The sequence below is a fragment of the Triticum aestivum genome, chromosome 7B (assembly GCF_018294505.1).
Source record: "Triticum aestivum cultivar Chinese Spring chromosome 7B, IWGSC CS RefSeq v2.1, whole genome shotgun sequence".
Lineage (NCBI taxonomy): Eukaryota > Viridiplantae > Streptophyta > Magnoliopsida > Poales > Poaceae > Triticum > Triticum aestivum.
Window position 1 is genome coordinate 238,620,202 of NC_057813.1, and position 72,089 is coordinate 238,692,290.

Here is a 72,089-nt window from a genome sequence, read left to right on the forward strand (position 1 = left end):
CCTGAATGAGGAATAGATACTCAGTATACCCTTAGATTTATAACTGAAATTATGTTCGGAAACAAAATACTTACCGGAGTGGCCAGATTCGCGCTATCGAGGCCGATGCCTTTGGTCTTTTTTGGACGCGTCTTTTGGGCCTTGAAGAGCAGCTTCTAGACTCTTCGTGTGTTGTGCTAAAGAAGCACTACAAGGTCCGGGGACCTTCCAGATTGAACTCCCACATGTGAAGAGGCCGGTGTTGGCAGGGGAGGATCTGGCAAAAAAGTATCACCTAAATCATGTCATTGAGACTGGTGTTCTTGCTTATCATATTCTTGATGCACTTTTGCAGCATCATCACTTTAGCGGTCGACGCCCAGTCCAGACCCTCATTGGTCCACGACATGAGCCGCATAGGGGGCCTGGATCTGAACTCAGGAGTGGCCGCCTATCTGGCGCCGCGGGGTTCGGTGATGTAGAACCACTCCTGTTGCCACACCTTTACGGTCTCCACGAAGGCCCCTTTAGGCCAAGTGGTGTTGGGGAGCTTGCTCACCATGCCACCGCCGCAGTCCACATGCTGCCCATCGACCACCTTCGGCTTCACATTAAAGACTTGTAGCCAAAGGCCAGAGTGTGGGGGGATGCAGAGTAGTGCTTCGCACAAGACGATAAACGCCGAGATGTGGAGGAAAGAATTCGGGGCTAGATCATGGAAATCTAGCCCATAGTAGAACATGAGGCCGCGGACAAAGCGGTGGAGGGGAAACCCTAGCTCGCAGAGGAAGTGGGGGATGAACACAAACCTTTCGCCAGGCTCCGGAGTGGGGATGACTTGCTTCATGGCAGGGAGCCTGTGCGCGATGTCCGCAGTCAGGTACCCCACCTCCCGAAGCTCCTTGGCGTCCTTATCCATGATGGAGGAGGCCACCCACTGCCCTGTGAGCCGGATCTAGACATGGCTGGAGAGGTTGGTGGCGGTGCGAAAGATTGAAGCTTGGGCGGTGGAGCTCGAGGATGTGAAAGCAGAGGAAGGAAGAAGGCATGGGGTAAAAAGATGAATCTTTATCCACTTGTATAGGCAGTGAATATCAAGTGCCTCCCCCCTCAAGCCTTAAAACTTGCTTGTTCCCAAGGGGTCGTGCGAATGACACGGTTGGATTACCCAAACCCGTATTGACGAGGATCCCGCAATAAGCGGACATGATATCTGTTTTAACAAGACGTGTTAGTAGAGGTCGCGCCTCCAAATGCGAAGCGGGAGTCCAAAAAACGGTTTGAAATGATAAAGAGGCCACACGTGACGTTTCGTAGAAAGGGTTGTTAGTTGACAGACCTTATTTTGATTAAGTATTTTTTTCTACGTGGTTCAGGGTTGTGACTGGTATAAAGAGCCGGATACAATTCTTTTATTCAGAAGATTGCTTTGAAGTATTCGAAGGAGGAACCCACCTTGCAATGCCGAAGACAATCTACATGCCAAACACATCGTCATTGAAGACTGGTTCAGAGGCAACTAAGGGAGTCCTAGATTAAGGGGTCCTCGGATGTCTGGGCTATGTAACATGGGCCAGACTAATGGGCCGTGACGATACAAGGTAGAAGACCTTTCCCCGTGTCTGGATGGGACTCTCCTTTGCAAGGATGGCAAGATTGGCGTCCGGATGTGTAGTTTCCTTGCTTTGTAAACCGACTCTGTACGACCCTAAGCCCCTCTGGTGTCTAGATAAACCGGAGAGTTTAGTCCATAGAGGCTATCCGAATCCACATAGACTAGATATCTAGGGTTTAGCCATTACGATCTCGAGGTAGATCAAATCTTGTAACCCCTATACTCATCAAAGTCAGTCAAGCAGGAAGTAGGGTTTTACCTCCATTAAGAGGGCCCGAACCTGGGTAAACATCATGTCCCCTTTGTCTCCTGCTACCATTGATCCTCAGACGCACAGTTCGGGACCCCCTACCCGAGATCAGCCGGTTTTGACACCAACACTCCCCGCCTAGCCGATGCCTCCCGTGGACCTTGGAGGCTCCGCATGCCTGAGCCGCTTAGGTTGGTGGATGAGGGTCTCCTCCTCCTCCTCTTCCCTGATAAAGACGACAAACAGATCGATTAGGAAATCGGCGAACACACAGAGACTACAACAAGGAATGAAGCGTGTTTTTTCCTTACTCGTCGTCAATAAGCATGGACCTCAGCATGAACTCCATGGGCGGTGAAGGTGCTTTGCTCCTCTTCAGGGTCGGGGGAACAGTGCTTCCCGACAACTTCGAGCCCCGCTAAGGCACAGGGGGCTCCGATGAGGATGAGCTATGCGAGGAGCTCGAGTCAGACTAGGAGCCGGAGTTGACTCCCGTGGCTGCCGATCGCTTGGCAGGAGGGGTTTTGGCCCCAGAAAAGTGAGAAGATGGCTAGTGCACCATGTACGGTTTGCTACCCTTGGAGGTGGTCTTCTTTACCTTATTAGCGGCGGGCATAGGAGCAGGGACCGCTGCTCCCCGGCTAGCCGCCCGCCTACGAAGGCGCTGATCCAAGATTGGCTCAGGGGCTTGAGGTCTTACTACAAGCCACTCCTCCCCGGGCTGCTCCGCCTCCTCAGCTCCGTCCTTTTCTTGGGCCTCTGCTACCATGGCGTATAAGGCTTAAATACCAATGGGTTCATCCCCGGCAGGCTCATCCCCGATAGATCGCCCTCGATAGGATCGTCCCCGGCAACCACCTCTGTGGCGTGCGCCTCGCTACTGCCGTGAGCGGAGCCTTCGCCCTCAGCCTCCTCATCCTCCACTCTCCCGGCCTTCGCCTTTGCGGCGGCCTGGGATGCCTTGTCCTCCTCAATCCGCCTCTTAATGAACTCTTCCTCCACCTTGGAGGTGCACTTGAACATGTTATCTTCCACCCTGGAAGCCCTTTATGCCAAGCTAGAGGACCACGCAAGCTCTGCATCAAGCTCAGGGAGTTGCCAGTCGCTTGCAACCCCATAATCATTGCAGTCGGGCATCCACTTCAGGATGTGGTCCCGGGTGGAGTTAACATTCAGTGGAACGATCCCTGCCGGCAACTTGAATGGCCCGAGGCTGCCGAACAGTTGTTCACACAGCCTAGCATGGCCCTAAACTGACAAATTGTTGGTTAGGCCGGGGTACAATCGCATCCTGTCCATGACATCTCCGTACTGCCAAGAATATCTGTCCCTCTTCTAAAGCGGTGCAATGCGGCACCAGAGGAAGTCAGCCCCCACATGCCCCACGGTTAGCCTGGTAGACTTTACACAAGTAATCTTGTTTATTGCCGGGCTGAGCATGTCATCAGTGAGGCCAAACTCCCTCCAATTGGTGCCACACACAATGCACTCTGTTCACGCCTGGTAAAACTCGGGAGCCTCCTCGTCCTGGATCCAGCACCAATCGGCCCGCCACTCTACCCATCTGCCTCACTACTGACCATTAAGGTAATCCCAAATTTCCCTCTCTACCCGAGGAATCCAACTTATATTCCCGGAACGGTGAGCTTTGTTCTCCATGCATGGGACGAAGTAGTGTCGGAACAGATCCACATTGGGGCCAACCCCGACAAAGTTCGCGCACAAGTGGGCAAAAATCGCCATGCATGCCATTGCATTTGGCGTGAAGTCCAGGAGGTGGAATCCATAGGTCACCATCATCGCCTCGAGGAAATCCGAGAAGGGGGGACAGAGGCTGCAGAGAAAATATGCACAGAAGAATGGATATGATTCCAGGGGGTCCTTTTTCTCCTCCGCCAGAACCTTGGGTGCGCGATGTCCCTTTGGAACTTCCCTCCCCCACATGTATCCATACCTTTCAACCAAGGTGTCACCGTCCAGATTCGACAGGAAGAAGACCTCGTCTCCCCTTTGCTTCATGTCCAGCTCTGCTGCTCTCTTCTTGTTCCCCTCCGTGGCCACCTCCTTTGCAGTGGTCGCTCGCTTCCCCTTGGGGGCAGCGGTTTTCTTCCCCATCTTCTGAAGCTGTGGTGGGGATGGAAGAAGAGATAAGGATGGGGATTGGCGGCGAATGTGGGTGAGGGGGGAGGGCGGTCGCTTGTCTTGCGGAAAAAGATGGTGGAGGAGCGAGATGGACGATGAATGAGCAGTGCCACTTCACATTTTTCTCTTTTAAGGGAAAAAGACGTGGGGAAGGGTGTGACTCTTTGCCGTTCCCACTCAGAAAGTTACCATTTTACATGAACTGCTACAGTCCCATGACCCCACGACCCGCGATAATTGCATGGATTAGATGTTGGTCAACCAGTCATCATGATGAACCGCTGCATGCGCAACATTCCCTCGCCATGTGTCCGTGCACTATTTGGAGCCTAACCCAACATGCCCGGTGACACGTATGGGTTAGGCCCGGGGGCTTTTGGCGCGGTACACAAAGAAGGGTGTATGTTTCCCCTGACTTGTGCATGGACAGCAGACCTTGGGTCTAGCAACACTTGACATTCAAGACAAGACCAAGGAGAAGAAATAACTCTTTCAGAAATCAGAGGGCGGATCAAGAAGACCAAGACCAACCAAAGGAACAAGATATCACTAAGGAAGAACCTCCCTTGCTGGGCAAGTGAGCCTGGCGTGGTCGAGGTTACCCCAAAGACAAGTCTCAAGACTCCCCTGATAGGCTTGCCGGGGACACCAAGGGCGGATTACCCCGATCCAGCTCTCTTCTTCCATCTCACAACAACGCAAGTGACTTATTGGTGCAGTGTCGAGCCCCCAAGTGATTTAGTGGCTATACTTGTCACGTGGCAGCCATTTCTGAGGAAGAACACCCCTAAACGACACTCATCTAGGAGACGTGTCACGCATACAGGCGAGGAGGTGGCTGCATGGCATAGCAGCATCACGAACCAAGGCTTTCCACATCAGTAGATTTTAGGCAATGGACTGAAGATTTTAATGCAAGCTTATCCTGAGGAGGAGGAACAAGTTGCACCTCTTCACCCACCTGTACATGTGGACCATTTTCATGCTGAGGTTGACTCTCAGGAGCCTGAGCCTGATGTTAATCAAATTCATGAACCTTATTATCCTCTGCTTGAACCACAAGAGCTTCCAGTTACTGAAGAGGTTCCTACTAGTGAGTAGATTGGTTTGTCAGAAAATACAATATATATCAGGGCAGCCGAAGGGAACAACTCTGATTGCCCACAAGAGAGGTTGCTTATTGCACCCACTGAAGTAATACCTCCTCTCAGTAATCCAAATGATGTGATTGCAGAAAAAATTCAGTTGTCTGTAGTCTCAAATGTCGTTGAACACTTTGGTGGGCCACATGTTAACACTTCCAAGGGCAATCCCAAATGAGTGGCAAATCTTGACGAGAATGATCCTCATAATAAAGGTAAATGGGTATAATAAATTAATGATCATTTTGAGTATGAGCCCTCCCTTTTAGGTCTTAAAAATATACAACTCAAGGTTGTTGCTAATAAGGAAATTGCTTTATCACAAGAAGGGCTGCTTATTTGGAAAGAGCACTTTGCTCAAAAACCTTTGGAGGGCACCACCACACTCTCAGTAAAGATCCCAGTAAGTTGGTTCAACTTTATTGTGCATCTCCAAATGACACCGGGCAAGTTTGATTGGACCATTCACATGCTCAAATCTCCTCTCTAGGATTTATTAGCTGAAGTTGAGGGCATTGAGGACTCTATTCTTTTTCACATTGCTGATAAATGTTCCACAACACAGGCACCTATTTGCCAGCAGGCAATTGCTGATCAAGAGCAGTTAGATAGCAACAAAGAAAATGCTGGAGACTCTTCCAACCAGCAGAATCTTGACTCCCTAGCCCTTTTGCAACCTTTTGGTATAGAAAACACTAAGAAGAGAAGGGGAGGACAAACACCCCTAGTGTAAGCTGAGGTAAGAAGGAGTGATAGAATAAAAAAAGATAATGTTGCTTTTAGAAGAGGATCATGTTCTAATAACAAATGTCTCCCTTGTAATGCTATTCCACCAATTGCCCAGAAATTTGTGGTTAAAAATATCACTACATCCTTTTGCAAGCTGGCTGACCAAGAGCTAGAGGAAAAGATCTCCAAGAAGGCTAAAAGGAGGGTGGATGAGGACTTGGCTAGGGTGCCCCCAACCAAAGATAAGATGAAAGAATCATCCAGTGTTTAAATGGAAAAGCATTATGATATCATGTTAGAGAGGGAAGGAGCAAAGTGAAGGAAATATGCCCTAGAGCCAATAATAAAGTTGTTATTTTATATTTCCTCATATTATGATAAATGTTTATTATTCATGCTATAATTTTATTAACTGGAAACTTGATACATGTGTGGATACATAGACAAAACACCGTGTCCCTAGTAAGCCTCCAATAGACTAGGTCGTTAATCAAAGATGGTTAAGTTTCCTAACCATATACATGTGTTGTCATTTGATGAATGGGATCACATCATTAGGAGAATGATGTGATGGACAAGACCCATCCATTAGCTTAGCATATTGATCTTTCAGTTTTTATTGCTATTGCTTTCTACATGTCATATGCATATTCCTTTGACTATGAGATTATTCAACTCCCGAATACTGGAGGAATACCTTTTGTGCTATCACACGCCACAACATAACTGGGTGATTATAAAGATGCTCTACAGGTATCTCCGAAGGTGTTTGTTGGCTTGGCATAGATCAAGATTATGATTTGTCACTCTGAGTATCGGAGAGGTATCTCTGGGCCCTCTCGGTAATACACATCATAAGAATCCTTGCAAGCAAAGTGACTAATGAGTTAGTTGCAGGATGATGTATTAAGGAACGAGTAAAGAGACTTGCTGGTAATGAGATTGAACTAGATATGTGGATACCGACGATCGAATCTCGGGCAAGTAACATACCGATGATAAAGGGAATAAGGTATGCTATCATAACGGTTCGATCGATAAAGATCTTTATAGAATATTGATAACCCACAAGTATAGGGGATCGCAACAGTTTTCGAGTATAGCTTATTCAACCCAAATTTATAGATTCGACACAACGGGAGCCAAAGAATATTTGAAGGTATTAGCAGCTGAGTTGTCAATTCAACCACACCTGGAGATTAATTATCTGCAGCAAGTAATCAATAGCAATGTTATATGATAGTTCTTATAATAGGAACAACAACAACAACGGTAACAGTAATAGTGATAGCAGTATTTTGTAGCAAGTGCAACAATGTTGATAGTAGTAGTAACATAGCAGAAACAATATAAGATAAATTCGTAGGCATTGGATCAGTGACTTGTTGGATGATATTCATCATGAGACAGTTATAACCTAGACGATACGACACTAGCTCCAGTTCGTCAATATAATATAGGCATGTATTCCATAAATAGTGATATGTGCTTATGGAAAGAACTTGCATGACATCTTTTGTCCTACCCTCCCATGGCAGCAGGGTCCATATTGGAAACTAAGGGATATTAAGGCCTCCTTTTAATAGAGAACTGATAACCCACAAGTATAGGGTATCAATTGTAGCCACTTTCGATAAGTAAGAGTGTCGAACCCAACGAGGAGCTAAAGGTAGAACAAATATTCCCTCAAGTTTTATCGACCACGGATACAACTCTACGCATGCTTGACGTTCGCTTTACCTAGAACAAGTATAAAACTAGAAGTACTTTGTAGGTGTAACGGGATAGGTTTGCCAGAATATAAAGAGCACGTAAATAAAAACTAGGGGCTGTTTTAGGTAAAGAAACAATAAAGTTAGTATAGCAAGTGTGGAGAAGTGGTGGTAGGAGTTGCCAAATTGTCCCTAAGCAATTGACTACTTTACTAGACCGATAGCAAGTTTTGTGTGGGAGAGGCCACTGCTCGCATGTCATCACTGACTTGGAATTCTTTGCACTTATTATTGGAACTATTAGCAAGCATCTGCAACTACTAACATTCATTAAGGTAAAACCCAACCATAGCATTAAGATATATTGGCCCCCCTTCTATCCCGTATGCATCAATTTCTATGCTAGGTTGAAGCTTCTGTCACTCTTGCCCTCCAATACATAGTCCTATCAACATACAACTAACCCTATGGTGTGATCCACGCGCGCGCTCATATGATGGGCACCAAAGAACAACAACATAACCACAAGCAAATTAAACCAATCATAGCAATTCACCAATTACCGATAGGACAACGAAAATCTACTCAGACATCATAGGATGGCAACACCTCATTGGATAATAATATGAAGCATAAAGCACCATGTTCAAGTAGAGGGTACAATGGTTTGCGGGAGAGTGGACCGCTGTAGATAGATGGGGGAAGGTGATGAAGATGTTGGTGAAGATGACAGAGGTGTTAGTGTAGATCACCATCACACGATGATGGCCCCGGCGGCGTTCTGGCGCCACTGGGAGAGATGGGGAGAGGCCCCCCTCCTCCTTCTTCTTCTTCCTTGACCTTCCTCCTAGATGGGAGAAGTGTTTACCCCCTGGTCCATGGCTTCCATGTTGGTGGAGGGATGAGAGCCCCTCCGAGATTGGATCTATCTCTCTGTCTCGATTTGTTTCTGCCTTCCAGATTCTGGCCTTTCACTGTTTCTTATATTCTTCGAGATCTGTAACTCCGATTAGGCTGAAATTTTAACACGATTTGTATCCGGATATGTGAGGGAGTCCAGGATTAGGGGGTCCTCTGACAGCCGGACTATATGCTTATGTCGGACTGTTGGACTGTGAAGATACAAGATTGAACACTTCGTCCCGTGTCTGAGTGGGACTCTCAGCGTGGAAGGCAAGCTTGGCAATTCGGATATGTAGATTTCCTTCTTTGTAACCGACTCTATGTAACCCTAGCCCCCTTAGGTGTCTATATAAACCAGAGGGTTTAGTCCGTAGGACAACAACGATCATAATCATAGGCTAGCTTCTAGGGTTTAGCCTCTATGATCTCGTGGTAGATGAACTCTTGTAATACTCATATCATCAAGATCAATCAAGTAGGAAGTAGGGTATTACCTCCATAGAGAGGGCCCAAACCTGTGTAAACATTGTGTCCCCCGCCTCCTGTTACCATTAGCCTTAGACGCACAGTTCGGGACCCCCTACCCGAGATCCGCCGGTTTTGACACCACATTATGTAGATGCCCATCAATTGATGTCAATGTGAGGAGTAGGGATTGCCATGCAACGGATTCACTAAGATCTATAAGTGTATGAAAGCTCAAACTGGAAACTAAGTGGGTGTGCATCCAACTTGCTTGCTCATGAAGACCTCGGGCATTTGAAGAAGACCATCATCGGAATATACAAGCAAAGTTCTATAATGAAAATTCTCACTAGTATATGAAAGTGATAACTCAAGAGACTCTCTATATGAAGAACATGGTGCTACTCTAAAGCACAAGTGTGGTAAAAGGATAGTAACATTTGCCCCTTCTCTCTTTTTCTCTCATTTTTTGTTTTCTCTTTTTTTAGAGACTCCCCTCTTTTTTTGGAGACTCTTTTGGCCTCTCTTTTTATTTCCTCACATGGGGTAATGCTCTAATAATGATGATCATCACACTTCTATTTACTTACAACTCGATAAAACTAATACACGATGACTATATGCATGCCTCTGGCAGTGTACAAGGATGTGGAATGATCTAGCATAGCAAATATATCTAAAAAATGGACAACCATGAAAAATATCATGCTAGTTGTCTTATGATCATGCAAAGCAATATGACAATGAATGCTCAAGTCATGTATATGATGATGATGGAAGTTGCATGGCAATATATCTCAGAATGGCTATGGAAATGCCATAATAGGTAGGTATGATGGCTGTTTTGAGGAAGATATAAGGAGGCTTATGTGTGATAGAGCGTATTGTATCACGGGGTTTGGATGCACCGGCGAAGTTTGCACAAACTCTCGAGGTGAGAAAGGGCAATGCATGGTACCAAAGAGGCTAGCAATGATGGAAGGGTGAGAGTGTGTATAATCCATGGACTCAACATTAGTCATAAAGAACTCACATACTTATTGCAAAAATTTATTAGCGATCGAAACAAAGTACTACACATATGCTCCTAGGGGAAGGGTTGGTAGGAGTTAACCATCACGCGACCCCGACCTCCACACAAAGGATGACAATCAAAAAATAAATCATGCTCCGACTTCGTTACATAATGGTTCACCATACGTGCATGCTTCAGGAATCACAAACCTCAAAACAAGTATTCCTATTAATCCACAATTACTCACTAGCATGACTCTAATATCACCACCTTTATATCACAAAACTATTGCAAGGAATCAAACATATCATATTTAGTGATCTACAAGTTTTATGTAGGATTTATGACTAACCATGTGAATGACCAATTCCTGTCATCTCTCTAAATAGATATAAGTGAAGCAAGAGAGTTTAATTCTTTATACAAAAGATATGCCCACGCTCTAACAAATATAAGTGAAGCACAAGAGCATTCTACAAATGGTGGTTTTCTATGTGTAGGGAAACATGCAATCCAAACTTTGAATGATATAAGCGAAGCACATGAAGCATTCTATAAAGCCATACTCAAAAGATATAAGTGAAGTGCAAAGGGCATTTTATAAATCAACCATGATCTATCTCATACCAGCATGGTGCATCAAATAAAAGCGAAAACTAAATGCAAAAGACGCTCCAAGCTTTGCACATATCACATGAACGAAACGAAACAGAAAACATACCGATACTTGTTGAAGAAATATGGGATGCCTTTCGGGGCATCTCCAAGCTTAGACGCTTGAGTCTCCTTGAATATTTACTTGGGGTGCCTTGGGAATCCCCAAGCTTGAGCTCTTGCCTCTCCTCCTTCTCATCATATCGAGACCTCCTCGATCTTTGATCACATCATCCACACAATACTCAAGAGAAAGCTCGGTAAGATCTGTTAGTATAATAAAGCAAATCACTACTCTAAGTACTGCTGCAAACCAATTCATATTTTGTTTTTTGCATTGTAGCAACTATAATATAACTTCTCCATGGCTTAATCCACTTGTTGACACACAAACACGTCACGTGTACCCTCGACACCGGGGGTGATGCACCGCAGCTCACGTCGAAGGAGACCCGACCGACAGCGCGATACGCAAGACAGTCGGCGGGTGCTTTTGCAGACCCGAAAGCCCGTGCACCCGGGAGGGACTCCATCAGGGATTGCGGCGGCTATGGGCTGCCCTAGGTCGATTCGCTCGCCCCTAGAGCCTCGGGATTCACAGCTCTCACACATGAAGAACAGCGAAGAATGAGAGAGAAAAACGGTGGAGAGATAAAAAGTAGACAGGAAAAAGTAGTATATTGATTTGTTCGATTGTGTGTTGTTCAATCGGCCGTCACCCCCAACATATATAAGAGGCGTCTGGACTTCCCGTACAAGTAAAGGAATCATCTAGGCTTTCCTTACAAGAAAAATTACATCAATTCGCGTCCTAGAGTCCTAGTTATATTCCAACTCGGATTCAGTCTGAATCTGGCCCAACTTCTATCTTCCTCCTTGTGCAGGTCTCCGAGCCTCCATATGACCTCCGATCAAGATGGCCCAAATATCGAACTTGTGCGCCTCGACGATACGAACAACTCTCATGTTGATCACTTTTTCAAATAAGGCCATCTTGAATACTTTTCGAGGTCGTCTTTACCTTCCAGTCAGACTCGGTCTTGCGGTAGATTGAATTATCCGAGTCTTGTAGTGAATTTGCAGGCCATATACTATCTCTGATGACAATGACTCCAAACCCAAAGTTTACCGTCTTGATGATACGCACAACTTCTGTATTGAACACTTCTTCACCCGAAATCATCTTGATAAACTTTCGGGCACATGCTCAGTTTCACTTGGATTCGAGCTCATCCACTCGGATATTAGAGTCACTCGGATTGTCCGACAGGACCTTTCACTCGGATGTTAGAATCTTTCACTTGGAAGATAATATTCCACTCGGATAATTATATTTTCACTCGGAAGGTAATCCCTTACTCGATCGATAAGTTTTCACTCGACCTTTTACTCGATCGGTAGGTTTTCACTCGACCTTTTACTCGATCGGTAGGTTTTTAACTTTTTACTCAATTGGTAGGTTTTCACTCGACCTTTTACTCGATCGGTAGGTTTTTACCCGAAAGGTAAGCTTTCACTCGACCGGTGAGTTTTCACTCGGATGGTAAGCTTTTCACTCGACCAAAAACATAGCCTGATCTTGATTTGTCTCCCCAAGTCTTATACGACCTCGGATTGAGTCGAATGATATATGAAAATCGATTGGCTCGACGAGACGAAACTTTCTCGTGTTGAAGTTTTTCCGATTCAAGGACTTCTTAAGGGCCGAATTGCTCGCGCGACCCATCAGACAGGGCGTCTGATACTTCGCGCCATATTTCCATTCAGCTTCGGCCTGCAGTGTATTGCCTCTAACTTTTGCATAATAACTCGGATTGAGATGATTTATATATCAAAATCGATTGCCTCGACGAGACGAAGACAATTCCTTTATAATACTCCTTCATCCGAGGTCATCTTGAAGGCATGATCGGCCGAAAACCACTCGGAATGTTGAATTTTGTCACTCGGAGTACAACTTCGGCCACCGAGATAAGGTCGAATGGCGATAAATTAAACATCAAAGTTATTCCACTCGGCGACCTAAAACTATGCATGATGAAAACTCTTTCACTTGAGGCCATCTTACTTGCCTTTTGTACCTTGCCAAAATCCGATGTCAACACATGCCCCCCTGTTTTTCGGCAAAGCTTGCACGTCGAAAAATAATATGCACGGTGTTTGTTATAAGGACGATGTCAACACTCCATCGGCCACTTATTTTCCTCAAGGCGATAATTATGTATCGGCCATGTTTGTGCTAAGGGCGATAATCGTATGTCGGCCATTGCCTACTCAGGCTTCCTGCCACACACTCGGGTGGTACTTCTTCAAATATTTTCCGTTGAGAGCTCGGGGTAACAATGCCCCTTGTATTGATTCTACCAAATATGAATTTCCAGGAACAACCGTTGTAATCCTAAAAGGACCTTCCCAACTTGGAGACCACTTCCCGAATTTTCTATCTCTTGAACCAATCGACAGAATCACTTTCCAGACGAGTTCACCAACTTGAAAATTCTTCAACTTAACTTTCTTATTGTAAGCTCTTGCAACCCTCAACTTGTCTCTCTCTATGGACTCCAAAGCAACCAAACGTTTATCGGCAACTTCATCAATATTGTCCATCATCAAGTTATTAAAGTCTACTGCCGATAAATCATTTTGTTTGGCTATTCTCAAAGCATTCAAATTTACTTCTACTGGTAAAACGGCCTCTTGACCATATACTAGCTCATATGGAGTTACCTTTGTAGCACCATGCCTTGAAATTCTATGTGCCCATAAAGCTTCAGACAACAACTCATGCCATCTCCTCGGATTATCCTCAATCTTCTTCTTGATGAGCTTGATTAAAATTTCATTGCTAGACTCGGCTTGTCCATTACCTTGGGTATAATATGGAGAGGAATTGAGCAACTTTATATTATAAGATTCGGCAAACTCTCTGACTTGGTGTGACATAAAAGATGAACCTTGATCTGTAGTTAACGTTTGAGGAATACCGAATCTATGAATAATGTGTTCGGTTATGAATTGAATTACCTCCGTATGTGTCATGTTCTTGAGAGGTACTGCTTCAGACCATTTAGTGAAATAATCAGTTGCCACCAATACGAACCGATGCCCTTTTGAGGAAGACGGGTGGATTTGTCCAATGAAATCTAAACCCCAACCTCTGAAAGGCCACAGTTTGATAATAGGATGTAACATAGTAGGAGGAGCCAATTGAATATCACCAAACTTTTGACAAGCTTCACACCCTTTATAATATCTGAAGCAATCATTAATCATAGTTGGCCAATAAAACCCAGCACGTCGCAATAACCATTTCATTTTGGGAGCCGACTGGTGAGTGCCACAAATACTTTCATGTACTTCTCCCATAGCAACTCTTGCCTGGTCCTCATCCAAACACTTTAGAAGAACATCATCGACTGTTCGGCGATAAAGAACATCATCTCTCATTGTATACTTGAAAGCCATACACCGAACAACCCTGTCCACCCTTTCACTCGGATTGCACAAGTAATCAACAATGGGCTTTCTCCAGTCGGAATTATCACCTGCACTAGATTTTTTGTTCATGGCCGAATTAGTGGGTTCAGGTTCGGCCTCTCCCATATTGGCAAGACAAGACATCGGTCTTTGAGAGATATGAAACATGCCATGATCAACATGATATCCAGATGCTTGCTGTGCCAACTCATTTGCTTTCCAGTTGTCATGTCTAGATATATGTGCAATGCTAAAACAATCCAAAGTAGAAATTATATCTAGACATTTATCAAGATAAACATTAAGTGATTCGTCAAAACACTGGAAGACTCTGGATATTTGCTGCACCACTAGTAACGAATCACCGTAAGCCTCAATATGTGTAACACCTATAGCAAGTAACATCTCTAGACCGAATAACAATGCTTCATATTCGGCTTGATTGTTTGTGCAAAAATATTCTAAGCGGCATGAGGCTTCAAAAACAGCACCATGAGGAGATATATAAACAATACCAACACCTTGGCCATTGCTACAAACTGAACCATCAAAGTACAATCTCCATGGCACTAATGAAACAAGGTTCATATCAACATCATTCTTGTCATTAATCCGATGTTCAACAATGAAATTAGCAACAATTTGGCCTTTCATGGATTTTAGAGATTCATAAGCCAAATCATACTCAATCAAAGCATAAGCCCACTTGCCAATTCTACCACTAAGAATTGGCCTATGCAACATGTACTTAATGACATCGGTTTGACAAGCTACTACACAAGCACTCGGCACTAGGTAATGTCTCAATTTTGTGCAAGCGAAATATAAGCATAGACATAGTTTTTCAATAAATGTATACCTTGTCTCGGTGTCCAATAAACGTCTGCTCAAATATGTAATGGCATGCTCTTTTCCTTCGGTATCTTGAGTCAAAACAGCACCAATAACACCTTCCTCTGCTGCGATATAAAGTTTAAAAGGCTCTCTATGCTTGGGTGCTTTCATCACCGGAGGAGTGCACAAATAATTCTTGATCATATCAAAGGCTTCTTGCTGATTTAGCCCCAAGTGAAATCAACATCATTCTTTAACCGAAGGATAGGAGTAAATGCATCAACTTTCCCTGACAGATTAGCTATGAACCTTCTCAAATAATTGACCTTGCCAAGGAACTTTTGCATATCTCTCTTGCATGTTGGAGCCTCCACTTTCTGTGTGGCCTCTATCTTTTTGGGATCGATTTCTATGCCATCTGCATGAATAATGAAACCCAAAAATTTGCCAGCTGACACGCCGAATGCACACTTCAAAGGATTCATCTTCAGTCCATACTTTTTCATTCTTTCAAAAGCTAAACACAAATCGGCCAAGTGAGATTCAAAAGCATCCGATTTGACAACAATATCATCAATATAAACTTCAAGTATGATACCGAGTAAATCATGAAAAATCAAATTCATAGCCCTTTGATATGTGGCCCCAGCATTTTTCAATCCGAATGTCATCACTGTCCACTCGAATAAACCAAGGAAACCAGGACATCAGAAAGTTGTTTTGTACATGTCCTCTTCGGCCATAAAAATTTGATTGTATCCGACATTACCATCTAGAAAGCTAATAACCTTATGTCCAGAAGCATCATTAATAAGCATATCGGCTATTGGCATGGGATACTCATCTTTGGGTGTAGCCCTATTCAAATATCTGAAGTCAATGCACAACCTCAACTTGCCGGATCCCTTTTTCTCCACTGGGACAATGTTAGAAATCCACTCGGCATAACTGCAAGGTCGAATAAAATTAGCTTCAAGCAGTCGACCGATCTCTTCCTTGATCCGGTCATATGTTTTCGGATTAAACTTTCTGGCCGACTGTTTATAAGGTCTAAAACCGGCTTTTATAGGCAACCGATGCTCCACTAGCTCTCGGCTCAACCCTGGCATCTCATGATATTCCCATGCAAAGCAACAAACATATTCTTTCAATAGCTCGATTAATTTAGCCTTACAATCGGCTTTCAAATTTTTGTTTATAAATGTCGGTCGAGTGACTGAACCATCTCCAATATCAATCTCTTCTAATGGATCAGCCGATGTAAAACCTTGTCCAAGTTTATCCATGTCATCCGACTCCTCTATAGACTCATACATATCGTCCTCACTGGATCGATATTTTACAAGACGTTTTTGTAACCACTCGGAATTAGAATCCATTTAAACATATCATACCTTGGAGCCGATTGCATTCAGTCAGCTTTAAAGACACGGGCACAAAACCATTCTTGGTCGCGCTAAGAAAATCAAACTCCGATAAGTCACGTCCCGTCAAGCAAGTAGCATTGGGATGTTGCCAATCCATCGATGCATCGGCCAAAGCAACACAGGCCGAGTTATCCGCATGAATGACTTCCACTTCATCATCAACCCACTGAATCAAAAACTGGTGCATAGTGGATGGCACGCACTGGTTTGCATGAAACCAATCACGGCCTAGTATAACGCTGTCGTTACCTTGCACCTCAGCGACAAAGAATGCAGTGGCCAAAGTTTTGCTTCCGACTGTAAGCTCCACATACATTACACCTTTGGCTTCAGTTTTCTCTTTGCCTTCAAACCCGTTGAGCACCATATTGGTCTTGATCAATTCTTCATCAGGCAAACCCAATTTCTTGAAGACCAAATATGGCATAAGATTTACCACAGCACCTCCATCCACAAGCATCCAAGTGAGCGGCGACCCATTGATAAGACCTCTGAGATATAACAGTTTCAGATGCGTTACTGGTTCTTTTGGCTTTTCGAATATTGCATTTTTAGGGCCAAAATCCAGCTGAGCCACCTCCCCTTCCTCATCTACAACACGAAACTCAGCAGGTAAGTAATACACCATATTGATATCCATACCTTCATGAACCAGCGTAGACTCATAGTCCAACATATCAACCTCTTCTTCAAGTGGATCGACCGATCTTGAAAGCTGGCCGGGTGAAGGAGAAGTAAGAAGTGTCGCAGATGATGTAATAGTTATCACATCGTCCTCCTTGGGTGGTGTAGGCACTTTTGTGATAGATGTAGAAGCTGATGTATCTTGTATTTGTTTTCGCCTCCACACTTGTTTTGCTGGAACCATGGGTCGAGTGTCATTGAACAACTTATCCCTTTGCTTCTCGGCCTCCTGCTCCGCCATCTCTTGACTCCTTAACCTCTGTAGTTTCCTCTTCTGTGTCTTTGTTAGCCCTGGAGGACACCACTTTGGTCGAGTGTATTTAGCATCTCTCACCTTTACTTGGCTGGTGCTTGCTTCATGGTCCTTAACCGAGTGCTTTGGCGCGATAGCAAGTATCGGCTCAGTTGAGTGATTATGCACAGTCGGCTGCTGTATGGGGAATGTTTTGGTGCCCAAGATAAGTGAGTCGACATCCATTTTCTCCTTGCCTTTTCCTGACTCCACTACTGCAACACTTGGTGACTTAACACGCCATTCCCTTCGATTTTCCAGATGCATGAAATTTCCACTCGGGTGCACCTTTTTACTCGGATGGAATCCACTCGGATGGACGTCACTCTGATGGAATCTACCCATCCATATTTTTTCATTTGGATAGCTTCCACCTGGGTGCATTCTTACACTAGGATAGCTTCCAGTCGGTGGCATATTTTGACCAGCCGACTGATAGTCGCCAATGTTCAGTCGGCCATTATATGAGTATTCAAGTCGGTCCCAAACAATTTGCCTCTGCTCTTCTGGAAACAGTGCCTTTGGTCCACTCTGTTTTGCATACCGACTAAACATATCATCTGATGGTGACCTTGGTTGCTTCAAGTGTGATGGCCGGTTAGAGCTGGGACCAGCCGACTGATTAGCATATTTGGATAGCAACATATCAAAAGTTGGCTTGATCCACTTGCGTTGCACTTTAGCTTCATTCCTCTTCCATTTGCCAACTTCTGGACTCTTGGGCTTGACAAATTTAACTCGAGTGTCCTGCTGCACCTGTGTTTGCCCCCCGAGTGTAGGATTCTTGATGGTGATCTTGATCACTTCCTTGCCATTGGGTTTCTTATCAAGCACAACATGTCTCCCCAAGACCTTGTCACCCCCCTTGTCTTTCCTGGGCTCACCAACAATGACATTAGCTTTATTAGCAGATTCGGCTACCTCCGACCGAATAAGTAGCTTCTTCCCCTCCAAATCCATGGTATTCATTGGAAAAGGCTGTTTATCAACTTGCATCTCAGAAAAGTTCAATCGTCCATCATTAATGGCCGATTGTATCTGTCGTCGAAAAACATTGCAATCGTTAGTAGCATGAGAAAAAGAATTATGATACTTGCAATAAGCACGCCGTTTTAGCTCTTCAAACGGCGGTAGAGTATGAGATATTCTAATAATCTTAGCCTGCAGCAAAGCATCAAATATTCTATCACACTTAGCAATGTTAAAAGTAAACTTCATTTCTTCATCGTGATTCTTATGAATCGGTTTCAGATCATTGCAAGTAAAGGGTTTGGCCTTAGATGGCCAAACAAATTCAGTAGAAAAAACATCACCCTCATCGTCCGAGTGATCACTATCATATTCCACCATATTCATCTTTGGACGATCGGCTTTGTATCTATGCACTTCTTTGAGATCTTTGCTTCGGCTTTCCTGAGCCAAAGCCCTTTGTAAGACTTGGTTGATATTTAAGAACTCATAACCTTCTAGCGTTTCTCTAATAGGAGTTCTCAAACCACTCAGCACTAGGTCTGCCAAATCTCTCTCGGTTATCACCAAACTAAAACACCGGTTTTTTCTTTCTCTGAATCTCTTGACGTAATCGGAAACCGATTCATCATGCTTCTGTTTAACCGATGTTAGATGTGACAACTTGAGTTCGTTGTCGCCGCTATAAAAGTGATCATGAAATTTCTGCTCTAGCTGCGACCAAACTCGAATGGAACCATGTGGTAAAGAAGAAAACCATGAAAATGCGGTACCAGTTAATGACAAAGGAAATAAACGCACTTTCAACTCATTCAGTGAGCCTGCCTCACCCAATTGTGCTAAATACTGACTAACATGCTCCCATGTGGTTTTTGTGCCTTCTCCATTAAACTTAACAAAATCTGGAATTTTACATCCTAGAGGGCACTCGATGGCATCAAAGTACTCGGGGTACGGCTTTTGGTAAATCCGATTCCGAGGTAGCTCAACTCCAAAATTCTCTCGAAGCATCTTAGCCATCTCCTCTATAAGATTAGCTAAACCATCATCCATAGTGGATGATGAAGCTTGTGGCATTGGCATAGGAGGAGTAGGGTTACTAGCTGTAGGTAGGAATTGTGGCATGTATGTCGACCCATAATTTGGTAGTGGTCGAGTGATTGTAGCTGTAGGTAGGGTTTGGTTCGGCGTCACCACCGAACCTCGCATGCTCATAATAGGGTTGACGGGTGTAGTCACAATCTGATTTGTTTGGGTAGGATAATAAGCCATCGGCACGGGAGGCGCCAATGCAATAGGTAAAGCCAGATTAGGGTTTTGCACAATAGCAGCTACACCATCATTACCACTAGACGATTGAGATGTATTCTTCTGAGCATTAGTATTTTCTATGAAAGTTTGATAGACTAGATTGTTACCATCAGCAATACGACTTTCAATCTCAGCCCACTGCTCAGGAGAAAAGGCAGTACTTACAGAGGGTTTAACTTGCTCGGCTTGAAGAGGAGGGAACTTGATTTCTTCAATCGGAGTGATGTTTCCTTGGCGATCTTTCTTGAATTTTGCAAGGAACTCCTGCAGGTCCTTCTCCTCGCGCGCCTTCTTGTACTCCTCATAGACTTGGCGATGATCGGCCGATATCTCATCAAGACTGGGCTTAATGATGTTATCAGCGTCTACCTCAGATGGCTTGGGAAGATCGGACATGGTGGATGATGATGATTGATCTTCGTTCCCCAGCGGAGTCGCCAAAAAGTGTGTTGACACACGAACACGTCACGTGTACCCTCGACGCCGGGGGTGATGCACCGCAGCTCACGTCGAAGGAGACCCGACCGACAGCGTGATACGCAAGACAGTCGGCGGGTGCTTTTGCAGACCCGAAACCCCGCGCACCCGGGAGGGACCCCGTCAGGGATTGCGGCGGCTATGGGCTGCCCTAGGTCGATTCGCTCGCCCCTAGAGCCTCGGGATTCGCAGCTCTCAAACACGAAGAACAGCGAAGAATGAGAGAGAAAAATGGTGGAGAGATAAAAAGTAGACAGGAAAAAGTAGTATATTGATTTGTTCGATTGTGTGTTGTTCAATCGGCCGTCACCCCCAAGATATATAAGAGGCGGCTGGACTTCCTGTACAAGTAAAGAAATATTATGTCACACCCTAGCTAGTTCATGCATTAGAGTGTTGCATCATGTCTATTTTTCTCAACAGAAACTTGAAATGGGGATGACAGAACCCCCAGCCCCCTCTGAATCCAACTAGGGTTTACTAAAAATATTTTCAATGAACCTGAAATGCCCTTCCAAAATGTCCATCATTTTTGTCTTGGTTCAGAACCTCTACCAAAAGTGATGCACAATTTTCTAGGTCATCCTAAGGTCTTTGAATTAAATCATAATGTATTTGAATTTGGGCATTTAAAATTTATAAAATATTTCAAATGCTCAAATATTTCCAAACTAAAATGTTCCATGCTGGAATTATTCCAACTAAGGACCAGGTGCAGTTTGGTGATTTTTGGAATTTCTTAGGTATTTTTAAAAATGCAACAAACCTGCAGAATAAATAAAAAAAGAAACAGGAAGAAGGGAAAGTCTTACCTGGCGCCACCTAGCAGGCCCACCTGCTGGCCCAGCCCAGCCACCGCTCCAGCGAGCTGCTTGGCTTGGCCAGGCAGACAGGCAGCTGCTCAACGGCGAGCACAGCATGCGTGCCACGCAGCTGCCCGCCGCCTCGCCGCTCCCCTCGTCCAGCTGATGATGGGGATCGACCCCTCTCCCTCTCCCCGACCCCGCAGACACCAGCTCCTCCCCCCAGGTCCTCCCGCTGCACCCTCGCCGTAGTCGCGCTCTCCGTCAACCCCGCGCTGCGCCACCGTGTCCAGGAGCTTCGCCACCCTCCGCTCCTTCGAACAAGCCGAGCCCCGAGCACACGCTTGCCCTGAAGCCACTGCCCCGACCTCGTTTGACCTCGCCACCGCCGGAGATCCCCTTCGCCGTCGCCGCGGCACCAGCTCATCTCCGACCGCATCGCCTGCTCCCTCGAGATCGCCGTGAGCCTGGCTACCTCCTCCCCTTCCCTTTCTCGCTCTCGTGCACCACCGCGAGCACACGTAGCTCACCCGCATGTGCCGCCGCGGAGCTCGTCGCCGACGTGTCTCCGGCTAACCACCGACCACCCCACCTTGTCTAACGCACTCACCGCATTCCCAGGGGCCCAACGCACCTCACCACGTGCCTCACCATGCCCTGTAGCCTTGGACTCGTCTTCACCCGACTCCGGCGACCGCCAAAGTCGTCGCTGGTGATGTCTCCGGCCACCCCGAGCTCAACCACCGCCACCAAGAGCTGCGGCTCGGTCCCAGCTACCTGTAGATGCTCTCCGCCGCCCATTTGGTCGTCGGAGTGCACAAAACCACTCTCGCCGCCGCGTTCGGCCTCGCCGGCGGCTAGACGCCGGCGTGTTTGACCCTGATTTGACTAGGGTGGGTCCAGGTTGACTCCCCTGAGTCTATGACAAGAGGACCCCCCCTGTTAATTAACCCAGTTTAGATTTAACTAAATTTAGTTAGTTAATTAACTACTGACATGCGGGACCCACCAGTCAGTTTGACCTGGACCGGCCTGTTGACCTGCTGAGGTCAGCATGACATCATGCTGACGCAGTAATCCTTTTCTGAAATTAAAATAAATCCAGAATGATTTATAAATTTCAGAAAATGATCTAAACTTCAAAAAATTCATAGTAAATCATCTGTAACTCCAAATGCAAAGTTTTATATATGAAAAATGATCAGAAAAATCCAATCTATCCATCTGTACTAGTTTCATGCATGTTTAAGCAAGCTAACCTGATATTTAGAGCAGAACTAGATAAAGCACTTATAAGGGCCATGTATGAGTTTGAAACTTGAATCTTTGATTCAAAATGGTTCAAACCCATTTGGTTTTAGTTGCATTAGCCCAACACACTCATATTGCCATGTTTCATGCATGCATAATATTGTTGCATATTGTTTGGTGATGTTTGTGTATCGGTGCTCTCTGCGGTAGGTCCTGCCCTGAGGAGTATCGTGACTACCCCAACGAAGAACAATATCAGTGCATCGACCCATCAGGCAAGCAACCAACCATTTGATCATATCGATACAATCCCATGTTCTCGCTCCCGCTCTCATTTACTGCATTAAGACAACGTGTTTCAAACTGCTGTGAACTATGGTAGTTGAACCCATTTCCTCTGCATGACCTGTCATTGCCACAGTAACTAGATGAAACCCACTAGCATGTGTAGGAGTTGTTTGAGCCGTATGTATGTGTTGTTCCTACCTTGCTATGCCTGCTATGCTTAGAGTCGTGTCAGGTCTGGTTCATCTGGGCGATGGGCTAGAGTGAAATGATCATGCCGGTAATGAGAGTGATGTGGTGAACACGATTTGGTTAAGGTATCGATGAAAGGCCATGTAGGAGTACATGGTGGGTTGTTTCATTGAAGCCGTCCTTAAGCACTGAGATCTGTATGTGTGATTTAAGAATCAGCTACTACCATGCATTAGGCCCGAAACCAATGGACCCTCTCGGCTTCTTATTCACCCTAGTCCTCTGTCCAGGAGTTGCAAGTAGTTTCTGGTGTTTGTAGCCTACTGGAGGCCGTGGACAGCGCTGACCGTAGGGGTGGGCTGTGATGCGGTAGGTACGTGGCCGGGAATACCGGGCACCCGTTAGGTGTCACGGAACCCTGTACACATTGTTCGGGGCCGTATGGGAAACCTCGGCCGGACTCCCTGTGGATGGAACCTGGATAGGCGATAAACCTGGACTAGAGACTTAGGTGTCTAGGTAGGTCGTGGCCGACACCCACGTTGGGCTTCCCCTTGAAGGTTGCCGAGTACATGTCGTGTAAACGGCGGTAAGTGGTGAGAGCGTGTATGAAGAAGTACACCCCTGCAGGGTTAACATTATCTATTCGAATAGCCGCGTCCGCGGTAAAGGACTACTTGGTTGCCTATACAGTTCATAGACAAGTAAATGGATACTACTAAAAATCTCAAGATAAGCGTGAGTGCCGAGGATGGCTCTTCCGTAGGATGACGGAGGTGGATCCTCGGTGGTGTATTGAAGTGGTGAGTAGTGGACTCGTGTGCGCAAAACCATTTCAAGTTGGTGTATCGTAGGATAGCTTAGCCAAGAGTCAAAGCTGGCTTGCTGCAATAACCCCACCAACCCCCCCTTGATAATGTGCATGTATGTAGGATCTGATGTAAGTCTTGCTGAGTACCTTTGTACTCATGTTGCTTTAATTTACATTTTTCAGAAGACGCTGCAACCCCTTCTGATGGGTTCTTCGTAGACGTTGACATCGATGAGTAGACCGAGGCCCAGGTGGTGATCCTGAGCTTGTGAAGGACCACGTAGTATAGCCAGGCTTTCCCAAGCCTCTTTTATTTTACTAGTTGTCTGTACTCAGACAAGTTACTTCCGCTGTTGGCTTGTATGTCTGTATGACTTGAATGCTGGGTCGTGTGACCCGTACTTGTGTGTATGCTATGTATGGCTCTCTGAGCCTTAAATAAAGTACTTGTGTTGTAGAGTCATGTTGTGATGCCTTGTTGTATTTGCACATATCGAGCATATTGTGTGTATGATTGAAATGCTTGGTATGTGTGGGATCTGACTATCTAGTTGTTTATTCTTAGTAGCCTCTCTTACCGGGAAATGTCTCCTAGTGTTTCCACTGAGCCTTGGTAGCTTGCTACTGCTCCGGAACACTTAGGCTGGCCGGCATGTGTCCTTCTTCGTTCCTGTGTCTGTCCCTTCGGGGAAATGTCACGCGATGGATACCGGAGTCCTGTTAGCCCGCTACAGCCCGGTTTACCGGAGTCCTGCTAGCCCAGTGCTACAGCCCGGATTCACTTGCTGATGACCGACACGTTCGATGCTGGGTCATGGATGCCTGTCCCTGTAAGTCTGTGCCACTTTGGGTTTACGACTAGCCATGTCAGCCCGGGCTCTTTACCATATGGATGCTAGCGACACTATCATATACGTGTGCCAAAAGGCGCAAACGGTCCCGGGCAAAGGTAAGACGACACCCGTGGGAATACCGTGCGTGAGGCCGCAAAGTGATATGAGGTGTTACATGCTAGATCGATGTGGCATCGAGTCGGGGTCCTGACAGCGTTGGCATCAGAGCCGGACTGCCTGTAGGTTCTCCAAGCCAAACTGGTCGATGTTGAGTCTAGAAATTCTTTAGTTATATGTAGGGGAATTGTTTGTGGGATGGAACGTAAGGCTCTTTTTACTCCTTTATCTCATGACATTCTGATCTGAGTCAGTCTATCCTTCCACTGGGGGTTAAGGACTAGGATCTCTCCTCTCTATTAGGTTCACGTGTTACTAATCAGTAGTACCTTATAGGTTTGATGGATACAAGCCTAGTTCAGTTCTACCACCCCATTATGTGCTAAGATGGACCCAGAACTTTGATATGATGTTGTTGAGTGTCTATGCAATTCTTTGTCAAATGCCTCAAAATCCTTTTTGAGCATTTACAGCCGTTATGCTGTCCAATTTCTGCTAGGAATCTTAATGTCTTGTGTTTATCATGTTCCAGATGGCGACCCGTCCTCAGAATCAAATGGTTTGTTTGACTCGATGTCTAGATGTACCCGGCCATACTGCTATGTTGGTCAGGGTAATGACTGAGGCAGGGTACCGTTGGTATCCTGAGTACACGGTCGAAGAGCAATTCTGAGACTTTAATCAAAGTCAATATTTTTGCACTGTCAGGATATTTCCATCTTATCCTGGATCTACCGAGCCCCTCCACTACTCCTATGGACTCGGGGTTACTATTGAGATGGCTGTGCAGGATGCTGCCTACTCTATGATGACCATCATGCGAGTCAGGACTGGCCTATTTCGGGACTCTGACTTCCGGTATATGCCAGCATCACTTCCGGGAGCACAAGGGTATCTCCAGGCTATCTATGCTGACTCCACTCAGGAGGATTCACGGACCCGCACCACTGCACAGTTGCTTGAAGACAAGGACCGTGAAAATCGGGCCTTGAGACTAGAGCTTTTCAATACCCGTGCTGATCATTGGGCCACTTTGACTCGGTTTGCACCGGCTGTGCAAGCTGGATATATGGATATGCGAGATCTCTATCCTGTGAGATCTGCTCTGCCAGACGTGATGGATTGGCGTGATGTAGGAGGCATCACCCCACCTCGTGGTCCCCGTAGGCCACCGTTTATTGGTCCAAGACCTCATCCTAGCCCCTATGGTCCACAAGCTCCACGGGACCGACTGTTTCCGGATGATCACGTTGAGCTTCCAGGCTATGGAGGTGACTTCTATGAAGACTACTACGGAGCTGTCTGAGTTAGTAGTAGTATCACTAGTATCGTACTAGCTGTATCGTCCACCGTCCTGCGTGACTCGTGGGATATGACTTAGCTTGTACCGCCTTCCGGAGGTGTAGAAAAATAATGTATAGGAGCTCGGAATGCCTCCGATGAGATGTAATCCTCTTTTCACCGTAGTAGTACTTTGTTTGGTTCTGTACTAAACCTTGTATGGTGTGTATGACGATGGAATAAAAGAAGCAGTTTCTGTATCTACCATGTCATACGGATGATCATCTTACATTCCAAGTTATCCATTACATTCTACATTTCTATGTCAGAATCCTATCATCCTGGACTAAACCATTGTTTTGTTTTCCTAGGATGGTTAACACCCGCACCAACCCTGCTCCCCCAGAGCAGGCCGAAGGCAGCAGAGTTGGGGGAACAAACCTGCCTCACCCTCCCTCTCTGGCCGAAGTTATGCTGGAAGCCGAGAGAAACAAGCGGGAGACTAACCGTTTGTTGGAGCGCATCGAGCAAAACACAGCACACCATCAGAGGAATAACTTGGTGTCACTCAGTGATTTCATCAAGTTACATCCACCCACCTTCCACCACTCCGTCGAGCCTCTCGACGCCGATGACTGGCTTCGCAGTATTACTCACAAACTGCGTTCCGCGCTAGTAGCTGAGGCTGATAAGGTCACCTTTGCTGCATATCATCTTGAAGGCCCCGCCAGTCTATGGTGGGAGAACTATGGAGCTATGCGCCCAGCGGGCCATGTCACTACTTGGGCTGAATTCAGCGAGGCTTTCCGTGAACATCACATTCCGGAGGGTCTCATGGACCGTAAACGTGAGGAGTTCTGCAGTTTCACTCAAGGTCGACTCTCTGTGGATGCATACAGCAGGGAGTTCGGTAACCTAGCACGGTATGCAACTGAGGAAGTCTCTACTGATGCAAAGAAGCAAGCAAGGTTCCGCAAGGGACTTAGCCCTGAGCTTCGCCGCGACCTCCGTCTGCATGAGTGCACATCTTTTCAGAAGCTTGTTAACAAAGCCATCAGTGCTGAGTCTGGTCAGACTGATTATGAAGCAACACGCAAGCATGGCCGTGACATGGGTTCCTCATCCGGTGCTGGTCCTCAGAAGCGCCGCGTGTGGGTGCCTAACACTGCCCTGCCACCCAGGTTCACACCGAGGCCATCCTTTCAGGCGCCTCGCCCCGCTCAACAGTTTGCACCAGCCAAGCCCTATGGTGGTCCAACGAACAGTGCTCCTCCACGTACCAGGTCCGTGACTTGCTTTAAGTGTGGGGAATCGGGCCACTACCTGCGCGAGTGTCCCCAGACCAACCCCAACCAGTCTGGAAAAGCTGTTGGCCGTGGCAAGCCGACAGGAAAAGTGTTCTACGCCAAGCCGGCCACCGCTGCACGTGGCCATGTCAACTGTATCTCTGCTGAAGAAGCTCAAGAGGATCCCAACGTCGTTCTCGGTACGCTCCTTGTTAATTGCCACCCGGCATCTGTTCTTTTCGATACTGGAGCATCTCATTCTTTCATATCCGAAAATTATGCTCGTTTGCATAACACCGCATTCTGTGACATGCCGACCACTATGGAAATTTCTACTCCTGGTTCTAGATGGCAAACCTCTAGAGTAAGCCATGGAAATGAAATTCAAGTCGACAGACTTGTTTTTCTCGCATCTTTGATAGCCCTCAAATCTTCGGATATTAATATCATCTTGGGTATGGACTGGATGTCAGCCCATCATGCCAAAATTGATTGTTTCTCTAGGACTATTCAACTCACACATCCCTCGGGAAAGATAGTCAATGTCTTGACCCGAGTAGCCAAGCGACAACTATATTCTCTTAACGCCAGTCCCCTGCCAGACCTCGCAGATGTTCCGGTAGTCCGTGACTTCCCGGATGTCTTCCCAGAAGAATTGCCAGGTGTTCCACCTGACAGAGATGTTGAGTTCGTGATAGATCTCATTCTAGGAACTGTCCTAATTTCTAGAAGACCCTATAAGATGGCACCTTTTGAACTAGCCGAACTTAAGAAACAACTCGATGAGTCCTTGAAAAAGGGTTTCATCCGTCCTAGTTCGTCTCCATGGGCTTGCCCCGTCCTCTTCATCAAGAAGAAGGATGGTACGGACCGGATGGTTGTAGATTATCGACCAGTCAACCTGGTCACAATCAAGAACAAGTATCCGCTCCCCAGGATCAACGACCTGTATGATCAGCTCGCTGGATCCTCAGTCTTCTCTAAAATGGATTTGAGGTTGGGCTACCATCAAATCAAAATCCGGAACGGGGACATTCCTAAAACGGCTTTTGTTACTCGTTATGGCCAATACGAGTACACCGTCATGTCCTTCGGTTTAACCAACGCTCCAGCCACTTTCTCTCGCTTAATGAACTCAATCTTCATGGAGTATTTGGATAAATTCGTCGTGGTTTACCTCGATGATATACTCATCTACTCCAAGAACGAGGAAGAACATGCCGAACATCTAAGGCTAGTGTTGATGAAACTTCGAGAGCATCGCCTTTATGCCAAGTTCTCCAAATGCGAATTTTGGTTGCCAGAAGTGACCTATCTAGGGCATGTAATTTCTGGTAAAGGTATTGCTGTTAATCCCGAGCGAGTTCAAGCCGTCCTTAATTGGACTCCACCTGAATCGGTCAAGCAAGTTCGGAGTTTCCTTGGCTTAGCGAGCTATTGTCGCCGCTTTGTCGAGAACTTCTCCAAAGTTGCCAAACCTCTAACTGAACTCCTCAAGAAAGATAAAAAGTTCGAGTGGACTCCACAATGTGAGCACAGCTTTCAGGAACTGAAAAGACGCCTGACATCTGCTCCCGTATTGGTACCACCAGATTTCTCTAAGGACTTTGTTATCTATTGCGACGCCTCGCGACAAGGACGAGGTTGCATTCTCATGCAAGATCGACACGTAATTGCTTACGCTTCACGGCAATTGCACCCACATGAGGAGAATTATCCTACTCATGATCTAGAGCTTGCAGCTGTAGTCTATGCACTTAAAACCTGGCGACATTACCTCCTCGGTAATTGTTGCGAAATCTTCACCGATCACCAAAGTCTGAAGTACATCTTCACCCAACCAGATTTGAATCTCAGGCAAAGACGTTGGGTTGAGTTGATTACAGATTTTGACTTAGGGATAACTTACACCCCTGGAAAAGCCAACGTCATGGCTGATGCACTAAGTCGTAAATCTTATTGTAACAATCTGATGTTACAACAAAGTCAACCGCTTCTCCATGAGGAATTTCGGAAGCTTAACCTTCACATTGTTCCTCAAGGATTCCTTTCCACCTTGGTGGCGAAACCTACCCTTACAGATCAGATCATCAAAGCACAGAAGGTAGATCCGGGGATTTCCCTCATCAAAAGAAACATCAAGAAAGGAGTTGCGAATTGTTTCTCCATTGATGATCAAGGAGTCGTATACTTCGGGAACCGTCTAGTGGTTCCCAAAGTGCAAAACCTGAGGTGATTGATCCTAAAGGAAGCCCATGAATCTCCTCTCACCATTCATCCCGGTAGTACCAAGATGTATCAGGACCTACGCCAGAGGTTCTGGTGGACTAGGATGAAGAGAGAAATTGCTCAGTATATTGCTAGTTGCGCCGTCTGTCGTCGTGTAAAAGCAGAGCATCAATGGCCTGCTGGCACCCTTCAACCCTTAGCTATTGCTGAATGGAAATGGGACAAAATTGGTATGGATTTCATTACCGGTTTTCCCAGGACCAAGAGAGGGAATAACGCTATCTTCGTCGTTGTCGATCGTCTTTCCAAAGTAGCCCATTTCTTACCTGTTCGCGAGAGTATAACCGCTAGTCAATTAGCAGACTTGTACATCTCCCGAATAGTGTCTCTCCATGGTGTTCCACTGGAAATTAACTCGGATCGAGGAAGTCTCTTCACCTCTCGATTTTGGGAAAGTTTCCAAAATGCTATGGGAACCCGCCTTTCCTTTAGCACTGCTTTTCACCCTCAATCAAGTGGTCAAGTAGAACGTGTCAACCAGATTCTAGAAGACATGCTTCGAGCTTCTGTTATCTCATTCGGAATGGATTGGGAGAAATGCCTTCCATTTGCCGAATTTGCTTATAACAACAGCTATCAATCTAGCTTGGGTAAAGCCCCTTTTGAAGTTCTCTATGGACGAAGGTGTCGAACGCCTCTTAACTGGTCAGAAACCGGGGAAAGACAATTCTTTGGCCCGGACATGATCCAGGAAGCAGAAGAGCAAGTTCGCATTGTTCGTGAAAAGTTGAAAACAGCCCAATCTCGTCAAAAGAGTCAATACGACCGAAAACATAAGGCTATGACTTTTGAGGTTGACGAGAAGGCTTACCTTCGGGTTACTCCTCTGAAGGGAACCCATCGTTTCGGTATCAAAGGCAAATTGGCTCCTCGTTACATTGGACCCTTTCGCATTCTCGCTAAACGAGGAGAAGTTGCCTACCAATTGGAACTACCTCCGCATCTCTCCAGAGTCCACGACGTCTTCCACGTTTCTCAACTCAGGCGTTGCTTCTCGGATCCTATCCGTGGAGTGGACCACGAAACGCTTGATCTTCAAGATAACCTCACGTATCGAGAGTACCCCGTTCGTATCCTCGATCAAGCCGAGCGTACCACTCGACGTCATAATATCAAGTTTCTCAAGGTTCAATGGTCGCACCATTCTGAGAAGGAAGCAACGTGGGAAAGGGAGGATCGTCTTTGACTTGAGTACCCCGCCTTCTTTCCGGAGGAACCTAAATCTCGGGACGAGATTCTTTTGAGTGGGGGTGAGTTGTCACACCCTAGCTAGTTCATGCATTAGAGTGTTGCATCATGTCTATTTTTCTCAACAGAAACTTGAAATGGGGATGACAGAACCCCCAGCCCCCTCTGAATCCAACTAGGGTTTACTAAAAATATTTTCAATGAACCTGAAATGCGCTTCCAAAATGTCCATCATTTTTGTCTTGGTTCAGAACCTCTACCAAAAGTGATGCACAATTTTCTAGGTCATCCTAAGGTCTTTGAATTAAATCATAATGTATTTGAATATGGGCATTTAAAATTTATAAAATATTTCAAATGCTCAAATATTTCCAAACTAAAATGTTCCATGCTGGAATTATTCCAACTAAGGACCAGGTGCAGTTTGGTGATTTTTGGAATTTCTTAGGTATTTTGAAAAATGTAACAAACCTGCAGAATAAATAAAAAAAGAAACAGGAAGAAGGGAAAGTCTTACCTGGTGCCACCTAGCAGGCCCACCTGCCGGCCCAGCCCAGCCACCGCTCCAGCGAGCTGCTTGGCTTGGCCAGGCAGGCATGCAGCTGCTCGACGGCGAGCACAGCATGCGTGCCATGCAACTGCCCGCCGCCTCGCCGCTCCCCTCGTCCAGCTGATGACGGGGATCGACCCCTCTCCCTCTCCCCGACCCTGCAGACACCAGCTCCTCTCCCTCGCTCTCCCGCGCCATGGCCGATGCCACCGCCGCCGCACCCTCGCCGTAGTCGCGCTCTCCGTCAACCCCGCGCTGCGCCACCGTGTCCAGGAGCTTCGCCGCCCTCCGCTCCTTCGAACAAGACGAGCCTTGAGCGCTCGCTTGCCCTGAAGCCACTGCCCCGACCTCGTTCGACCTTGCCACCGCCGGAGATCCCCTTCGCCGTCGCCGCCGCACCAGCTCATCTCCGACCGCATCGTCTGCTCCCTCGAGATCGCCGTGAGCCTGGCTACCTCCTCCCCCTTCCCTTTCTCGCTCTCGTGCACCACCGCGAGCACACGTAGCTCACCCGCACGCGCCTCCGCAGAGCTCGTCGCCGACGTGTCTCCGGCTAACCACCGGCCACCCCACCTTGTCTAACGCACTCACCGCGTTCCCAGGGGCCCAACGCACCTCACCACGTGCCTCACCGTGCCCCGTAGCCTCGGACTCGTCTTCACCCGACTCCGGCGACCGCCAAAGTCGTCACCGGCGACGTCTCCGGCCACCCCGAGCTCAGCCACCGCCACCAAGAGCCGCGGCTCGGTCCCAGCTACCTGTAGATGCTCTCCGCCGCCCATTTGGTCGCCGGAGTGCACAAAACCACTCTCGCCGCCGCGTTCGGCCTCGCCGGCGGCTAGACGCCGGCGTGTTTGACCCTGATTTGACTAGTGTGGGTCTAGGCTGACTCCCCTGAGTCTATGACAAGTGGGCCCCCCTGTTAATTAACCCAGTTTAGATTTAACTAAATTTAGTTAGTTAATTAACTACTGACATGCGGGACCCACCGGTCAGTTTGACCTGGACTGGCCTGTTGACCTGCTGAGGTCAGCATGACATCATGCTGACGCAGTAATCCTTTTCTGAAATTAAAATAAATCCAGAATGATTTATAAATTTTAGAAAATGATCTAAACTTCAAAAAATTCATAGTAAATCATCTGTAACTCCAAATGCAAAGTTTTATATCTGAAAAATGATCAGAAACATCCAATCTATCCATTTGTACTGGTTTCATGCATGTTTAAGCAAGCTAACCTGGTATTTAGAGCAGAACTAGTTAAAGCACTTATAAGGGCCATGTATGAGTTTGAAACTTGAATCTTTGATTCAAAATGGTTCAAACCCATCTAGTTTTAGTTGCATTAGCCCAACACACTCATATTGCCATGTTTCATGCATGCATCATATTGTTGCATATTGTTTGGTGATGTTTGTGTATCGGTGCTCTCTGCGGCAGGTCCTGCCCTTGAGGAGTATCGTGACTACCCCAACAAAGAACAATATCAGTGCATCAACCCATCAGGCAAGCAACCAACCATTTGATCATATCGATACAATCCCATGTTCTCGCTCCTGCTCTCTTTTACTGCATTAAGACAACGCGTTTCAAACTGCTGTGTGCTACGGTAGTTGAACCCATTTCCTCTGCATGACCTGTCATTGCCACAGTAACTAGATGAAACCCACTAGCATGTGTAGGAGTTGTTTGAGCCATATGTATGTGTTGTTCCTACCTTGCTATGCCTGCTATGCTTAGAGTCGTGTTAGGTCTGGTTCATCTGGGTGATGGGCTAGAGTGAAATGATCATGCCGGTAATGAGAGTGATGTGGTGAACACGATTTGGTAAAGGTATCGATGAAAGGCCATGTAGGAGTACATGGTGGGTTGTTTCATTGAAGCCGTCCTTAAGCACTGAGATCTGTATGTGTGATTTAAGAATCAGCTACTACCATGCATTGGGCCCGAAACCAATGCACCCTCTCGGCTTCTTATTCACCCTAGTCCTCTGTCCAGGAGTTGCAAGTAGTTTCTGGTGTTTGTAGCCTACTGGAGGCCGTGGACAGCGCTGACCGTAGGGGTGGGCTGTGATGCGGTAGGTATGTGGCCGGGAATACCGGGCACCCGTTAGGTGTCACGGAACCCTGTACACATCGTTCGGGGCCGTATGGGAAACCTCGGCCGGACTCCCTGCGGATGGAACCTGGATAGGCGATAAACCTGGACTAGAGACTTAGGTGTCTAGGTAGGTCGTGGCCGACACTCACGTTGGGCTTCCGCTTGAAGGTTGCTGAGTACATGTCGTGTAAACGGCGGTAAGTGGTGAGAACGTGTATGAAGAAGTACACCCCTGCAGGGTTAACATTATCTATTTGAATAGCCGCGTCCGCGCTAAAGGACTACTTGGTTGCCTATACAGTTCATAGACAAGTAAATGGATACTACTAAAAATCTCAAGATAAGCGTGAGTGCCGAGGATGGCTCTTCCGTAGGATGACGGAGGTGGATCCTCGGTGGTGTATTGAAGTGGTGAGTAGTGGACTCGTGTGCGCAAAACCATTTCAAGTTGGTGTCTCGTAGGATAGCTTAGCCAAGAGTCAAAGATGGCTTGCTGCAAGTACCCCACCAACCCCTCTTGATAATGTGCATGTATGTAGGATCTGATGTAAGTCTTGCTGAGTACCTTTGTACTCATGTTGCTTTAATTTACATTTTTCAGAAGACGCTGCAACCCCTTCTGATGGGTTCTTCGTAGACGTTGACATCGATGAGTAGACTGAGGCCCAGGTGGTGACCCTGAGCTTGTGAAGGACCATGTAGTATAGCCAGGCTTTCCCAAGCCTCTTTTATTTTACTAGTTGTCTGTATTCAGACAAGTTACTTCCGCTGTTGGCTTGTATGTCTGTATGACTTGAATGTGGGTTGTGTGACCCATACTTGTGTGTATGCTATGTATGGCTCTCTGAGCCTTAAATAAAGTACTTGTGTTGTAGAGTCATGTTGTGATGCCTTGTTGTATTTGCACATATCGAGCATATTGTGTGTATGATTGAAATGCTTGGTATGTGTGGGATCTGACTATCTAGTTGTTTATTCTTAGTAGCCTCTCTTACCGGGAAATGTCTCCTAGTGTTTCCACTGAGCCTTGGTAGCTTGCTACTGCTCCGGAATACTTAGGATGGCCGGCATGTGTCCTTCTTCGTTCCTGTGTCTGTCCCTTCGGGGAAATGTCACGCGATGGATACCGGAGTCCTGTTAGCCCGCTACAGCCCGGTTTACCGGAGTCCTGCTAGCCCAGTGCTACAGCCCGGATTCACTTGCTGATGACCGACACGTTCGATGCTGGGTCATGGATGCCTGTCCCTGTAAGTCTGTGCCACTTTGGGTTTACGACTAGCCATGTCAGCCCGGGCTCTTTACCATATGGATGCTAGCGACACTATCATATACGTGTGCCAAAAGGCACAAACGGTCCCGGGCAAAGGTAAGACGACACCCGTGGGAATACCCTGCCTGAGGCCGCAAAGTGATATGAGGTGTTACATGCTAGATCGATGTGGCATCGAGTCGAGGTCCTGACCTATTACATCAATTCGCGTCCTAGAGTCCTAGTTCTATTCCAACTCGGATTCAGTCTGAATCTGGCCCAACTTCTATCTTCCTCCTTGGGCAGGCCGCCGAGCCTCCATATGACCTCCGATCAAGATGGCCCAAATATCAAACTTGTGCGCCTCGACGATACAAACAACTCTCATGTTGATCACTTTTTCAAATAAGGCCATCTTGAATACTTTTCGAGGTCGTTGTCGGTGTCAAAACCGGTGGATCTCGGGTAGGGGGTCCCGAACTTTCCGTCTAGGCGGATGGTAACAGGAGACAAGGACACGATGTTTTACCTATGTTCGGGACCTCTTGATGGAGGTAAAACCCTACGTCCTGCTTGATTGATATTGATATTGTGGATGTTTACAAGAGTGGATCTACCACGAGATCAAGGAGGCTAAACCCTAGAAGCTAGCCTATGGTATGATTGTAATGGTTGTTGTTGTTTCCTACGGACTAGAGTCATCCGGTTTATATAGACACCGGAGAGGGCTAGGGTTACATAGAGTCGGTTACAATGGTAGGAGATCTACGTATCCGTATCGCCAAGCTTGCCTTCCACGCCAAGGAAAGTCCCATCCGGACACGGGACGAAGTCTTCAATCTTGTATCTTCATAGTCTTGGAGTCCGGTCGATGATGATAGTCCGGTCAATGATAGTTCGGCCGATGATGGTAGTCCGGCTATCCGGACACCCCCTAATCCAGGACTCCCTCAGTAGCCCCCGAACCAGGCTTCAATGACAATAAGTCCAACATGTGTGTAGTCTTCGGCGTTGCAAGGCGGGTTCTCCTTCAAGTTCTATGTACCTGCCGAACAGTGTCCGGCTTCCTCATCAATGTTGCGCGTCTTGGCTTCCACGCCCAATAATGGCCTTCTTCCACGCGTCGTGGGAATGTGAAAAGCCAGGGTGTCTTTTATGTTTTACCCCCTAGTTGTGCGAATAATCTGCCTATAAGGGAGGCAAGAATCCAGATCCAAATCACCATCTTCCTCCCGCAAATACTCATCGGAGCGCTTTCGACCAAGAATCCATTCCATCATGGACCGTCAACACGGCTCCTCTTCTCGCGCTCCCAGCCCTTTGCCAGGAGATTGGAGGAGATGCTCTATTCCGCACAACGAGCTGGTGAAGCTCCAAGCGGGGGGATATCTCCCTCCGGCCTTTATGGTTCCGGTTCGAGCCGGGCTGGCCACCTACAAAGGTGGGAAGCAAGCGGAGGTTACCCCAAGTCCCAACAAAGGGGAGCGGGTATGCTTCGTCCCCTACCTGATAAGGGGACTCGGATTTCCTGTACATCCATTCCTCCGCGGGCTCCTGGAGTTCTACGGACTCCAGCTTCATCACCTCACGCCCGCCTCAATCCTGCATATTGCGGGTTACATAGCTCTTTGCGAGCTATTCCTGGAAGAGGTTGTTCTACCTTGTACCCCGCTCTCATGAGGGGTCTATATATCAAGTGGGCGGCGCCGAAATATGGCGCATTGCCGGGACCGGATATCCATCCGGAACCCCTAAGAAGGCGTCCGAAGACTGGCCTTCGGGATGGTTTTATATAGAAGATGCTTTGCTGCCGGACCCTGTTCGGATCGGCCTCCCAGAGTTCAGCAATGCTCCTCTGAAGAAACGCCTTAGTTGGCGTCCGCGGAGCCCCCAACTGGAGGACGACAAGAGCGTCCATTATTTGATGGGCCGAATAAGGTTACTGGCCCATTCCGGGTTGACCATGATTGGAGTCATGGCAACATGCATTATGCGGGGGGTGCAGCCACTACAATACAGGGGCCACCCCATGTGGGATTTCAACGGGGAGGACGATGCCACCCGTCATGGCCGCAAAGGGCCAGATTCGGTCGAAGACCTGGTGACGATCCTGTCCGACCTATATAAGGGGGAGAAGGAGGATTTCCTTCGGACGAACCCATTAAATGGGTTCTCCATGAATATTCCCCAGCCTTGGGTAAACGAACACTCTGCGTGCCCGACCCATGCTTTTTGAAACTTAAGTTTCTTATATTGTGTTTTTCTTTCGACGCAGGAACTGCGCCGGATCGTGGAGGACATGCTAAGTCCAGCTCCGCAACCCGAGGATCCAGAGAGATCCCGGGATCCGGCCTCCGAAGAGGATCCGGACATAAAGGTGGAGCTAATCGACGGGGTGTTCCACCAGCTCAGCATGGACAATGCTTTAGTCGCCATCACGGCCGACTATCCCGGACTATATCCGGCTTCCCAGGTGATAGCGACCGAAGTCCTGACACCGTCATTCCTTCCTTGCTTATTTCTGACCACCGTATATGATGGCGCTGTGCAGGAGGCGCCCCTAGGGCGAGAAGCCGAGCCCGCGGTGGCTGACCAACAAAGGCCAGTCCGGACCAGTAGGCGGAAGAGGAGAGCGGCGCGGACTGAAACGTCGCGGCAAAGGTGTAGCTCACAATTCATTATTTAGAGCAACGTTCCTAGGAAGCGTTTGAGTGCTCATGACTTTTGTAGGGAAAAAAGCGCCCGCCAGACTGCGGGCGTGGAGGTTGCCAATCCAACCTCTACCAGCCAGGCTCCAGCACCTGGTCTGGAGGGGGAGGCGAGCGCAAGGCGCGAGCCGGACGTTCCTCCGACGGAGGATGCCGACAGACTGTCCGCCACCAAGTCTGAGGTGGAGAGTGCCATGAATCACAGGCACCGCCGGACAGTATTTCGTGACGCGTGCTTCTCCCCCGAGGCGTTGAATGCCTTTAACGCGGGGGACGCGCACCTTCGTGCTGCTCAAGATGGTTTTACCAGAGCCACAAAGCAGTATGTAAAAGACATACGGGTAAGAGAATTTAATAGTTGTATATGCCAGTAGCCCCCGAGACTTAAACTAGTTATATTAACTGATTTAAGGATCATATGAAACGCAGGATCTTACCGAGAAGAATACCCAACTGTCTCAGGAGCTGCAAGAGTGCAAGGCCCAAATTGAGGCCGCACTCTCTGGCGCAGGAGGAAACAGAAGGACCTCTCCTAGTAACGCGTTATTTTAGAAAGATAAGTAGAGTTTGGCCTTTGCGCAAGTCTAAAAAATGACATTGCAGGTGCTGCCGGACGAGATCCGGACAGGCAAGAACTTCTGCGCCACCTAAAGGCCGGCGAGAGGGTGCTGCATAAGGTGCAGCATGAAAGGAACAAGCTGCAGGATGCCCATGCCCAGCTTGGAGAAGAGCTGAAAGGCGTTCAGGCCGAGCTGTCCGGCTCCGTTAAGGAGAATCAGCGGCTTCGTCGCGGCATCTATAGTAAGTGCTTGAGCGATCTCCTTTGAAAAGAAGAGTTCGGCGAGGAAGTCAATTTGACAGAATATGTCTGCAGGTATGCTCACAGGTCGCCCTGCGGAGGAGATGCCAGTATCAATGGGTGATCAACTTCCCGAATTGTTGCAACTGATCGAACGAGTTCGGCAGGCAATGAGCGGCGTCATCCAGGCTTTATGGCCAGCCTTCTCCTTACCCGAGGGTCTTGGGGAGCTTGTGGAGAAGCTTCAGGGAGTGCGGCAGCGCTTCCATTTATGGAAGATTTTGGCCTGCCGCCAAGGTGCCAGGGAGGCCTGGGCCATGGTAAAGACGCGGTACAAGAAGGCGGATCCTAACCACATGGCCGAAGTCGGACCTGTGGGGCCCGATGGGAAGGAGATCCCTGTGAGTTTAGTATACGGCCAAGTAGAGTTGGCCGCCAAATTTTCCCAACAGGACTGTAAATTAGACAACCTGTTAGACGGGATTGAGGAAGAATACAATCAGTCGATTTGACAATGTATTATAAAATGACATGTAAAATGCCTTCTAGCCGGATTGTAGATCGTTTGTCTTTGCCGACCTTTTCGCTTCGACCTCGGGACCCTAGAGTCCGGAGTGTGTCCGAATACCTTCTCGGTTATGAAACAACCGGGGTATGCATGGAGACCAGGCGTAGGGGTCATTAGTGCTTTATCAGACAAGTGCCCAACTAGTTATGTTATATTACATGGGTAGTAAGAAACATCTTCCAGGGAGAATAGTTCCGTTAAGGGTTCCTTTCCTCTGGGGGTGGCATGCCCTAAAGTGCATGTCCGGACTGCGAAAAAAGCAGAAAAACATCTGGGGGCAGATAAATAAGTGGATAAAAAATCATCTTTTAAGTCACCGACCGAATATTCCCTTAAGAACGCTAGCTTTCGGCTTCACCCAGTCTGAGGTACACATCCGGCTGACCCGGCAGTAACAATCGCAGAGGTGCTCCCTTTACCTCCTAGCCGAACAATCGGGAACGTAGGGGTAAGCACAGGAGCCAGGCAACCCAGCTTGGCCAAAACTTAAGTCATATCGATGCATATAATGGTGAATAAAAGGTACATGTGGAGGCTTGACACATGTGCTGGGCATGAAGCCCTTATAATTAAGCTTCTGGTAAAGAAGCCCCCAGGTATAATGAGTGCGGATAGCACATCAATTGCGCGCGAACGATGCGCAAGTAGGCCTTTTAAGGCTTTGATGAATAGGGTTGAGAAGAAAAAGATAAACAAAAGGCAGCTGAAGTAAAAAAAATTTGGACGGGGGGAAAGGGACGAACTCTTAGTCCGGCGCTAGGCATAGAATCTTCGGAGGCGGGCTGCGTTCCATGGGTTCGGCTCGAGTCGGTTATCCGACGTATTTCGTAGACGGTACGCTCCGCCGGTCAAGACTTTATCGATGATGAAGGGGCCTTCCCATTTGGGCTTGAGCTTGTCCTTTTTCTTGTCCGGCAGGCGTAGAACCAGTTCGCCAACGTTGTAAGTCTTGGCCCGTACTTCTCTGCTTTGGTATCTTCGAGCCTGCTGCTGATAGAATGCGGAACGAGCCTTGGAGACGTCGCGTTCTTCCTCCAATGCGTCCAAGCTGTCCTGCCGATCCAACTCGGCTTCTCTTTCTTCGTACATGCGCACTCGAGGTGAGTCATGAATTATGTCGCAGGGCAAAACTGCTTCTGCGCCGTATACCATAAAAAATGGTGTGGATCCGGTAGTATGGTTAGGCGTTGTCCGCAGCACCCAGAGTACGGAGTCGAGCTCCTCTACCCAGTGCGTGTCAGATTTCATAAGGGACCGCACTCGTCTGGGCTTGATGCCGCTCATTATTAGACCATTTGCTGGTTCCACTTGACTGTTGGTTTGAGGATGATAGACTGAAGCATAATCGAGCTTGATGCCCATATTTTTGCACCATGATTTAACCTCATCGGCCGTGAAGTTCGTGCCTTTTTCTGTGATGATACTGTGGGGGACACCATAACGGTGTACTACCCCGGATATAAAGTCTATCACTGGTCCGGACTCTGCCGTTTTAACTGGCTTGGCCTCTATCCATTTGGTGAATTTATCCACCATGACCAATAGGTACCTTTGCTTGTGGGTTCCCCTTTAAGTGGTCCAACCATGTCAAGCCCCCAGACCGCGAACGACCAGGTAATGGGTATAGTTTTGAGGGCGGTGGGTGGCATGTGGCTCTGATTAGCAAAGAGCTGACAACCGACGCATCTTTGGACTAAGTCCTGAGCATCTGCCCGGGCTGTCGGCCAATAAAATCCTGTACGGAATGCCTTTCCTACAAGGGCCCGGGCTGCGGCGTGGTGTCCGCCTAGTCCGGCGTGAATTTCAGCCAGAAGGTCTCGCCCTTCCTCTTCGGAGATACACCTTTGAAGGACTCCGGTTGTGCTTTTCTTATAGAGTTCTCCCTCATGGACCTTGTAGGCTTTAGATCGCCGGACTACGCAGCGGGCCTCATTATGGTCTTCGGGGAGTTCCTGCCTAAGCAAGTAGGCTAGGAACGACTCTGTCCGTGGGGCGATTACTGCCATTATGTCGTGAGCTGAGGGTATTGTTTCGTCGGCTGGATCATCGGTTATGTCAGATTGCTCTGCGGCTGCCTCCGGTTTGTTATTTCCGGACTCCTCTTCCCATAGCACGGAAGGCTTGAACAGCCATTCCAGGAAGATATTTGGAGGGACAGTGTCACATTTTGCGCCGATGCGTGCCAATACGTCGGTCGCTTGGTTATTATCTTTGGCTACGTGGTGGAATTCAAGTCCTTCGAACCGAGCTGACATTTTAAGGACGGCGTTGCGATAGGCTGCCATTTTTGGATCCTTGGCATCAAAGTCTCCATTTACTTGGGATATTGCGAGGTTTGAGTCCCCGCGCACCTCTAGGCGTTGGATGCCCATGGAGATTGCCATCCGGAGGCCATGTAAGAGGGCCTCGTATTCGGCTGCGTTGTTGGAGTCTGTGTACATTATCTGAAGTACGTATTGGACTCTGTCCCCAGTTGGGGACGTTAGTACGATGCCAGCCCCCAATCCGGCCAACATTTTGGAGCCGTCGAAATGCATAATCCAATTGGAGTATGCGCCGTACTCTTTAGGGAGTTCGACTTCAGTCCACTCAGCGACAAAGTCAGCCAAAATTTGCGACTTCATAGCTCGCTGGGGTTTGTAAGTTATGTCGAATGGTAAGAGCTCAATGGCCCATTTTGCAATCCTGCCCGTTGTGTCGCGGTTATTTATAATGTCATTTAGGGGTACTTAGGAGGCCACTGTTATCGAACACTCTTGAAAGTAGTGTCGGAGCTTCCGGGATGCCATGAACACTGCATAAGCTATCTTTTGATAGTGCGGGTAACGGGACTTGCAGGGGGTTAAAACAGTGGATAAGTAGTACACTGGTTTTTGAAGATGGAATTTATGCCCTTCTGTCTCTCGTTCTACGATGAGCACCGCGCTTACTACTTGATGTGTTGCCGCGATGTATAACAACATAGGTTCGCCCAGGTAGGGCGCAGCCAGGACCGGATTCGTTGCCAATATGGCCTTTATTTCCTCGAGTCCGACAATGGCAGCATCCGTCCACTCGAAGTGTTCGGTGTGCCTGAGGAGGCGATAGAGGGGCAATGCCTTTTCTCCTAGGCGGGAGATAAAGAGGCTGAGAGCCGCCACGCATCCAGTCAATTTCTTGATCTGTTTGAGGTTTTTTGGAATATGCAACTATGGTAGGGCTCGGATTTTGGCCGGATTTGCTTCAATTCCTCTACTGGATACAATGAAGCCAAAGAGCTTTCCGGCTGGTACGCCGAAAACGCATTTTTCCGGATTCAGCTTGATGTCATATGCTCGGAGGTTGTCGAATGTGACCCTCAAGTCGTCTATTAGAGTTTCGACGTGTTTGGTTTTGACGACTACGTCGTCTACGTATGCCTCTACTGTTTTGCCGATCTGGGTAGCCAGACATGTCTGAATCATGCGCTGATATGTTGCACCGGCGTTTTTAAGTCCGAACGGCATCGTGTTGAAGCAGAATGGTCCATATGGAGTAATGAACGCCGTTGCGGCTTGATCCGCTTCTGCCATCTTGATTTGATGATAGCCGGAGTATGCGTCCAGGAAGCACAATGAATCGTGCCCTGCAGTGGCATCGATGATTTGGTCGATGCGGGGGAGGGGGAAGGGATCCTTTGGGCAGGCTTTATTTAGGTCTTTGAAATCGAAACATAGGCGCCAGGATCTGTCCTTCTTTGGTACCATTACCAGGTTTGCTAGCCAATCCGGATGTTTGATGTCTCTGATGAATCCGGCTTCCAATAGTTTGGCTAGTTCTTCTCCCATTGCCTGTCTTTTGGGTTCAGAAAATCGTCGAGGAGCCTGTTTGACTGGCTTGAACCCTTTTAGGATGTTTAGGCTATGCTCTGCCAGCCTGCGAGGGATTCCTGGCATATCTGAAGGATGCCAGGCGAAAATGTCCCAATTTTCCCGAAGGAATTCTCGCAGCGCGACGTCTACATCAGGGTTCAACTGTGCCCCAATGGAGGCCGTCTTTGTTGGGTCCGTTGGGTGGACCTGGAATTTTATAATTTCGTCTGCTGGTTTAAAGGAGGTGGACTTGGATCTCTTATCGAGTATCACGTCGTCTCTGTGCACCATAGCGCGCAGCGCGGTGAGTTCCTCTGCCGCTAGGGCTTCGGATAGTGCCTCCAGGGCTAATGCGGCTGTTTTGTTTTCGGCGCGGAGTGCTATGTCTGGATCACTAACGAGAGTGATTATCCCGCCGGGCCCAGGCATTTTGAGCTTCATGTACCCGTAATGGGGTACGGCTTGGAAAATTGTGAACGCCTCTCGTCCTAATATAGCGTGGTATCCGCTGCTGAGCGGGGCCACTTGGAATGTGATTTCTTCGGACCTGTAATTGTCCGGCGAGCCGAACACCACATCGAGTGTGATTTTTCCGGTGCAGCGTGCTTCCCGGCAAGGGATTATTCCTCTGAAGGTTGTGCTGCTTCGCTAAATGCGACTCCAGTCTATTTCCATTTTTTGAAGAGTTTCCTCGTAAATGAGGTTCAATCCGCTGCCGCCATCCATGAGTACCTTGGTAAGTCGAAAGCCGTCCACTATTGGACTAAGGACCAATGTGGCTGGTGCTCGGGCTGTTCGGATTTTAGGTTCGTCGCTAGCGTTGAAGGTGATGGCCGCGTCGTTCCAAGGATTTGTTGTCGCTACTTGGTAGACTTCGGCAAGGCTGTGGATCATTCGTTTCCGCATATTGTTTGATGCGAAAGTCTCGAAGACTGTTGATACCGTACCGATATTGTTGGTGTGGTTTCGTGGGGCTAGAAGCACCTCGCTACTTTTGGCCACCTGCCGTAATATCCAACATGCACGAAGGCTATGTGCTGGGGTGGCGCCCACTAGTAGAAAAAGGGTCAAATGTGAAGCACATTCGTGCCGGTTTGTAAAAAAACCGGCACTAATGTGATCAATAGTGCCGATTCGTGGCTGCAATCAATAGTACCGGTTCGTGTTGAGCCTTTAGTACCGGTTCATGCCACGAACCGGTACTAAAGGGGTAGTGGCAGGCTGGCATCAGGCCGGGTCCCCACGAGCCCCTTTAGTACCGGTTTGTGTTACCAACCGGTACTAAAGGTCTAACCTATAGTACCGGTTCGTGCCACGAACCGGTACTAAAGGGGACAAGCCTTTAGTACCGGTTCGTGCACGAACCGGTACTAAAGGGGCCAATTTTCAAACTCTACCCCCCCCCCCCCCGTGTATCGCCATTTCAGTTTTGAAAAAATCAAAAGAAAATGATAAAAACTTCAAAAAATAAAATCCTTCGAGAGGTAGTTATATTACTATATCTACTAGTTAGGAAAATTTGAAAACTTAAATTTGGACATGTTTTGCAAAAAGTGTAGGGAAAATGTAAAACGGCTATAACTTTTGCATACGATGTCGGAAAAAACGTATAATATATCAAAAAATTCAGCACGAAAATCCGCATCCGATGGAGACCGCCTACGGCCTGTTTGGAATTTTTAGAATCCTCAAATTCGAAAAGGAAAAAAGATATGGTCAAATTTCAGTTTTTTTAAAAAAAATTGGTTAAATTTGGTCAAACTACTTATTCAAGAAGTATTAATGTTACTACATAATTATTCAAGAATATTAGTGTTACTAAATAATTATTTCAATTTTTTGAATTTTGGTCAAACTATGGTCAAACTTATTCAAGAAATATTAGCGTTACTAAATAATTACTGTTTTTTTAGAATAATAGTTTCAAACTCAAACGGTGAAATGTGTGACTTCATGCTCAAGCTAAACTCCTGAGGGTTAATAGGATTGACATCTTACTATTGTCAGGAAAACAACAAGTGCAGACTCGGAAACGAAGGAGAATAGAACCTGAAAGTTAAGCGTGCTTGGGCTGGAGTAGTGAGAGGGATGGGTGACCGGTCGGGAAGTTAGATGATTTGGAATGAGTGATCCACACTTGAGCAGTTAAGAGAGGTGATTAGAGACTAAATCATCAAATAATTCAGAAAAAATAAAAATCGAAAAAAAATCAATTTTTTTTCCAAAATTTTCAAAATAAAATTCAAAAAAAAAACCTTTAGTACCGGTTGGTAACACCAACCGGTACTAAAGGTCCCCCATACTAGGGCGCGAGCTCACGCCACGTGGTGGCACTTTAGCGTCGGTTCGTGCCGAACCGGTACTAAAGGGGGGGGGGCTTTAGTGCCCACACTTTAGTGCCGGTTCCATAACCGGCACTAAAGGCCCTTACAAACCGGTTTTAAAGCTCCGTTTTCTACTAGTGGCCCTTGGTACTATGAATTGTACAGGGTTTGCTGAGCCATCCCTCCAGTACGGTTTCGTTCCCTTTAAGGGGCTTCTGTTTTTTGGTTCTTGTACTTGGTGCCTGAGTGTAATGCACCCTTTTGTTGCGGACTGGGGCTATGTTCGGGGCCGGATTATCCCAAAATCTATCTTCAGTTTTCCGGAAACTTTCTATGGCATAGTACTTTCGCACTATGGATGCCAAGTCGGCGAAACGTGTGATTTCACGATGGCTGACGGCGTTCAAGATTCCCCTGTCCGTGCAATTGTTGCAAAAGATCGAGATTGCGTTTTCCTCTCGGCAGTCCTTTATCCGGTCCATGACCAGGAGGAATCTGGCCCAGTAATGATGTACTATTTCGGCTGGCTCTTGCCGGATTAGAGATAGATCGCATATATCTGGATGGACGGGCCTAATTGAGTCCGGGACCCTGCCCATCTCGAGGCTCAAGGGCCGAGAAGTTTCCGAATTTGGAAGCTTGGAAAGTGGAACGTTGTCCAACGAGTCCGGTTCGATGCCTGACTTTATGTTCAGTGCTTCATCGGAATCCGCTCCTCCGCGGGAATCCGGCATGGAGGGTTCGGTAGCCCGGACACGACTAGTTTTCAATATGGGAGAAGGATCGTCGTGATGTTCCTCTACCACCGTGACATGGTGGGTAACCTGGGGAGAGTTAATCTCTCTCAGATCGGTTTTAACCCCGATCTGATTGTAGTCTGTAGCGACTCCCAGGGCGGCGATCCGATCCAAGAGTTCGTTTACAGACGAGAGCTCTCCTGGATCTAACTGCTCGGCGAATTCCGAGTTGACATGAAGATTGCTCTCGATGACACGAGAGGTCATCGTTGAATCGGTGGCCGGACAGGCGGTCATAAGAAAACCTCGTAGCCGGATAGTTTGGCCGGCGGCGAAGGCTCCATCGGCGAAGATGCCGTCCTTGAAGACGGGAAGAGGCGTCCTTCCTATCGGTGACGACACAGAGGAACTCTCAATGAAACCACCAATGTCGGTGTCAAAACCGACGGATCTCGGGTAGGGGGTCCCGAACTATGCGTCTAGGAGGATGGTAACAGGAGACAAGGGACATGATGTTTTACCCAGGTTCGGGCCCTCTTGATGGAGGTAAAACCCTACGTCCTGCTTGATTGATATTGATATTGTGGATGTTTACAAGAGTGGATCTACCACGAGATCAAGGAGGCTAAACCCTAGAAGCTAGCCTATGGTATGATTGTAATGGTTGTTGTTGTGTCCTACGGACTAGAGCCATCCGGTTTATATAGACATCAGAGAGGGCTAGGGTTACATAGAGTCGGTTACAATGGTAGGAGATCTACGTATCCGTATCGCCAAGCTTGCCTTCCACACCACGGAAAGTCCCATCCGGACACGGGACAAAGTCTTCAATCTTGTATCTTCATAGTCTTGGAGTCCGGTCGATGATGATAGTCCGGCCGATGATAGTTCGGCCGATGATGGTAGTCTAGCTATCCGGACACCCCCTAATCCGGGACTCCCTCAGTCGTCTTTACCTTCCAGTCGGACTCGGTCTTGCGGTAGACTGAATTAGCCGAGTCTTGTAGTGAATTTGCAGGCCATATACTATCTCTGATGGCAATGACTCCAAAACCAAAGTTTACCGTCTTGATGATACGCACAACTTCTGTATTGAACACTTCTTCACCCGAAATCATCTTGATAAACTTTCGGGCACATGCTCAGTTTCACTTGGATTCGAGCTCATCCACTCGGATATTAGAGTCACTCGGATCGTCCGACTGGACCTTTCACTCGGATGTTAGAATCTTTCACTTGGAAGGTAATATTCCACTCGGATAATTATATTTTCACTCGGAAGGTAATCCCTTACTCGATCGATAAGTTTTCACTCGACCTTTTACTCGATCGGTAGGTTTTCACTCGACCTTTTACTCGATCGGTAGGTTTTCACTCGACCTTTTACTCGATTGGTAGGTTTTTAACCTTTTACTCAATTGGTAGGTTTTCACTCGACCTTTTACTCGATCAATAGGTTTTTACCCGAAAGGTAAGCTTTCACACGATCGGTGAGTTTTCACTTGGATGGTAAGCTTTTCACTCGACCAAAAACATAGCCTGATCTTGATTTGTCTCCCCAAGTCTCATACGACCTCGGATTGAGACGAATTATATATGAAAATCGATCGGCTCGACGAGTCGAAACTTTCTCGTGTTGAAGTTTTTCCGATTCAAGGACTTCTTAAGGGCCGAATTGCTCGTGCGACCCATCAGACAGGGCGTCTAGTACTTTGCGCCATATTTCCTTTCAGCTTCGGCCTGCAGTGTATTGCCTCTAATTTTTGCATATGAACTCGGATTGAGATGATTTATATATCAAAATCGATTGCCTCGATGAGACGAAGACAATTCCTTTAGAATACTCCTTCATCCGAGGTTGTCCTGAAGGCATGATCGGCCGAAAACCACTCGGAATGTTGAATTTTGTCACTCGGAGTACAACTTCGGCCACCGAGATAAGGTCGAATGGCGATAAATTAAACATCAAAGTTATTCCACTCGGCGACCTGAAACTTTGCATGCTGAAAACTCTTTCACTTGAGGCCATCTTACTTGCCTTTTGTACCTTGCCAAAATCCGATGTCAACACCACTGATAGAAATCGATAGTTTCATAAAAACAAGCAAACAATGCATCAAAAACAGAATCTGTCTTAAACAGAACAGTCTGTAGTAATTTGAACATTCACCATACTTCTGGTACTCCAAAAATTCTGAAAAAATGGAAAAAATAAACAATTTATATAGAAAGACAGTGCAAAAAGTTTCAGAACCGTTTGATGTTCCAGTAAAAAAATGTAAAATCACGCACTACGGCCAAAGTTTCTGTTTTGTACCGCACAAACCAACAAGCAAGGTGTCGTGGAATTAACACGTCAGATGTCCTAGCAGAAGGACTTTTTCGTGGAGCCATCGCCATGAAGTTAGCTTAAAGGGGTTAAACCGGAACAAAGGACACATGAAGTTTATACTGGTTCGGCCCCGTGCGGTGAAGGTAAAAGCCTACGATCCAGTTGTTGTGGGATTGATTGATCTCGATGAGCAGGGAGCGAATCCGCTTTACCTATCTCTCGAGATGTTGTTTCTTGTCCCTGAACCGCCACCGGGTCTTCCCTTTATATACACAGGTTGATGCCCGGCTGGTTTACAGAGTCCCGAGGCCGGCTCATACAAGTGTCTGGCTCGGTCTCTTCCTTTCCCTAACTTACAATACAAGTTATACAACTATGGCGGTTTACAACTATGGGACCTAATCCGCCTTTGGGCTCTGGGCCTCTAAGCTTTAATAGTAAAGCACCATCTTCTTTGTCTTCATGGGCTTCAATATAGATGAGCGTGAACCGGCCCCTCCAGGGCGGTTTACACTCAGTAGTTATATCCTCAACACAAGGTAAACATCCTAAAGGCAAATCTTCGCGCATTATTTTTATGATACAATGGATTTGTACAAGGCGATAATATTTTCTTTGAAAAGTTTCTGTAATCAAGTGTCACAAAGTTTCCATGGGCATGAACAAAGTTCAAGGCTAGCTCCCACTTTAACAATGCTCGTGTTTGTCACCTTCGCTTTTATTTTTGAAAAAGTTTTAGGTTCCCCTCTTTATTTTTTTTGTTTTTTAAACTTTATAAAAGCACACAACAGAAATAAATTACTCTCTAAAACTTTCGGGTTGTCTCCCTGGTAGCGCTTTCTTTAAAGCCATTAAGCTAGGCGGATAGTGCTCAAGTAATGGATCCACCCATATCCCAAGGTATATCAAATCCAATTTTAATTAACAATGATTTGTGATTTAGTAGTGAGCACAAAGTAAAATATATCATGCAACAACAAAGTCAAACTCTCTTCCTATGCATCGGCATGTCATAAAAGAACAATTCATGCACACATTGTAAAGGCCAATGCATAGTATAAACAATTTCTTGCAATTTTATCATTTTGGAAACATGGAGAGGCAGAGATGTAGTTCCTCTCTCATAATAATTGCAAGTAGGAGCAGCAAGCACATGCATATTATATCTATCAAAATCATCATGTGTAGTAGTAAACTGGCTCAAAGCCGCAATGCGACCCGCCAGATGTTGAACATCATTGATACACGCCGGTTTAGCGAGGGACGTAGTAGCTTTAATCTTTTCCGGATTAGCCTCAATGCCCCTGTTAGAAACCAGAAACCCGAGGAGCTTGCCTGCTGGAACACCGAAGACACACTTGTCCGGATTGAGCATCATCTTATAAACCCGCAAATTATCAAAGGTCTCCTTGAGGTCATCTATCAGTGTCTCCTTCTTCCTGGATTTTACCACAATATCATCCACATAAGCATGAACATTGCGCCCAATCTGAGTATGAAGACAATTCTGCACACAACGCTGATAAGTTTCCTGGGCACTCTTGAGCCCAAAGGGCATAGTTACATAACAGAAGGCTCCAAAGGGAGTGATGAAGGTTGTCTTCTCCTGGTCCTTAACTGCCATCTTGATCTGATGATAACCAGAATAAGCATTCAAGAAACTCAAACGCTCGCAACCCGCCGTAGCATCAATGATTTGATCAATACGAGGGAGGGCAAAGGGATCAGCTGGACAAGCTTTGTTCAAATCCGTGTAATCCACACACATACGCCAAGTGCCGTTTTTCTTAAGTACCAGCACCGGATTGGCCAACCACTCTGGGTGAAACACCTCCATGATAAGCCCTGCTGCCAACAGCCAGGCTACCTCTTCACCGATGGCCTTGCGGCTCTCTTCATTAAAGTGGCGAAGAAATTGTTTGACTGGTTTGAACTTCGGATCAATATTAAGAGTGTGCTCAGCGAGTTCCCTCGGTACACCTGGCATGTCAGAAGGTTTCCATGCAAAGATGTCCCGGTTCTCACGAATGAACTCGATGAGCGCGCTTTCCTATTTGGATCCAAGTTGACGCTGATGCTGAACTGCTTGGATGAATCGCCAGGAACAAAATCAACCAATTTAGTCTCATCATCTGATTTAAACTTCACTGCCGGATCATGCTCTGTAGTGGGCTTCTTTAGAGAAGTCATGTCTGCCGAATCAACATTGTCTTTATAAAACTTCAACTCCTCTGTTGCACAAACCGACTCAGCATAAGCCGCATCACCTTCCTCACACTCTAGAGCAATCTTGCGGCTACCGTGAACCGTGATGGTCCCCTTATGACCTGGCATCTTGAGCTGCAGATAAACATAGCATGGCCTTGCCATGAATTTAGCATAAACCGCCGTCCAAACGGGGCATGATACAGACTTTGGGTTTTAACCACTTCAAAGGTCACCATCTCTGATCTTGAATCATGATCATCTCCAAAAACCACTTCCAGGGCTATCTTACAAACTAGGTAAGCCGATTTACCAGGCACCACACCGTGAAAAACGGTGTTTGACGGTTAAGGTTCTTATCTGTCAACCCCATACGCCGGAACGTTTCATAATACAAGATATTGATATTGCTCCCTCCGTCCATGAGTACCTTGGTGAACTTATAACCTCCAACCTGCGATGCAACCACCAAAGCCAGGTGTCCCGGATTATCAACCCGGGGCGGATGATCTTCCCGACTCCAAACAATAGGCTGTTCAGACCAGCGCAGATAACGGGGCACTGCTGGTTCAACAGAATTTTATGCCCTTTTATGGAGCTTCTGATCGCGCTTGCACAAACTAGTAGTGAAGACATGATACTGTCCACCGTTTAACTGCTTCTGGTTGCTATGATAACCCGACTGCTGTTGATTCCCCTGATTATTCTGCTGATTATGACCACCTTGGTTGTTCTGATTGCCCTGATTATTCTGAAATCCTAAGCTTGAACCGCCACCACTGTAACCCGGCCCGTGAAACCCTGGACCGGAACCTCCGGATGGACCGTGATCATATCGGAAGAGATCAGAGTTTTTGAATTCCCTCATGATGTGACAATCCTTCCAGAGGTGTGTGGCCGGAACCTCCTTTGTCCCATGCTTTGGGCAGGGCTGGTTTAACAAGCATCCCAGATTCATGCCTCCACCGCGCTGGGGCGGTTTACCCTTACGGCGCTGTATATTTCCCTGCATACTGGTGTTAGCCACAAAATCTGAATTGTCCGCTTTACGATTACCATTGTTCCCGTGGCTTGCCTGGTTATGCTGTCCTTTTGTACCGGCATTCTTCTTTCCCTTCTCCTGCTTTTCTTCATCTGAATCGGGGTCCTTGGTATTATCAGAATCAGCATACTTAACCAGAGCCGCCATGAGCGTTCCCATATCATTGCAGTGACGCTTGAGCCGTCCCAACTTCATCTTCAGTGACTTAAACCGGCAATTACCTTCCAAGGTCACGATTGCCGTGTCTGGATTGATGCGGCCTGACGAATGCAAAATTTCAGAAACCCGGCGCACCCAATGAGTTGTTGATTCATTCTCTCCTTGGACACAAGCCGCCAGATCCACAATGGACATGGGTTGCTTGCACGTATCCTTGAAGTTCGCTATAAACTTGGCCTTCAACTCATCCCATGAACTAATCGAGTTAACGGGGAGGCTCTTCCGCCAGGTACGAGCTGTTCCTTCTAACATCATGGTGAAGTATTTTGCACAAGCCGCTTCATCTACGTCTAGCATCTCCACTGCCATCTCATAACTTTCAACCCACGCCTCGGGGGCTGATCAGCAGTATAATTAGGCACTTTACACGGACCCTTGAAATCCTTGGGAAGCCGCACATTACGCAGAGCCGGGGTGAGGCACGGTACTCCCCAAGAGCTAAAGGTCAAACCACGTTCAACTAATGCTGCTGGCTGAACCGGAGCGGGTTGATTCTGGTACTGCGCTGCCAACTATGTTGCTAACTCTGCTTCGTGCCGTGCTCTGTCGTTGTTCACCACATCTTGAGCATTCGAACCGTTGTGCGCCGGATTAGTCCCTCGAGGGGCATCACGACATCGCGCACCGCTTGACATGGCCGGTTCATCCATGTGCCTGCTATAACACTTGCTCGGACGGGGGGTTGAATGTATTATGTCTCGGCTATAGGAATAAGCTTGCTGCTGCACAACAGCGGTTTGAAGAAGATCCCTGGCCCATCGTGTCTCCACCGCCGCCAGTGAGTCACCTTCCATTGGAATAGCTGCCAAACACGATGATGCAGCAATCATGTTATCCAAAGGGCTAGAGAAGTGACCTGGTGGCGTTGTTACGTATTGTGGCGGGTTGTCCGTCTGTCGAGGCGGGTCCATCACCTGTGGCTGATCCGACGCCCCCCCAGGTGCCTCAGTCCGGTTTACTGCTGTCGGATTACTAGGCCCGGCTCCTGGCGTATTGAAGAGATTCGTACCCTCGTAAACCGGCGGCAGACGAGACCGGTACTTCCTTCTCATTACTTTGTTTGATGCGTTCTGATCCAACATAAGCCGGTAATTCTGCGCTTGGATCTGTTGTGATTGGGCATCTAAATCGGCCCGTTCTTCAGCCATCCTGGTCTCCTCAGCCGCCAAGTCCGCCTTGGCCTGAGTTATCTGATCCTTCAGTTTTGTAACATCCACATTGTGCTGATCTTGGGTCTCTGGGGTGACTGGCGTCGTCAACAACGTCGTCAAAGCGTCCAACCAACTGGCAAGAACTTGAGCCGACCGGCACGCAAGGCCTCCTGCCGCGGCTGCCGATCCGAAGATCATTGCTGTTGTAGATGAAGATTGCACGGTGGGTTGTGTACCGGCCATGAAGATTGCAACCCGATTTGGTGGTTCAAAGAGGCTCGGAATACTATTGCCATCGGAGTATCCCCCAATCCGACCATCTTGGACTTGGTACGGTGACTCGGTTTCCCCAGTGGATGATTCACCATCTGAGTAGATGGCAGTCTCACCGTCGGTCACCAGTTCACATTCCGCACCATGGATGAACCCTACGAACACACGCTTCATGGCAGGCTGAACTCGGGCAAGACTCACACGCTGAGCCGTTTCGACGAGGTCGGTGGAGATGTCCGGCTCAGGGCCTGGTTCGCCGATCTTGCCGATGAAAACATGAATTCTGCCAAAGGGGACCCGGTACCCGTACTCAATTGAGCCGGCCTCGGGGCCCCAGCCCGCGTTGTCGATGTAGAGCTTGCCGCGATGACTCTTGGTCATCCGGCCAACCGCATACCCTTTGCGTCCTTCAAAGTTGCCCTTTAAGAACTCAAAACCATCGTGCGATAGCCCCACGGTGGGCGCCAACTGTCGTGGAATTAACACGTCAGATGTCCTAGCAGAAGGACTTTGTCGTGGAGCCATCGCGGCGAGGTTAGCTTAAAGGGGTTAAACCAGAGGACACAGGAAGTTTATACTGGTTGGCCCCTTGTGGTGAAGGTAAAAGCCTACGATCCAGTTGTTGTGGGATTGATTGATCTCGATGAGCAGGGAGCGAATCCGCTTTACTTATCTCTCGAGCTGTTGTTTCTTGTCCCTGAACCGCCGCCGGGTCGTCCCTTTATATACACAGGTTGATGCCCGGCCGGTTTACAGTGTCCCGAGGCTGGCTCATACAAGTGTCCGGCTCGGTCTCTTCCTTTCCCTAACTTACAATACAAGTTATACAACTATGTCGGTTTACAACTATGGGCCCTAATCCGCCTTTGGGCTCTGGGCCTCTATGCTTTAATAGTAAACCACCATCTTCTTTGTCTTCATGGGATTCAATATAGATGAGCGTGAACCGGCCCCTCCTGGGCAGTTTACACTCAGTAGTTATATCCTCGGCACAAGGTAAACATCCTAAAGGCAAATCTTCGCGCATTATTTTTGTGATACAATGGATTTGTACAAGGGGATAATATTTTTGTTGAAAAGTTTCTGTAATCAAGTGTCACAAAGTTTCCATGGGCATCAACAAAGTTCAAGGCTAGCTCCCACTTTAACAATGCTCGTGTTTCTCACCTTTGCTTTTCTTTTTGAAAAAGTTTTAGGTTCCCCTCTTTATCTTTTTGTTTTTTAAACTTTATAAAAGCACACAATAGAAAATTACTCTCTAAAACTTCCGAGTTGTCTCCCTGGCAGCGCTTTCTTTAAAGCCATTACGATAGGCAGATAGTGCTCAAGTAATGGATCCACCCAGATCCCAAGGTATATCAAAGCCAATTTTAATTAACAATGATTTGTGATTTAGTAGTGAGCACAAAGTAACATATATCATGCAACAACAAAGTCAAACTCTCTTCCTATGCATCGGCATGTCATAAAAGAACAATTCATGCACACATTGTAAAGGCCAATGCATAGTAACAATTTCTTGCAATTTTATCATTTTGGAAACATGGAGAGGCAGAGATGTAGTTCCTCTCTCATAATAATTGCAAGTAGGAGCAGCAAGCACATGCATACCATATCTATCAAAATCATCATGTGTAGTAGTAAAACACAACCATCAATATAATCCTTAATAAGGGCAAATTTCTCCGATGTAGTGTAGTCGGGAGAATTTAAAAAGATAATAGGACTATCATGCGTGGGTGCAATAGACACAATTTCATGTTTAACATAAGGAACTATAGAAAGTTCATCTCCATAAGCATAATTTATATTGGCATCTTGGCCACAAGCATAGCCGGCATCATCAAAAAGGGATATTTCAAAAGAATCAATAGGATCATAACAATCATCATAGCACTCATCCTTCGGTAAATTCGAAGGGAAATTAAACAATGTATGGGATAAAGAGTTACTCTCATTAGATTGTGGGAACAGGTGATCAATCTGCTCTTTCTCCTTTTGTTCTTTGCTCTCCCCCTCATCTTTTTCATCCAATGAGCTCACAATGTCATTAATTTCTTCTTCCATAGACTCCTGCAAAATATTAGTCTCTTCTTGTACAGCGGAGGAGTCCTCAATATATGGTTTAATATAAGGATTAGAAGCATAATTATCATAGCAATATTTAAGTATGGCTAAATTTTCAGATTTGTAGATAGTAGTATCATACTCTTCAATAAAAGAAGAAATTTCACAAGTACCCCTAAAAGCAACAAATTCTTCAATTTGTTGAACATCATAGTAATTATAAACACCCTTAGTATACGAAGATACGATTCCATTATCACTAACTCACGTTGGTAAGGAAGGGGTTTCTTAGGGTCTTTAGAACAATCAGTGCAATCATATATTTCACATAAATTCCAAGCATAGCACTGCAAACGATGAATTTGATGCAGTAAAAGTTTCCCTTTTCAGATATGCGGTGTCGTACATAACAAGCATGCTCATCTAAATATTTTCCCTCAACTAAGATAGTTGGGGTTTCAGCTCGAGCACATAGGGATCGAAGATGATCGAAGTAAAAAGCTTCAGTAGTGTGATAGATTTTGAGTGGTTCTTCAACCATTGGTTTAGTAGGTACCACTAATTTTTTTGGTATTTTGCATTTCCTACACATAACTAATAAAGATAGAAAACAAGAGCATAAAATAAAAATTACTTAGTGATAAAGCAAACAAGCACACACGAGAATATTCACCCCACGCTATAACTCCCCGGCAATGGTACCAGAAAAAGGTCTTGATAACCCACAAGTATAGGGGATGAATTGTAGCCTCTATCGATAAGTAAGAGTGTCGAATACAATGAGGAGCTAAACGTAGAACAAATATTCCCTCAAGTTTTATCGACCACCGATACAACTCTACGCACGCTTGACGTTCGCTTTACCTAGAACAAGTATAAAACTAGAAGTACTTTGTAGGTGTAACGAGATAGGTTTGCAAGAATATAAAGAGCACGTAAATAAAAACTAGGGGCTTTTTTATGTAAAGAAGCAATAAAGTTAGTACAGCGAGTGTGGAAAGTGGTGGTAGGAGTTGCGAAATTGTCCCTAAGCAATTGACTACTTTACTAGACCGATAGCAAGTTTTATGTGGGACATTCATTAAGGTAAAACCCAACCATAGCATTAAGATATGTGTGTCCCCCTTCAATCCCGTATGCATCAATTTCTATGCTAGGTTGAAGCTTCTATCACTCTTGCCCTCCAATACATAGTCCTATCAACATACAACTAACCCTATGGTGTGATCCACGCGCGCGCTCATATGATGGGCACCAAAGGACAACAACATAACCACAAGCAAATTAAACCAATCATAGTGATTCACCAATTATCGATAGGACAACAAAAATCTACTCAGACATCATAGGATGGCAACACATCATTGGATAATAATATGAAGCATAAAGCACCATGTTCAAGTAGAGGGTACAACGGGTTGCGGGAGAGTGGACCGCTGTAGATAGATGGGGGAGGGTGATGAAGATGTTGGTGAAGATGACGGAGGTGTTGGTGTAGATCACCGTCACACGATGATGGCCCCGGTGGCGTTCTGATGCCACCGGGAGAGAGGGGGAGAGGGCCCCCCTCCTTATTCTTCTTCTTCCTTGACCTTCCCCCTAGATGGGAGAAGGGTTTACTCCCTGGTCCATGGCTTCTATGGTGTCAGAGGGGCGAGAGCCCCTTCGAGATTGGATCTGTCTCTCGCTGTTTCTACCTTCCAGATTATGGCTTTCACCTTTTCTTATATTCCCCGAGATCCATAACTCTGATTGGGCTGTTATTTTAACACGATTTCTATCCGAATATTGGCTTTCTTGCGGTGAAAGAAGGGCACTAACCGCCTTACGGGGTGGCCACGAGGGTCAAGGGCGCGTCCACCCCCTGGGGCACCCGCTGCCTCGTGGCCCCCTCGAGCATCGTCTCGCCTTGATTCTTCTTCCCAAAAACACATATATTCCAAAAAAAATCTCCGTAAGTTTTTATTCCGTTTGGACTCCGTTTGATAGGGATTTTCTGTGAAACAAAAAACATGCAACAAACAGGAACTGGCACTGGGCACTGGATCAATATGTTAGTCCCAAAAATAGTATAAAAGGTTGCCAAAAGTATATGGAAGTTGTATAATATTGGCATGGAACAATCAAAAATTATAGATACGATGGAGACGTCTCAAGAATCGGAACAAAGCATTAACACATAGTGAATACATGAACTCCTCAAACTACGATCATCACCGGGAGTGGTCCCGACTATTGTCACTCCGGGGTTGCCGAATCATAACACGTAGTAGGTGACTATAACTTGCAAGATCGGATCTAGAACATGGATATAATGATGATAACACAAACGGTTCAGATCTGAGTTCATGGCACCCGGGCCCAAAGTGACAAGCATTAAGCATAGCAAAGTCATAGCAACATCAATCTAAGAACATAGTGGATATTAGGGATCAGGCCCTAAGAAAACTAACTCAATTACATGATGAATCTCATCCAACTCCTCACTGACCAGTGAGCCTACGAAGGAATTAGTCACTCCCGATGGGGAGCATCATGGAATTGGCGATGGACAAGGGTCGGTGATGACGAATCACGAAGACCACCCTCCCAAGAGCCCCAAACGGACTCCAGATCTAGCCTCCCGATGAAGAACAGGAGGTGACGGTGGCTCCGTCTCGTGGATCGCGATAATTCTTTCGCCCTCATTTTTTCTAGGCACGCCAGGAGAGGGGGGTGCGCCCTGGTGGGTTGTGCCCACCCAGGTGCCCCTCTCCAGCAGGTCTTGGCTCCAGAAATTCTTATTTATTATATAAAAATTCCTCGTAAAGTTTTGCTCCATTCTGATAACTTTTATTTCTGCACAAAAACAACACCATGGTAGTTCTGCTGAAAACATCTTCAGTCCGGGGTTAGTTTCATTCAAATCATGCAAATTAGAGTCCAAAACAAGAGGAAAAGCATTAGGAAAAGTAGATACGTTGGAGACGTATCAAATATGTAGGAGCCAATACGAGCATCCAGGTTCCGCTATTGGTTATTGACTGGAGAGGTGTCTCAGTCATGTCTACAAAGTTCTCGAACCCGTAGGGTCCACACGCTTAGCGTTCGATGACGATTTAGTATTATATGTGTTATGTGATTTGGCGACCGAATGTTCTTTGGAGTCCCGGATGAGATCACGGACATGACGACGAATCTCGAAATGGTCGAGAGGTAAAGATTGATATATAGGATGATAGTATTCGGACAACGGAAGTGTTCCGGATAGTATCGGGTATTTATCGGAGTACTCGGGGCTTACCGGAACACCCGGGGGAAAGATATGGGCCATATGGGCCATAAGATGGGAGCACACCAGCCCACTAGGGGTGGCGCACCCCCTCTTAGGCTTGAGGCAGAATAGGAGAAGGAAGAGGGGGTGCGCCCCACTTTCCTTCCTCCCTTTCGTCTTCCCTCCCCCCCCTCCGGAAATAAGGGAGGGGAGGCCGAATTGGAGGAGGCCCCGAAGTAGGATTCCTCCTACTTGGGGTGCACTCTTGCTGCTCCCCTCCCCCTCCCACCTATATATACATGGGGAGGGGGTGCCTAGAACACACAACAACAATCATTAGCCGTGTGCGGTGCCCCCCTCCATAGTTTACACCCCCGGTCATAGTTTCGCGGGGCTTAGGCAAAGCCCTGCGCGGATCACTTCACCATCACCATCACCATGTTGTTGTGCTGACCATACTCATCTACTCCCTCGACACCTTGGTGGATCAAGAATGCGAGGGACGTCATCGCACTGAACGTGTGCAGAACTCGGAGGTGCCATATGCTCGGTACTTGAACGGTCGGAGCTAGAAGAATTTTGACTACATCAACCGCGTTGTCAAACACTTCCACTTTCTGTTTACGAGGGTACATGTACACACTCTCCCCCTCTCGTTGCTATGCATCTCCTAGATAGATCTTGCGTGAGCGTAGGATTTTTTTTGAAATTGCATGCTATGTTTCCCAACAGTGGCATCCGAGCCAGGTCTATGTGTAGATGATATGCACGAGTAGAACACAAAGAGTTGTGGGTGGCGATCATCATACTGCTTACCACCAATGTCTTATTTTGATTCGGCGGTATTGTTGGATAAACGGCCTGGACCAACCTTACATGATCACGTCCATGAGACCGGTTCCACCAACAGACATGCAACTAGTTTTGCATAAAGGTGGCTGGCGGGTGTCTGTTTCTCCAACTTTAGTTGAATCAAATTTGACTGTGGCCGGTCCTTGTTGAAGGTTAAAACAGCAAACTTGATAAATCACCGTTTGTGGTTTTGATGCTTACGTAAGAACGGTTCTTGCTAGAAGCCCGTAGCAGCCACGTAAAACTTGCAACAACAAAGTATAGGATGTCTAACTTGTTTTTGCAGGGCATGTTGTGATGTGATATGGTCAAGACATGATGTGATATACGCTATTGTATTAGATGATCAAGTTACTGGCAATCGGCAGGAGCCTTATGGTTGTCTCTTCATTGTATAAAATGCAAACGCCATGTAATTGCTTTACTTTATCACTATGCGTTAGAGATAGTTGTAGAAGCAATAGTTGGCAAGACGACATCAACGCTATGATGGAGATCAAGGTGCCAAGCCAGTGACGATGGAGATCATGACGATGCTTTGGAGATGGAGATCAAAAGCAAAAGATGATGATGGCCATATCATGTCACATATTTTGATTGCATGTGATGTTTATCTTTTATGCATCTTATTTTGCTTAGTACAGCGGTAGTATTACAAGATGATCCCTTAACTAAATTTCAAGGTATACGTGTTCTCCCTAAGTATGCACCATTGCGACAGTTCATCGTGTTGAGACACCACGTGATGATCGGGTGTGATTGATACGTCTCCAATGTATCTATAATTTTTGATTGTTCCATGCTATTATATTACCTGTTTTGGATGTTTAATGGGCTTTACTAATCACTTTTATATTATTTTTGGGACTAACCTATTAACTGGAGGCCCAGCCCAAATTGCTGTTTTTTGCCTATTTCAGTGTTTCGCAGAAAAGGAATATCAAACGGAGTCCAAATGGAATGAAACCTCGGGAGAGTTATTTTTGGAACAAATGCAATCCAGGAGACTTGGAGTGGACATCAAGAAAGAAACGAGGCGGCCACGAGGCAGGGAGGCGAGCCCAGGGGGATAGGCGTGCCCCCACCCTCATGGGCCCCTCGTGTCTCCCCTGACCGACTTCCTTCTCCTATATATACTCATATACCATGAAAACATCCAGGAGCACCACAAAACACTATTTCCATCACCGCAAGCTTCTGTACCCGTGAGATCCCATCTTGGGGCCATTTCCGGCGCTCCGCCAGAGGGGGAATCGATCACGGAGGGCTTCTACATCAACACCATAGCCTCTGATGAAGTGTGAGTAGTTTACCACAGACCTTCGGGTCCATAGTTATTAGCTAGATGGCTTCTTATCTCTCTTCGGATCACAATACAAAGTTCTCCTCGATCTTCTTGGAGATCTATTCGATGTAACTCTTTTTGCGGTGTGTTTGTCGAGATCCGATGAATTGTGGTTTTATGATCAAGATTATCTATGAACAATATTTGAATCTCCTATGAATTCTATTATGTATGCTTTGTTATCTTCGCAAGTCTCTTCGAATTATCAGTTTGGTTTGGCCTACTAGATTGATCTTTCTTGCAATGGAAGAAGTGCTTAGCTTTGGGTTCAATCTTGCGGTGTCCTTTCCCAGTGACAGCAGGGGCAGCAAGGCACGTATTGTATTGTTGCCATCGAGGATAAAAAGGTGGGGTTTATATCATATTGCTTGAGTTTATCCCTCTACATCATGTCATCTTGCCTAATGCATTACTCTGTTCTTATGAACTTAATACTCTAGATGCATGCTAGATAGCGATCGATGTGTGGAGTAATAGTAGTAGATGCAGAATCGTTTTGATCTACTTGTCGCGGACGTGATGCCTATATACATGATCATGCCTAGATATTCTTATAACTATGCTCTTTTCTATCAATTGCTCGACAGTAATTTGTTCACCCACCGTAATACTTATGCTATCTTGAGAGAAGCCACTAGTGAAACCTATGGTCCCCGGGTCTATTTTACATCATATAAGTTTCCGATCTATTTTATTTTGCAATCTTTTCTTTCCAATCTATATCATAAAAATACCAAAAATATTTATCTTATTATCTCTATCAGATCTCACTTTTGCAAGTGGCCATGAAGGGATTGACAACCCCTTTATCGCGTTGGTTGCAAGGTTCTTGTTTGTTTGTGTAGGTACGAGGGATTTGCATGTAGCCTCCTACTGGATTGATACCTTGATTCTCAATACTGAGGGGAATACTTACGCTACTTTGCTGCATCACCCTTTCCTCTTCAAGGGAAAACCAACGCATGCTCAAGAGGTAGCAAGAAGGATTTCTGGCGCCGTTGCCGGGGAGTCTACGCACAAGTCAAGACACCCATCACAAACCCTTATCCCTCGCATTACATTATTTGCCATTTGCCTCTCATTTTCCACTCCCCCACTTCACCCTTGCCATTTTATTCGCCCTCTTTTTCCCGTTTGCCTCTTTTCACTTGCTTCTTGTGTGCCTGTTTGCTCTGATGGCCTTGCCTAAAAACGTTGATCCTCACCTTAGAAGGTTGGAAGAAATCGAAAACAATGTTAGAAGCTTTATGACTTTACAATTTGAGCATAATAATTTCTTTAGAAACGAGTTTAAAGAACAAAAAATCTTTATGGAATACACGAATAAAGAGCTTGATGATATGTCTAAGGAATTTTATGGTTTGAAATCTCAGTTTGCTCGTCTTGAAAAAACTCAATAGCCCAAATTTTGGATAAGCAGGCCACCTTAGTTAATAAGATGGCCGCTAAACCATAAGGGTTAGAAGGAAATAATGATGAAGATCTAAAAGTGATTGATGTGTCCCCTATTAAATCTTTGTTTTGCAATATGAATCTTGGTAATAATGGGACTAGAGATGAGTCAACTTTAGTTAAAAGGCGTCCCAATGATTCAGAGTTTTTAGATCTTCATTCAAAAATTGGTAAAAGTGGGATTGAAGAGGTCAAAATTTTACATAAAAATGAACCCACTATTTTGGATTTCAAGGAATTTAATTATGATAATTTTTCTTTAATAGATTGTATTTCCTTGTTGCAATCCATGTTAAAATCTCCTCATGCTTATAGTCAAAATAAAGCTTTTACTAAACATATCATTGATGATTTAATGCAATCTTATGAAGAAACACTTGAATTAGAAGTTTCTTTCCCTAGAAAACTTTATGATGAGTGGGAACCTACTATTAAAACTAAAATCAAAGATCATGATTGCGATGCTTTGTGTGATTTGGGTGCTAGTGTTTCCACGATTCCAAAAACTTTGTGTGATGTGTTAGGTTTCCATGAATTTGATGATTGCTTTTTAAACTTGCACCTTGCGGATTCCACCATTAAGAAACCTATGGGAAGGATTAATGATGTTCTTATTGTTGCAAATAGGAATTATGTGCTCGTATATTTTATTGTTCTTGATATAGATTGCAATCTTTCATGTCCTATTATTCTTGGTAGACCTTTCCTTAGAACGATTGGTGCAATTATTGATATGAAAGAAGGAAATATTAGATTCCAATTTCCATTAAGGAAAGGCATGGAACACTTCCCTAGAAAGAAAATAAAATTACCTTATGAATCTATTATGAGAGCCACCTACGAATTGAATACCAAAGATGGCAATAATTAGATCTATTCTCGCTTTTATGCCTAGCTAGGGGCGTTAAACGATAGCGCTTGTTGGGAGGCAACCCAATTTTATTTTTGTTCTTAGATTTTTGCACCTGTTTAGTATTCAATAATTAATCTAGCCTCTGCTTAGATGCGGTTTTATGTTTTAATTAGTGTTTGTGCCAAGTAGAACCTATAGGATCATCTTGGGTGATAGTTCATGTGATCGTGCTGAAAAACAGAAACTTTTGCGTGCACAAAAATAATTTTAATAAATCACAGAAACGTGATTTTTAGTTGATTCTTTTTTCAGAAGATTAATAGACAAATTTCCTAGGACTTCCTATTTTGGTAGAAGTTTTGGGATTATAAAAGTATTCTAAAGTTACAGATTACTACAGACTGTTCTGTTTTTTGACAGATTCTGTTTTTCGTGTGTTGTTTGCTTATTTTGATGAATCTATGGATAGTATAGGGGGGTGTCGGTGTCAAAACTGGTGGATCTCGGTTAGCGGGTCCCGAACTGTGCGTCTAGGTGGATGCTAACAGGAGATAAGGGACACGATGTTTTTACCCAGGTTCGGGCCCTCTCGATGGAGGTAAAACCCTAGTCCTGCTTGATTGATATTGATGATATGGGTAGTACAAGAGTGGATCTACCACGAGATCAAGGAGGCTAAACCCTAGAAGCTAGCCTATGGTGTGATTGTTGTAATGGTTGTGTCCTACGGATTAAAACCCTCCGGTTTATATAGACACCGGAGAGGGCTAGGGTTACACAGAGTCGGTTACAATGGTAGGAGATCTACATATCCGTACCGCCAAGCTTGCCTTCCACGCCAAGGAAAGTCCCATCCGGACATGGGACGAAGTCTTCAATCTTGTGTCTTCATAGTCTTGGAGTCCGACTGACGATGATAGTCCGGCTGTCCGGACACCCCCTAGTCCAGGACTCCCTCAGTAGCCCCCGAACCAGGCTTCAATGACGATAAGTCCAGCGCGTATATAGTCTTCGGTGTTGCAAGGCGGGTTATCCTTTAAGTTCCATGTACCTGCCGAATGGTGTCCGGCTCTTTTGTAAACTTTGCGCTCCTTGGCTTCCTCGCCCAATAATGGCCTTCTTCCACGCGTCGCACGAATGTGAAAAGCCAGGGTATCTTTTATGTTTTACCTCCTAGCTGCGCAAATAATCTGCCTATAAGAGAGGCAAGAATCCAGATCCAAATCACACCATCTTCCTTCCGCGAGTACTCATCAGAGCGCTTCTGACCAAAAATCCATTCCATCATGGACCGTTGACGCGGCTCCTCCTCTCGCGCTCCCAGCCCTCTGCCAGGAGATTGGAGGAGATGTTCTGTCCCTCACAACGAGCTAGTGACGCTCCAAGCGGAGGGATATCTTCCTCCGGCCTTTATGGTTCCGGTTCGAGCCGGGATGGCCACCTACAAAGGTGGGAAGCAAGCGGAGGCTACCCCAAGTCCCAACAAAGGGGAGCGGGTATGCTTCGTCCCCTATCTGATAAGGGGGTTCGGATTTCCTGTACATCCATTCCTCCACGGGCTTCTGGAGTTCTACGGACTCCAGCTCCATCACCTCACGCCCGCCTCGATTCTGCATATCGCGGGCTTCGTAGCTCTTTGCGAGCTATTTCTGGGCATCGAGCCCCATTTTGCGCTGTGGAAGAGGTTATTTTGCCTCGTACCTCGATCTCACCAGGGGTCCATATATCAAGTGGGCGGTGCCGAAATATGGAGCATCGCCGGGACCGGATATCCATCCGGAACCCCTAAGAAGGCATCCGAAGACTGGCCTTCAGAATGGTTTTATGTAGAAGACGCTCCGTTGCTGGACCCTGTTCGGATCGGCCTCCCGGAGTTCAGCAATGCTCCTCTGAAGAAACACCTGAGTTGGCGTCCGCGGAGCCCCCAGCTGGAGGAAGACAAGAGCGTGTATTATTTGATGGGCCGGATAAGGTTACTGGCCCATTCCGGACTGACCATGATTGGAGTCATGGCCACGTGCATTATGCGGGGGGTGCAGCCACTGCAATATAGGGGCCACCCCATGTGGGATTTCAACGGAGAGAATGATGCCACTCGTCATGGCCGCCAAGGGCCGGGATCGGCCGAAGATCTGGTGAAGATTCTGTCCGGCCTGTACAAGGGGGAGAAGGAGGACTTCCTCCAGACGAGCCCATTGAATGGGTTCTCCATGAACAACCCTCGAAGCTGGGTAAGCCGATGTTCATTTATCCGACCCACGCTTTCAAAGTTAAGTACCTTACTTTATGGTTTTGATGCAGGATCTGCGCCGGACTGTGGAGAGCATTCATAGCCCAGCTCCACAGCCCGAGGATCCAGAAAGATCCCTTGATCCATCCTCCGAAGAGGATCCAGACATAAAGGTGGAGCTAATCGACGGGGTGTTCCATCAACTCAGCATGGACAATGCTCTAGTCGCCATTATGGCTGACTACCCCGACCTATCTTCGGCTCCCCAGGTGATTTTGACCGAAGTCCTGACACCATTATTCTGTCCTTGCGCATTTCTGACCACCGTATACAACGGTGTCTCGCAGGGGGCGCCTTCAGGGCAGGAGGCCGAGGCCACGGCAGCTGGCCAACAAGGGTCAGTCCAGCCCAGCAGGCGGAAGAGGAGTGCGGCGCGGATCGAGACGTCGCCGCAACGGTATAGCTCGCGTTTGTTATTTAGGACAAAGTTCCTAGGAAGTGTTTGAATGCTCATGACTTTTGCAGGAGAAAGAGTGCCCGCCGGACTATGGGCGTAGGAGTTGCCAACCCAGCTTCTGCCAGCCAGGCTCCAACGCCTGGTCTGGAGGGGGAGGCGAGCGCAAGGCGCGAGCCGGATACTCCTCCAACGGAGGATGCCGACAGACTGTCCGCCACCAGGTCTGAGGTGGAGAGCGCTATGAACCATAGGCGCTGCCGGACAGTTTTTCGTGACGCATGCTTCTCCCCCGAGGCGTTGAATGCCTTTAACGCGGGGGACACGCACCTCTGTGCTACTCAAGATGGTTTGAACAGAGCCACGGAGCAGTATGTAAAGGACATACGGGTAAGAGATTTTAATAGTTGTATATGCCAGTAGCCCCCGAGACTTAAAGTAGTTGGGATAACTGATTTAAGGATAATTTGATATGCAGGATCTTACAGAGAAGAATACCCAATTGCCCCAGGAGCTACAAGAGTGCAAGGCCCAACTTGAGGCCGCACTAGCTGCCGCAGGAGGAAACACAAAGACCCCTCCTGGTAACACATTATTTCAAAAAGATAATCGGTGTGCGGCGTGCGTGTAAGTCTGACAATGACATTGTAGGTGTTGCCGGACAGGATCTGGACAGGTAAGAACTACTGCGCTAGCTGAAGGCCAGCGAGAGGGTGCTGACGAGGGTGCAGCAGGAAAGGAGCAAGCTCCAGGATGCCCACGCCCAGCTTGGAGAAGAGCTGAAAGGTGTTCGGGCTGAGCTGTATGGCTCCGTGAAGGAGAATCAGCGGCTTCATCGCGGCATCTATAGTAAGTGCTTGAGCGAACTCCTTTGAAAAGAAGAGTTCGGCAAGGAAGTCAATTGACAAAAATATGTCTGTAGGTGTGCTCACAGGTCGCCCTGCGGAGGAGATGCCCGTATCAATGGGTGATCAACTTCCCGAGCTGGTGCAACTGCTCGAACGAGTTCGGCAGGCAATGAGCGGCGTTGTCCAGGCCTTATGGCCGTCCCTCTCCCTACCCGAGGGCCTTGGAGAGCTTGCGGAGAAGCTTCAGGGAGCGCGGCAGCACTTCCGTTTATGGAAGATTTCGGCCTGCCGCCAAGGTGCCAGGGAGGCCTGGGCCCTGGTGAAGATGCGGTACAAGAAGGCGGATCCCAACCACATGGCCGAGGTCGGACCTGTGGGGCCCGATGGGAAGGAGATCCCTGTGAGTTTAGTGTACGGCCAAGTATAGTTGGCTGCTAAATATTCCCAACGGGACTATAAATTAGACAGCCTGTTAGACGGGATTGAGGAGGAATACAGTCAGTCGATTTAACAATGTATTTTAAAATGACATGTAAAATGCCTTCTAGCTGGATTGTAGATCGTTTGTCTTTGCTGACCTTTTCGCTTCAACCTCGGGACCCTAGAGTCCGAAGTGTGTCCGAATACCTTCTCGGTTAAGAAACAACCGGGACATGCATGGACACCAGGCATAGGGGTCATTAGTGCTTTACCAGACAAGTGCCCAGCTAGTTATGTTATATTACATGGTTAGTAAGAAACATCTTCCAGGGAGAATAGTTCCGTTAAGGGTTCCTTTCCCTGGGAGGCATGCCCTAAAGTGCATGTCCGGATTGCGAAAAGAGCAGGAAAACATCTGGGGGCAGATAAATAAATAGGTAAAAAATCATCTTTCAAGTCACCGACCGAATATTCCCTTAAGAACGCTAGCTTTCGGCTTCACCCAGTCTGAGGTACACATCCGGCTGACCCGGGAGTAACAATCGCAGAGGTGCTCCCTTTACCTCCTAGCCGAATAATCGGGAACGTAGGGGTAAGCACAGGAGCCAGGCAACCCAGCTTGGCCAAAACTTAAGTCATATCGATGCATATAATGGTGAATAAAAGGTACACGTGGAAGTTTGACACATGTTATGGGCATGAAGCCCTTATAATTAAGCTTCTGGTAAAGAAGCCCCCAGGTATAATGAGTGCGGATAGCACATCAATTGTGTGCGAACAATGTGCAAGTAGGCCTTTAAGGGCTTTTATGAAAAGGGGTGAGAGAAAAAAGAGAAACAAAAGACAACTGAAGTGTAAAAATTTGGACGGGGGAAGGGGACAAACTCTTAGTCCAGCGCTAGGCATAGAATCTTCGGAGGCGGGCTGCGTTCCATGGGTTCGGCTCGAGTCGGTTGTCTGACGCATTTCACAGACGGTACGCTCCGCCGGTTAGGACTTGATCGATAATGAAGGGGCCTGCCCATTTGGGCTTGAGCTTGTCCTTTTTCTTGTCTGGCAGGCGTAGAACTAGTTCACCAACATTGTAAGTCATAGCCCGTACTTCTCTGCTTTGATATCTTCGAGCCTGCTGCTGATAGAATGCGAAACGAGCCTTGGCGACGTCGCATTCTTCCTCCAATGCGTCCAAGCTGTCCTGCCGATCCAGCTCGGCTTCTCTTTCTTCGTACAGGCGCACTCGAGGTGAGTCATGAATGATGTCGCAGGGCAAAACTGCCTCTGCGCCGTATACCATAAAAAATGGTGTGAATCCTGTAGTACGGTTGGGCGCTGTCCACAGCCCCCAGAGTACGGAGTCGAGCTCCTCTACCCAGTGCGTGTCAGATTTCGTAAGGGACCGCACTAGTCTGGGTTTGATGCCGCTCATTATTAGACCATTTGCTCGTTCCACTTGACCGTTGGTTTGAGGATGATAGACTGAAGCGTAATCGAGCTTAATGCCCATATTTTTGCACCATAATTTAACCTCGTCGGCAGTGAAGTTCGTGCCGTTATCGGTAATGATACTCTGGGGGACACCATAACGGTGTACTACCCCGGATATGAAGTCTATCACTGGTCCAAACTCTGTCGTTTTAACTGGCTTGGCCTCTATCTATTTGGTGAATTTGTCCACCATGACCAATAGGTACCTTTGCTTGTGGGTTCCCCCTTTAAGGGGTCCAACCATGTCAAGCCCCCAGACCGCGAACGTCCAGGTAATGGGTATAGTTTTGAGGGTGGTGGGTGGAATATGGCTCTGATTAGCAAAGAGCTGACAACCGACGCATCTTTGGACTAAGTCCTGAGCATCTGCACGGGCCGTCGGCCAATAAAATCCTGTACGGAATGCCTTGCCTACAAGGGCCCGAGCTGCGGCATGGTGTCCGCCTAGTCCGGCATGAATTTCAGCCAGAAGGTTTCGCCCTTCCTCTTCGGAGATACACCGTTGAAGGACTCCGGTTGTGCTTTTCTTATAGAGTTCTCCCTCGTGGACCTTGTAGGCTTTAGATCGCCGGACTATGCAGCGGGCCTCATTTTGGTCTTCGGGAAGCTCCTGCCTAAGTAGGTAGGCTAGGAATGGCTCCGTCCACGGGGCGATTACTGCCATTATTTCGTGGGCTGAAGGTGTTATTTCATCGGCTGAGTCGCCGATTATGTCAGATTGTTCTGTGTTGGGTGGTGCGGCTGCCTCCGGGTTGTTATTTCCGGACTCCTCTTCCCATAGTACGGATGGCTTAAAGAGCCGTTCTAGGAAGATGTTAGGAGGGACAGCGTCGCGTTTCGCGCCGATGCGTGCCAATATGTCGGCTGCTTGGTTATTATCTCGGGCTACATGGTGGAATTCGAGTCCTTCGAACCGAGCTGACATTTTTAGGACAGCATTACGATAGGCTGCCATTTTCGGATCCTTGGCGTCAAAGTCACCATTTACTTGGGATATTGCGAGGTTTGAATCCCCGCGCACCTCTAGGCGTTGAATGCCCATGGAGATTGCCATCCGGAGGCCATGTAGGAGGGCCTCATATTCGGCTGCGTTGTTGGAGTCCGTGTACATTATCTGAAGTACGTATTGGACTGTATCCCCGATCGAGGACGTCAATACGACGCCAGCCCCCAAGCCGGCCAACATTTTGGAGCCGTCGAAATGCATAATCCAATTGGAGTATGCGCCGTACTCTTTAGAGAGTTCGGCTTCCGTCCATTCAGTGATAAAGTCGGCCAAGACTTGTGACTTTATAGCTCGCCGAGGTTTGTAAGTTATATCGAATGGTAAGAGCTCAATGGCCCATTTTGCAATCCTGCCCGTCGTGTCGTGGTTGTTTATAATGTCGTTGAGGGGCACTTCGGAGGCCACTGTTATCGAACACTCTTGAAAGTAGTGTTGGAGCTTCCGGGATGCCATGAACACCGCTTACGCTATCTTTTGATAGTGCGGGTAACGGGACTTGCAGGGAGTTAAAACAGTGGATACGTAGTAGACTGGTTTTTGAAGAGGGAATTTGTGCCCTTCTGTTTCTCGTTCGACGACGAGTACCGCGCTTACTACTTGATGTGTTGCCGCGATGTATAACAACATTGGTTCGCCCAGGTTAGGCGCGGCCAGGACCGGATTTGTTGCCAATATGGCTTTGATTTCTTCGAGTCCGGCGGTGGCAGCATCCGTCCACTCGAAGTGTTCGGTGCGCCTGAGGAGGCGATTGAGGGGCAATGCCTTTTCTCCCAAACGGGAGATAAAGCGGCTTAGGGCCGCCACACATCCGGTCAATTTTTGTATTTGTTTGAGGTCTTTTGGAATATCTAGCTGTGACAGAGCTCGGATCTTGGCTGGGTTTGCTTCAATTCCTCTACCGGATACAATGAAGCCCAGGAGCTTTCCGGCTGGTACGCCAAAAACGCATTTTTCCGGATTCAGCTTGATGTCATATGCTCGGAGGTTGTCGAATGTGAGCCTCAAATCGTCTACTAGAGTCTCGACGTGTTTGGTTTTGACGACTACGTCGTCTACGTATGCTTCTACTGTTTTGCCGATCTGGGTAGCCAGACATGTCTGAATCATGCGCTGATATGTTGCGCCGGCGTTTTTGAGTCCGAAGGGCATCGTGTTGAAGCAGAATGGTCCATATGGAGTAATGAATGCCGTTGCGGCTTGGTCCGCTTCCGCCATCTTGATTTGATGGTAGCCGGAATATGCGTCAAGGAAGCACAATGAATCGTTCCCTGCAGTAGCATCGATTATTTGGTCGGTGCGGGGGAGGGGGAAGGGATCCTTTGGGCAGGCCTTGTTGAGGTCTTTAAAATCGACACATAGGCGCCAGGATTTGTCCTTCTTTGGTACCATTACCAGGTTTGCTAGCCAGTCCGGATGTTTGATGTCTCTGATGAATCCGGCTTCCAGTAGTTTGGCTAGCTCTTCTCCCATTGCCTGTCTTTTGGGTTCGGAAAATTGCCGAAGAGCCTGTTTGACTGGCTTGAATCCTTTTAGGATGTTTAGGCTGTGTTCTGCCAATCTTTGTGGGATTCCAGGCATATCTGAAGGGTGCCAGGCGAAGATGTCCCAATTTTCCCAAAGGAATTCTCGCAGTGCCGCGTCTACATCAGGGTTTAACTGTGCCCCGATGGAGGCCGTCTTTGTTGGGTCCGTTGGGTGGAACTGGAATTTGACTATTTCGTCCGCTGGTTTGAAAGAGGTGGACTTGGATCTCTTATCGAGTATCACATCATCCGTATTCACCGTAGAGCGCATCGCAGTGAGTTCTTCTGCCGCTAGGGCTTCGGATAGTGCCTCCAGGGCTAATGCGGCTGTCTTGTTTTCGGCGCGGAGTGCTATGTCCGAATCACTAGCGAGAGTGATTGTTCCGCCGGGCCCAGGCATCTTAAGCTTCATGTACCCGTAATGGGGTATGGCTTGAAAAATTGTGAATGCCTCTCGTCCCAATATAGTGATATCCGTTGCTGAACGGGGCCACTTGGAACGTGACCTCTTCGGACCTGTAATTGTCCGGCGAGCCGAACACCACATCAAGTGTGATTTTTCCTGTGTAGCACGCTTCCCGGCTAAGGATTATTCCTCCAAAGGTTGTGCTGCTTCGCTCAATGCGGCTCCAGTCTATTTCCATTTTTTGAAGAGTTTCCTCGTAGATGAGGTTTAGTCCGCTGCCGCCATCCATGAGTACCTTGGTAAGACGAAAGCCGTCCACTATTGGACTGAGGACCAATGCGGCTGGTGCTCGGGCTGTTCGGAATTTAGGTTCGTCGCTGGCGTTGAAGGTGATGGCCGTGCCGCTCCATGGATTTGTTGTTGCTACTTGGTAGACTTCGGCGAGGCTGCGGATTGTTCGTTTTCACATATTATTTGATGCGAAAGTCTCGAAGACTGTTGACACCGTACTGGTACTGTTGGAGTGGTTTTCCGGGGCTAGAAGCTCCTCGCCACTTTTGGCCACCTGCCGCAATATCCAACATGCTCGAAGGCTATGTATTGGGGTGGCGTCTTCTGTACTGTGAATTTTACAGGGTCCACTGAGCCATCCCTCCAGTACAGTTCCTTGCCCTTTATGGGGTTTTTGCTTTTTGGTTTTTGTACCCGGTGCCTGAGTGTGCTGCACCCTTTTGTTACGGACTAGGGTTGTATTCGGGGCCGGATTGTCCCGAAACATAGTTTCGGTTTTCCGGAAACTCTCCATCGCGTAGTACTTTCGTACTATGAACGCCAGGTCGGCGAAGCGTGGCGACTGACGGCGTTCAAGATTCCCTCGTCCGTGCAATTATTGCAGAAAATTGAAATTGCGCTTTCCTCTCGGCAGAACTTTATCCTGTCCATAACCAGGAGGAATCTGGCCCCGTAATGATGTACTGTTTCAGCGGGCTCTTCCCGGATTTGAGATAGATCGCATATGTCTGGGTGGGTGGGTGGAATTAAGTCCAGAATCCTACCCATCCCGAGGCTCAAGGGCCGAGAAGTTTCCGAATTTGGAAGCTTGGATCATTGGACGTTGTCCAACGAGTCCGGTCCAATGCCTGACTTTAGGTTCAGTGCTTGATCGAAGTCCGTCCCCCCGTGGGAATCCGGCATGGGGGGTTCGGAAGCCCGGACATGACTAGTTTTCAATATAGGAGAAGAGTCGCCGTGTTGTTCCTCTACCACCGCAACGTGGTGGGTAACCTGGGGAGAGTTAGGTCTCTTTTAGATCGGTTTTAAGCCCAATCTGATCGTAGTCTGTAGCGACTCCCAGGGCGGCGATGCGATCCAAGAGTTCGTTTACGGATGAGAGC